Below are 71,270 nucleotides of genomic sequence, written 5' to 3' on the forward strand. Positions count from 1 at the left end.
CAGCACAGGAAGAACCCACCTGTAGCCCTGAGGTTTTCCCAGGACGGCTCCAGGGTAAGGGTCATTGCAGGTGGTTGTGGAGTTGACACCCCTATTGACTCCTTCCCAGCTGATTGTCAGAGCCTTAGAACCAGCACTCCTTGGATTAGCTCTGCAGAGTGTCTTGGTTGAGAGAATAACCTCACCGTACCCACATGACACGTGATTTGGAAAAAGACTAGAGGCCATACTTGATAAATCATGGGGAACAGATGTGTGCCCACCCAACAAATGTGATAAGTGATTGTGCAGCCAGAGCCAGCCTTCCTTCAATCAAGGTTTCCAGGCAGAGCAAATACCCTAGAGATTCTCTGTGATATAGGAAATTTGGATGGAGGGAGCTAGAAGAAATACAGGGATTTTTTTTTTTTAAGACGGAGTCTTACTCTGTTGCCAGGCTGGAGTGCAGTGGTGTGATCTCGGCTCCCTGCAACTTCCACCTCCTGGGTTCAAACAATTCTCCTGCCTCAGCTTCCCGAGTACTGGGAATATAGGTGCACGCCACCACACCCAACTAATTTTTGTACTTTTAGTAGGGATGAGGGTTCACTATGTTGGCCAGGATGGTCTCAATCTCTTGACCTCATGATCCACCCACCTCGGTCTCCCAAAGTGCTGGGATTACAGGCTTGAGCCACCGGGTGCCCGGCTTACAGGGATATTTTTAATCCCATTATGGACTCTGTCTCCAGGAAAGAGGTCTATCCATCCCTGCTCATTGGTGGATGTTAAACCAATATTCCTTTCAACTGCTGCCTGCTAGGGAAAAACTACTCCTCATTATCATCATTATTATTGCTCTCCACTCTATCCCCTCTACCTGGCATGTGCTTGTCAAGTTCTAGTTGTTCAATAAATTTGTTAATAATGCTGACTCTTCAACTTGGCTTTTTCTAGACTCTAATAAGTCTACTCAGCACAGTAGAGTAGTCTACACACCCACTGTACTCGCCACAGTTTCAGTTTACTTCATTGCAGTGTTTTCACAAAACCTTTATTGTATGTGTTTTCTACTGCCGCTATGATGATTTAGCACAAATTCTTAGACTTAAAGCAACACAAGTTTTTGGTTCACAGTTCTATAGCTCAGAAGTCCAACAGGGATCTCCCCAGGCTAAGATCAATGTGTCTGCATGCTGGATTCTTTTCTGGAGGCTCTAGAGAACAATATGTTTTCTTGTTTATTCAGATTGCTGGCAGAATTCAATTTTTGCAATTACAAGACAGAGGTCCCAGTTGCTTACTGATTTACAGCTGAAGGCTGTTCCCATCTCTAGAGGCTGCTGTTTTTTGGCTCACAGCTCCCTTCTTCAGTCTTCAAAGCAGCAATTATGCATTGAGGACTTGTCAATCTTTGAAGTTTTTCTGGTTCTTTTTCCATTGCATCTCTCTGATTCTTCCACCTTCTACTTTTGAGAACTCCTGTGATTCGATTAAGTCCACCCAGATAATTTAGAATAATCACTAAATTTTAAGGTCCATAACCTTAATTCTATAAGGTCCATTTTGCCATGTTATATATCATTGTCATATGTTTCACAGTAAACATCACTAGGTGTGTATGGAGGGATGAGCACTATTGAAGCTACCACTTATTTGGGAAATCATCCCAGGAAACACAAGTGCAGAAATAGTGAATTACAGAAGGGGGAAAGCCAGTTGTGTGAGGAATGGCATAAAGAGTTCATTAATGAGTCACCATATGGACAACTAGGCTTATGCCACCCAGGCACTGTAAGAAACTATATGAAATTGTGGAATATATGTCAGAATCTTCCTAAGGGCTGTGGACCCTTGTACATTTATCAACACCTGCCATCCTCTTTTGCTTAAATTGGTTGAAGGTTGCCTCTGGGAATGTTAGTTCTGCTGTACTTCAAGGTTGGGTTGTGCACCTGCAAAAAAAAAGCAAATATCACTGGTGTTAGAGAAAGTGGACGAGGAAAGACAGAAATAACTGAGGTCAGACATTGTTATCCTTGAAGGAAACTGTGTTCCTCCACTATTGGCAAATTGTAATAGGCCAAGAGAATATGGAATGGGGCATCAACAGCATCTGTTCTAAGGGCTCTGCCTCTGAGAATACAGTGAATGCCTTTCAAGGTCCCTCTGCCCTCCCTGCACCACATTCATTTAGCATTAGTGACCTCTTGTATTCCAATACATGTCCGTATAGCATGGCCCTGCAGCCTCACCACATGGACTGGGTCTGGGATGGACACCTGACCCAGGCTAGGGCAGGGGACCTTCAAGTGACATGTGACTAGCTACACCTGTAGCAGGTGTGCATGGGAGTTGTCAGAAGAACTATTCCACTCACATTATGGTCCAAAAGAGGAGAAGAAGTTGAACTGCGGAAACAGAAGACCAAAGCACATGTGCAGAGAGGAAACTTGAAGATGGAAGGAGTTTGGGCAATTTTCTCATCTTTTTTTCCCTTAGGGTCCCAGTATCATTCTAGTATGTTCTGGGAAATTTGTTGTTTTTGAGACAAGGTAAATGTATTGACTAATATTGTTGAAGTATGGAAAATTAGCAACTTGCACAACCATTGCACTATGCTCATTGATTCTGTGAGTCAGGAATCTGGAATATGAAAGGGACAAAGTAGGAATGGTTTTTCTCTTCACCAAAAAGTCTGGGCCTCCCCTGGAAGGACTCCATAGCTAGAGGTGACTCAAAAAAAAAAGACATGCCCAAATTGCCATCAAAAATTGAAACTCATTTGCAAAGCAAAAAGGGATCAGTGTTCAGTCTGGGTCCTGGTTTTACCAGGGGTACCATATACACCAGATCCACAGAGAATCTTGCTGAAGTGACCCTTCCTCTGTGCTTATCCCTCCCATGACAGGGAATGATTGTGTCCGGCTGTCACTATCTAATGTGGCACACTCCAGTAGTACCTGGTGTATTAGCCTGTTTTCACACTGCTATGAATGACTGCCTGAGACTGAGTAATTTATAAAGGAAAGAGATATAATTGACTCACAGTTCTGCCTGGATGGGGAGGCCTTAGGAAACTTACAATAATGGTGACAGGGTAAGCAAACATGTCCTTCTTCATGTGATGGAAGGGTGAGTGCTGAGCAAAAGAGGGAAAAGCCCCTTATAAAACCATCAGATCTTGTGAGAACTCGCTATCACAAGAAGAGCAAGGAGGTAACCACTGCCAAGATCCCCACCCCACGACACCTCACACTGGTTCCCTCCCATGACATGTGGGCATTATGGGACCTACCATTCAAGATGAGACTTGGGTGGGGATACAGCTGAACCATATCATTCCGCCCCTGGCCCCTCCCAAGTCTCACGTCCTCACATTTCAAAACACAATCATGCCTTTCCAACAGTCCCCCAAAATCTTAATTCCTTCTAGGATTAACCCGAACTCCAAGTCCAAAGTCTCATCTGAGGTAAGGCAAGTCCCTTTCCCTTATGAACCTGAAAAATCAAAAGCAGGTTAGTTACTTCCTAGATAAAATGTGGGCGCAGGCATTGGGTAAATACACCCATTCCAAATGGGAGAAACTGGCCAAAACAAAAGGGCTACAGGCCCCTTATAAGATCAAAATCCAGTAGGACAGTCATTAAACTTTAAATACCCAAAATAATGTATTTTGACTCCATGTCTCATATCCAGGTTACACTGAGGCAAGAGGTAGGCTCCCACGGCCTTGGGCAGCTCCATCCCTGTGGCTTTGCAGGATACAGCCCCCCTACCAGCTGCTTTCACAGGCTGGCATTGAGTGTCTGCTGCTTTTCCAGGTGCAAAGTACAAGCTGTCAGTGGATTACCATTCTGGAATCTGGAGGATGATGGCCCTCTTTTCATAGCTCCACTAGGCAGTGCCCCAGTGGGGCCTCTGTGTGGGGGCTCTAACCCCACATTTCTGTTTCAAACTGCCCTCGCAGAGGTTCTCCATGAGGGCTCTGCCCCTGCAGCAAACTTCTGCCTGGACATCCAGATGTTTCCATACACCCTCTGAAATCTTGGCAGAGGTTCCCAAACGTCAATTCTTGACTTCTGTGCACCTGCAGACCCAACACTATGTGAAAGCCACCAAGGCTTGGGGCTTGTACCCTCAGAAGCAACAGTCTGAGCTATACATTGGCCTCTCTTAGCCATAGCTGGAGCTGAATCAACTGGAACTGAGGGCACCAAATCCCTAGGCTGCACACAGCATTGGGGGACCCTGGCCCCAACCTAGGAAACAATTTTTTTCTCCCAGACCTCTGGATCTGTGATGGAAGGGTCTAGCAGGAAAACCTCTGACAGGCTCTAGGGGCATTTTCCTCATAGCCTTGGTGATTAACATTTGATTCCTTGTTACTTATGCAAATTTCTGCAGCCAGCTTGCCTTTCTCCTCAGAAAATGGATTTTTCTTTTTTATCAAATCATCAGGCTGCAAATTTTTCAAATTTTTATGCTCTGCTTCCTCCACCACTGTGAAGCCATTGCTAGTGTATTACTTGCAAAGTTTTGAATTGAAGTGAAAGGGAATTGTAGGCTTCCAGGCGAAGCGTTTAGACATTTGAGGGGAATATTGACAATATTTGCCACTTAGAAATTTCTTTTACCAGATACCGTAAATCATCACTCTGAAGTTCAAAGTTCCACAGAACTCTAGGGCAGGGACAAATGCCACCAGTCTTTTGTGCATAGCAAGAGTGACCTTTACTCTCCATTTCCCAACAAGTTCCTCATCTCTATCTGAGACTACCTCAGCCTAGACTTCATCGTCCATATCACTATCAGCATTTTGGTTAAAGCCATTCAACAAGTCTCTAGGAATTTCCAAACTTTCTCACATTTTCCTGTCTTCTTCTGAGCCCTCCAAACTGTTCCAACCTCTGCCTGTTACCCGTTTCAAAGTCACTTCCACATTTTCGGGTATCCTTATTTATCAGTTACTAGTGGATTCCCAATCATTAAATCCGTTATACATTTGTATTTTCCCCTCCCACCGCCATGCTTTTTTTTTTTTTTTTTTAGAGAGAGAGATAGGATCTTGCTCTGTCACCCAGGCTAGAGGTCAGTGATGTGTTCATAGCTGAGTGCAGCCTTGATCTCCTGGGCTCAAGTGATCCTCCTGCCTTAGCATCCCATAGTGCTGGGATTGTAGCTGTGAGACACTGGGCCTTGCTTGTCTTTATACACTTCTGTCCTTTCTTTATGGACAACCCTGAGTTCTTCATAGACCTGCCTGAGTAGGTGTTCCTGCCTATGTGGCGTCTGCCTCATCAATCCCTAGGGCCCTCTTCTTGGTCTTTCCCTACTCCTAGGGAGATATTTCTCAGAATTCTTGCTCCACTTGCTCCAGAACTGCTGAAATTCCTTAGGCTTTGGTCCTGGGCTCTCATTTCACACCACATATACTCAGATGGTCCAATCCATTTTCAGAGGTCTATCCCATAAGCAGACCCCCACTGGCACCTGTATTTCTGTCTCCAGCCCCACGCATTCCCTGAACTCAGTGCCCACTAGGCATCTCACAATGTGTGTATCCAAAATAAAATTCCCATCAACTCTGCCTACCCATCATTATCTGAATGAGTGACACCACCTAAGAGTCATTTTAGCCTTCTCTTGTTCTCTCTTAACCCACCACATCCAACTGATAGCCAAGCCCTGCTATTTGTACTTCCTTTCAATAGTCCAGCTTAGTGGTTTGATCACAGACTCTGGAGCGAGACAGCCTGGGCTCAAGGCCCAGCTCAGAAAGAAACTACTCATGTGACCTTGGGGAGTCATTTAACCTCCCTGGACCTCAGCTTTTACATGTATAGAATGTGGGAAATAAGGTACCTCTTAGTGTTGTTTTGAATCTTGTTAATACGTGTAAATCTCTAAGCACAATACCAGCATTGTAGCAGGTTCTATGTAAGTATTTCCTAGTATTAATGTGAGTAATCAATCAAGTCTCCTCTCCTCCATCGCCAAGCTGCCATCATTTCTTGCCTAGAGTGTCACAGTAGCTTCCTTTCTGGTCTCCCTATCTCCTAACGTGTGGCCCACCAGATGAGGATGGGATATATTGTGCAACCCCAGCAGGCATCATCCCATGGAATACAATGTAAAAGGTGCCCCCTACCTCCCATCTTCCCTGGCACCTGCTCCACTGCTATTTTCAGTGTACACATTTTCTCACATCATACTTTTCAGAGATTTTCCCTTTACTTTCAAACTAAAACTCCAACTCACAGCAGGCAACTATTGATGTTGTCTCCAGTGGAGGTGGATTTAGGAGTCATCAACGCAGGGATCAGAATTAAGCCTTTCAGAATGGAAGACAATGAAATTCATTTAGGGTTAATACATGCAGGTGCTGTGCTAACTCTTCCTTAAATAACTTATGGACCAGGTCTCATTTCCACCCTACAGACGAAGAAACAGAAACATTGAGTAATTAGTTAACCAGCTTTGGGTTCCAGGGCTAATGAGTTGTGCATAACAACAGATGAAGATAGAAAAAAAAAAAAGCCTAGAGACGGTAGATAGTAAGCCAGTCTGCCTGGGACATGCTGACAGATATCTAGATGTAGCATAAAGAAAATTGGTGTTCATGGGAGGTCCTAATGTCAGCAAGAGGTGAGATAACCATGAGAAATGGACATTTCTTGATGAGACTAACTCGATAAAGGAGACAAATCTCTGGGCATTTTGCCACACCTACTGCATGCAGGACACTGCACTAGATCTTATAAAATACAAAGAAGATAGAATCAAGTGCCTAGGTCTTGAAGGAGGGCTGAGTGCACTTTTCATTTAGCGTACATTCTTGTGACTTACTTTTTTATCATACACTGTTGTAAGCAAACTGCATGTGTTGTGTCATTCCATGCTCACAGCAACAACTCTTAAAAGTCAAGTACTATTACTGTCATTATTTTACAGGTAGGGAAACTGGGGCACAGAGAAGTTAGGGAACTGACCAAAGGTCACACAGGCCACCTGGCTTCAGAATTAGTGCTCTTATCCACTCTATTATGCAACCTCTCCTCACTAGTTTTGAACTTCAGTGGCTGAGGCCTACTACATGGTAGGTTCTCAATAAAAATTTGTTGAATCACTGAAATATTTCTGCCCCAGTTCACATCCATTTCTTTCCCAAGACTTCTTTCTCAGAGTTCAGTATAAAGGACTGCATGAGAAATGGACCTAGGGCCTCATACTTTGGAAACTACAAAGTTCAACGATACAAAGTATTGGTCCCAGAAACTCCTAATCTGAAGCTTAGCACCTCACCTGCTGTGTCAAAATGACTTGGATCTTCCAGGCAAGGGTGGGGTGATCGTTCTTACTGATATAATTTCAAGCAGTACAGCTTCTGATAGACTGTGAATTTAAAAATGAGCAAATGGGCCGGGCTCAGTGGCTCATGCCTGTAATCCCAGCACTTTGGGAGGCCGAAGCAGGCGGATCACCTGAGGTCAGGAGTTTGAGATCAGCCTGGGCAACACGGTGAAACCCTGTCTCTACTAAAAATACAAAATTAGCCAGGCGTGGTGGCACATGCCTGTAATCCCAGCTACTCAGGAGGCTGAGGCAGGAGAATCACTTGAATCTTCGGAGGCGGAGGATGCAGTGAGCCGAGATCGCACCATTGCACTCCAGCCTGGGCAACAAGAATAAATCTCCGTCTCACCAAAAAAAAAATAAAATAAAATGAAAATGAGCAAATGAACATTTAAATAAATAAGTATGATGGATGAATAGGGAATTAACAGTGGTATGGATTATAATAAAGTAAGAAAGTTTCATAAAATATTAAGTATATCACTATAATCTACATGGTAGGCATATTGGTATTCACCAAAAATTCTTTCACCTTGCTTTATGTTTTAGAAGTGTTATGATAAACTGTTGGTAAGGAAAAGGGGGAGGGAAAAATTGTGGAATTCTGTCGGTAACAGAGACCAGAAATACCATTGGCTTAAACAAAACAAGGGTTTTCTTGTTTTATCTTGATGTTGTTGTTTGTTTTCATGTAAAATGAATTTAGATGGCGGTAGTCCAGGGCTGACCTGGCAGCTCAGAGATGTCATTCATGCCCCAGCCTGCTTCTGACTTCATTCTCTGCTGTCTCTGCATGTGGCTTTCAACCTCAAGGTTGCCTCATGGTTCTAGGAGGGCTGCCGCACCTCTAGTTCAAAAGTCTACATCCAAGGCAAGAGGAAGAAGGAAGTACGGAGAGTGTGCACTCACACTCCCAGCTATCTTGGCCTCCATTCTGAAGGATCTCTGGGAGAAGCACAAGCCCACAACTTTACCTACAAACTATTGATTCCAACTTAGTCCCTTGCTCTCTGGTATCTATGAGATAGCAGAGCCTATTGCAGTACCCAAGAAAATTAGGCTTGATCACCAAGAAGAAAGGGGGACTGCATGATGCAGAAGGGACCAGCCATCTCAACCAGATACTGCACAGTCTAAATTCAAACTGTTACAATATAATCAAATTTCATCAACCCCAGTCACATCTTAATCTTAGGAGTTTTGGTCACTGACTTGCAAATCCAAAAAGTGTGTTTTAAGGTCCTAGGCCACAGGAAGAACCAGTTTGTCCCACAGACCTCTTACAGAGATGGTATTCGCGGTCTATGTAGAGTCCAGCTTCAGATAATATGTACTCCACTGGCAGCACGAGAAATAAATACACAGGAAAATACAATATAGCACAAACCAGGAACTGAGGGCGAATGAAGATGCTCAGAAACACCTGCACTAAAAGTTTCCTGAAAAAGCTAAAAAATGTCAAGCAGCAAGCACTGCCTCTGGAAACCAGAAACATTATATTATTTGATAACAGATCCTAAGTCTGGATGCTGGAAGTGCTTAAAAAATGTGCATTGTGTCTGGCTTTCTTTCCATGTATATACATTTATTTGAAAATCTCCTCCTCCTTCAGGTACCCATATTCATGCAAGCAAATGTTAGCAAACTGCCACAGTAGCATTTTAATTAGTGCACATCTTTCTGTCTTCACCACATTATAATCTTTTCTCATTTTGCTCTGCTGATATTTCTATTCTGATAAAAGACAAGTAAATACGTAGAAATACTTATATACATGGACACGCAAGAATGATTCAAATAGATAAACACAGAAACACAAACACTAAGGGAGGTAGGGCTGGAATTTTTCTGCAACGTGTACAATTCAATGTACTTTCAGTTTTCATTTCAACCCTCCTCAGGGGTTTCTTCCCAGCAACTGATGAGAAACATCACCTCTGAGCCAATCAAAAAGCTCATTCTTCCAAAGAGAGATTGTTATTATTCCTCACAATAGCCAGAGAGCCTCTGCTTTCTTTTTCCTTTCTTCGGAATGAGAGACTCAACCATAATAGAAAGAATAGAGAACTATTAACCACCTTTCTTCAGTGGGCTGTGATTTTCAGAGGGGAATACTAAGAAGTAAGTGGGGAATGTTGATTAGAGCCTGGGCTACAATGCCTGGGAGGACAGGAGCTGAATCGCTGAGAGTGGTGAGTGGGCATGTAGGGAGTGTGCTTGCCCAGGGAAAGGGGTGCAGTGCCTCTGTGTGTGTGTGTGTGTGTGCATGTGTGCGCATGGGCACCCACACACACATGTGGGCACATGGGGAAGAGGCAAGTAGTGCAAAGAATAAAGACCTGCAGATGTTGAGATTTGGTGGAAGGAAAGGGAGACAACATAAATGAAGAAATATTCCAACTGCATGTTCTTAAGAACTTATTGTAGTCAGAAAAGGGCAAAGAAGTCTCTAAAATCTGTTTTGACCAACACAAGCCATCTATTCTAAGCGATTCTAGAAACAGATGTGCCTTATAGATTCATATGTAAATTTGTTCATTACAGAAATACTTGTAATATAGAAAAATCTGAACCAGCATACACATACAACAGGCAGGGGGTAAACAAACAGTGCATGGTTCTATCATAAAAGATATTTCCATGCAGCTTTTAGGAATCATGTTTTTAATGAAGGGCAATTATTTCTCATTTTAACAGCATTAGATCCATACATTAAACCTTGTTTTGTATGTTTTAGGTACAGTATCTGTTTTTCCTTCCATTAATCATTTCCTCATAACCCAATATATGTGTTTCAATGGACACAATCTATTTCATTGTGTGAATATATAATTATTTTGTGATACTTTACTAATTTTGGCTATTTCAATTATCTACATTTGGCTACTGTATAGATTTTATTATATTTAACAGCCTCAGACATAAATTTTTGTCTTAATTTCTGACTTTTTTTTTTTCTTCAACAATAATTCCTGTAAGTGGAACTTTTGAGTAAAGCATACAACTTCTTTTTTTTTTAATAGCATTTCCTTGGTAGAGTATGTAACTTTTTAAAGATGCTTGCTGTATATACGACCAAAATGCTTCGAGAAATATTTATATTTCTACTACCAAAGTATATGATTACTACTACAGAGTTTTAATTTTATTGATTGACTAATTTGTAGAAATGGGTGTCTCATCATGTTGCCCAGGCTGGTTTAAACCCCTGGGCTCAAGGAATCCTCCCACCTTGACCATCCAAATTGCTAAGATTACAGGCATGAGCCACTAAACTTTTATTCCTTTATGCTTTTCTTCATTTGCAATATTGACTATAATCAGGAAGAAAAATATAAACATCCTTTAAAAAGAATGAAAACATATGTCTCACTCTAAGCAGAGCAGAGAAATTGTTAACTTTGAAACCAATGATAATAAAAATGATACCCCTTCTATAGCAACATAAACAGCAGTTTTGAGGAACAGAAGATGTGAAATGCAATATTATTTTGGGTCGGTGCAAGATCCAGGCGAGGGTGGAGGATGGCCGGCTGCACAGACCTCTGTTCTGGTGCTTCCTCTTCATCCCTCCCCACCTCCCTCTTCAGACCTTGTTCTCAGAGGCCATTCCCAGACTCAGGTAGCGAGACAGCAGTGGGTGTTGTGGCTGCAGGCCTCATGCTCCTTTGCTTTGGAAGAAACTGTTGAGGAGTTAGTATTTACTGAGCAGCTTATATGTTCCAGTCAGTATTATCACTCATAATAATTACTGTTAAGTAATACATGAAAAATTTTAAATTTAAAGCATTTCAATATTTTAGAAGTAAAGGGAGCAAAAGCCCAAAGTGTTCTTTTGCTCACTTAACCTCTGATCTTCAGTTTAGCATGCATCTTTTTAGACTTTTTCAGGCGTTTACATCTATAAATATGCAGAAATATATAGCTTTGTTTTTGTTTTTCAATTGAATCATTAGTATAGTTCTGCAACGTGCTTTTTGACCGCTTAGTGTATCACCATTATCTACATTCATGACAATAAATCAACTCTTTTTACCTGCTGCATTGAATTCCCTCTGAGGGATGAGCCGTCGTTCCTCTAAGCAGTCTCCTGTTGGGTGGTCGGTTCAGTTGGTAACCACTTTTATACTTTAAAAATAGTGCTGCAGTGTCATTCTCACAGAGGCTTATCTCTGCACTCATGCAAGTACTTTCCTAGACTAGACATCAGAAAGTGGAATTGCTGGACCCAATTGTGCACATTCTAAATTTCACACTTCATGATATTGTATGAATCAATAAAGTTCCAATGGTTTTGTCCCATGAACAAGATCACACAGCTTAGAATCTTAGAGTCTTTACCTATTGCTTACCTTCTTTATGTCCTTAACACTAATATAGTAGGCCTCACCCATTGTGGGTGCTCAGTAAATATTTGTTGAATGACTTTATGAAGGGAAGAAAGAAAAGATGGGTAAGGCCTGGTCTTATTCAAAGCTCTCCTAATCAAAATCTTTGTGATTAAACGTGGTGGGTTCAGCCCCTGACTGACTTCAGAGCCTCTGCCAGGCAGTCTGCCTGGATCCCACCAGGAGCCACCAGGCCATAAGTTGACCGTGGTAATGGCCAAGAGTTTGACACTTGAGGAGTCCACAGTGTTGGACACCCACAGAGCTGAACGAGGGTGGAACCAGGGAATCCAGTGAAGAGGGTCCTTCATGAATCAGAGGGGGATGATGGAAGCTTGGACCTGGCAAGGGAAGTGTGGGGAAGTGATAGGATTCTGAATATTTTAATATTTGAATGCAGTAGAGTCAGAGATTTCCTGATCAGATAACAGATATTATTTTTACAGATGGTTTTCCATACTGGAACTCAAAGGTAAAGACACTCAAGGACAGACATTTTTGGCAGAGGTAAGATCTTCTTTGGTCACCATACTTGAGTTAGCCCGGGGAAGTGGACATTTCCATGCAGAATCCTAAAGCTTCTTCCAGGACATAGTGTCTGTCCCACACCTTCTGGTGTCTCTTGATATGCAGCATAGATGAAAATGGCAAGTTCCCTGGCCTTCCTTCTGCTCAACTTTCATGTCTCCCTCTTCTTGGTCCAGCTGCTCACTCCTTGCTCAGGTAGGGAATGATTCCACGATTCCACACTTATGTTTCTGAAGCAGACAATTATCTCAATTACCTAATTAAGCAGACAATTACCTAAATGCCCTCTTAGAAGCTTTAACTCATTCCCATACCTGGAAGTCCATCCCAACCCGAAGGATCACCTGTCACAAAGAGACAAATGGTCCTTCTGTTAGGATTGTGTTCCCCTCTAGGATCTCTGTATCTCACCTTCCCTGTCTGAGAAGCACCCTTCCTCTCGTGACCCCAACTCCAAAACCCTCTGATGGAGATTCCCCCTTGTGCTGACAGCTCAGTTTTCTGTGCTTGGACCCTCTGGGCCCATCCTGGCCATGGTGGGTGAAGACGCTGATCTGCCCTGTCACCTGTTCCCGACCATGAGTGCAGAGACCATGGAGCTGAGGTGGGTGAGTTCCAGCCTAAGGCAGGTAGTGAACGTGTATGCAGATGGAAAGGAAGTGGAAGACAGGCAGAGTGCACCGTATCGAGGGAGAACTTCGATTCTGCGGGATGGCATCACTGCAGGGAAGGCTGCTCTCCGAATACACAACGTCACAGCCTCTGACAGTGGAAAGTACTTGTGTTATTTCCAAGATGGTGACTTCTATGAAAAAGCCCTGGTGGAGCTGAAGGTTGCAGGTGAGCCTCCATGTTTTGTTCTGAGAACATTTCTCTGTAGGATCTTGAGCAGATGCAGAGTCCCTCTTCCAAAAGCACTGCAGACACTCGTGGCTGCTCACTAGCAATTGCCTACACTGCCTTCCAACTTAGCTTCTCTGCAACCCTTAAGAAAGACACATTCTTTCTTTAGAAAGAATTCCTGCTGTACCCTACATGCTGAAGTAAACAACTCCCTCCTGCTGACAACCAGAGATATAAGGGAAATGAAGGACGACGTATAGGAAACATTAGAAATCATCAGTTGAGTGACTGGTACACAGTCATTTTGGTTTAGTTGTGTAACAGACGGCTTCTGTTGTGTCTCCAAGTGCACATTACCATGGGGCTTGGGAGGTGGAATAGTGACTGTATCTGCTGCCAGTGTTTTCCAATCAGTGACTCCCAGAAACATTTTTGTAGTATAATGAGACATGTTTCTTACTTGTTGCTTTGAGGAAGAACACACATCATGGGGAGCTGTGGCAGCGTCTCAGTAAGAAGGTTTTAGAGCAGACTTATTATACAATTTGGGCTTGTGTTAGGGGATTTGGGGGAGGGTTTATAGACTTAGCTCTCTGCTCTGGATGAGATACTGTCAGGAAGGTGTGGGGAGATGAATTCTGAGAGTGGGAGCCTTAATCAAGCTTATCTAGGAGGAAGGAGACTAAAGCTGTAAATGATGAAGAGGCAGCAATTCCTCATTGCTGATGGGGGATGTCTGGTTATTGTTGTGGTTTGTACAATGTTCATGTTTTTCTCTGCACTCACAGAGGATTGGGGTGGCCTTGTATTTCCCATGATCTGTCACAGTGATAAAGTACTATTTTTTGTGTTCTGTGAAATTACTCATGTTCAACAGGAGGATACCAAGACCTGGTGTCAGGTTCCAGACGCCAAGGAGAGCTTTTTTCTTTCTCAGTACAATCCCTTGCCTCATGGCTTCTGGTTGGGTTTGGTTTAAGGGGAGCTATAGCAGACAATGGTAGGAAGAAGAGAAAAGGGAGAGGTCTGGGTGCTTATTCCGTGGCTTCCTTCCTGCAAGATACCCTCAGACTGGCTGCATTGCCTTGCTGAAGGTCACAAGTCAACTCAAGAAAGTCCTCAATGCATCAATCTTCTCTTTTATGTCTCCGGAACAGATCCCTCTCCCCCTCCCTCTGGTAATTGGGGTGGATGGGAATAGCCCCACATTACTGACCCTGGGATATTGCACTAGCCCATTTAGTTTTTTTTTTCATCATGACCACACTTGTGTAAATAGCTCCTGAATGAAATCTTCCTTGGATTATCAAATGTGAGTCTGCCATTGATTCCCATTGAGACCCTCCCTGATACAGGAGCTCTCAAGAATGTAGGCCAATTTATCCTTCTACAGCATTGGGTTCTGATCTTCACGTTGAAGTGAAGGGTTATGAGGATGGAGGGATCCATCTGGAGTGCAGGTCCACTGGCTGGTACCCCCAACCCCAAATAAAGTGGAGTGACGCCAAGGGAGAGAACATCCCGGCTGTGGAAGCACCTGTGATTGCAGATGGAGTGGGCCTGTATGCAGTAGCAGCATCTGTGATCATGAGAGGCAGCTCTGGTGGGAGTGTATCCTGCATCATCAGAAATTCCCTCCTTGGCCTGGAAAAGACAGCCAGCATTTCCATTGCAGGTCAGTACCTGCTTGGCCTCAGCTTTACTGAGCCAAGCTGTGGCAGGTAATGAAGGGGGATGTGTGAGTCTCTACTATGTGAGTCTCTGCGGTCAACCTGGGTCTCTGCACCGCATGTAAGGCTCAAAGCAGGGACCTGCAGGCTACTCGCTGCTTTAGGGGAGCTTCCCCACGCCACAAAGCTGTTCATGCCACAAACATTTACTGATCACTTCCTGTCTGACAGAAACAGAAGGTGTGACAGGCAGTGGGAATTGGGGAAAAACGTTAAGAGAAGCTCCTTATGTAAAGTCAAATGACAAAATGGGAAAACATATATAAATTTACAAACTCATAGAGAAAGACCTAATCTTTGTGAAACAGAAGATTTTGAAAACTGAGTAAAAAATTTTAACAAAGGTCATGAATTGTTAATTCACAGGAAAGGAAATAACCCACAAAAGGGTGCTCATTCTCACTCATTAGGGAAACATATCTGAAATCATTTTTCACTTATGATATTGGCAAAAATCAAAACCCCACTGCCTTGCTTGATAACACATGGCTATGGCAGGAGTGCAGGAAGGCAGTGACTCTCAGTCATTTGCTCGTGTCACTTGTATTTTTGGTGTGCATTAGCACAAGCTCTATTGGGGGATCTATCCAAACTACATATTTATTGATCTAAAATTCCAGTTCTGGGATATGCTTGCATTTGTATGAGATGATCCATGTAAAAGGTTTCTGGGGTTTTTCTTGTTTGTTTGTTTTTGAGAGGGAGTCTCACTCTGTTGCCCAGGCTGGAGTGCAATGGCGCAATCTCAGCTCACTGCAACCTCCTCCTCCTGGGTTCGAGAGATCCTCCTGTCTCAGCCTCCCCAGTAGCTGGGATTACAAGCATGCACCACCGCACCTGGATAATTTTTATATTTTTACTAGAGATGTGGTTTCACCATGTTGGCCAGGCTGGTTTCAAACTCCAGACCCCAATTGATCCACCTGTCTTAGCCTCCCAAGGTGCTGGGATTACAAGTGTGAGTCACCAGACCAGCCTATAAAAAGTTTCTTATAGCATTGATTATGATTGTATAAGGTTAGAAGCTATGCAGATGCTCACTGATGGTGAACTTCCATACAAGGGAATACTGCCCAACTGTGAAAGAAAAAAGCGATAATTCTCTCTGTACTAATATGGAAAGATCTCCAAGACACACTTTACACAGAAGAGTGAGATGCAGAGTGATGTGTATAGAATGTTATTTTTAGTTTAAACAAGAGGAAAATTAGGAACATATTTTAATTTACTTTTTTTAGTTCTTGATTGTGTTATTTAACTTACATTTTTAAAATGTAACAAGCAATTTTGTAATACTCACTGTACATCAAGTACTTTATTTACTTATTTAGGATCAGAATCTCACTCTGCCACCCAGGCTGGAATGCTGTGGCACAATCTTGGCTCACTGCAAGCCCCACTTCCCAGGTTGAAGCAATTCTACAGCCTCAGCCTCCCAAGTAGTTGAGATTACAGGGACATGCCACTACGCCCAGCTAATTTTTGTAATTTTAGTAAACATGGGTTTTCACCATGTTGGCCAAGCTGGTCTCGAACTCCTGACCTCAAGTGATCTGCCTGCCTCGGCCTCACAAAGTGCTGGGATTACAGGCGTGAGCCACTGCACTCAGCCCATTAGGCCCTTTTTAAGTATTAATTTAATTCTTCTAACCTCAGGAGACAGGCATTATCATTACCCTCATTTTATAGATTAGGCCACTACAAACAGAGAGGTTATGTAAGTAGTCCAACATAGCACTGCTCGTCACACGGGGGAGCCAGCATTGAAACCCATGCCCTCTGACTCCACACTTTATGTCCCTAAGCATCATATTAAGTGGACTAAGGAAAAGTTAATAGATGGAGGGAGGGAGTACTAGGTAGATTGGAGAGTTGCATGACTTTATGTACATGAGGTTTTTGAACCATGTAAATGTGTTACTGGTTGAAAAAATATTTAGAAAAAAATGAGTATGACTCTGATCAAGTTAATTTCCATACGAGAGGCAGACCTCTCAAGATAGTAATAGTAGTAGCTTATAGTGAGGGTTTACCAAAGTCTTCTCTACAGTCCTCTGAGGCTTTAGGGAGAGAACGCTTATTTAACCTCATGAGATAGATTCCATGCTCCCAACCTGGGCTGAGCAGCTAAAGCTTGGGGTGCTGAGGCTGGGGAGGCTGAGTGCACTAGCTCCCATGACCCACAGCTCTCCCCCTCACAGACCCCTTCTTCAGGAGCGCCCAGCCCTGGATCGCGGCCCTGGCAGGGACCCTGCCTATCTCATTGCTGCTTCTCGCCGGAGCCAGTTACTTCTTGTGGAGACAACAGAAGGAAAAAATTGCTCTGTCCAGGGAGACAGAAAGAGAGCGAGAGATGAAAGAAATGGGATATGCTGCAACAGAGCAGGAAATAAGCCTAAGAGGTATCCAATGCGAGCAGAGAATCTAAGCCCCTGGCTTGCCTGCCCCAGCCTGAAGATCTCACCCCCATTCCCACCCTGACGCTGCATCAAGTTTAAGGTTTATTTTCCTGAAACCCCCCTTACCCATAACTGTTCTTTTTTTTCTTCTTTTTTTGCTTATTTTCCAGAGAAGCTCCAGGAGGAACTCAGTAAGTTCCCATTCCCCAGGAGACCCAGGAATGTCTTCGTATCCCCACTTTGAGTGCCTTGATAACCCTTCCCTATTCATTCCATTGCAGAGTGGAGAAAAATCCAGTACATGGCTCGTGAGTGACTCTGACATTTTCTCTGAATTTGAATCTATGACTCTCTTCTGCTTGGAAATTTTCCAACCCATAAATCTTTGCCTGGGGTTGAAAAATGGTCCTAGATCCCTTTACTCAGGAAAAGAAAGCAAGTTTGGCTCTTTGGAGAAACCCCCCAGAAGGAGTCTCTCTCTTCTTTCTCTCTCTCTAAGAAAAGAAAAAGACGTCTTCAATCTCTTTGTACTAGGGGCCACAGACCTTTATGCCCTAAAAAGCACTGAGGAATATCCAGGGGTACACTTCAAAAGGAAGAGAGAAGGGTGAGGTGCATTTTCTATGGCAGGAAACTTACTTGTTGTTTTCCATAATCTAGAGGATGTTGAAAGGAAAACAAGAATGGAAGATTTAAGAGATAAGAAAATCAGAAAAGAGAGAGGGAGACAAGTGGGTCTAATAAAGAGAAGTAGCTACAGTGGCTCAGTTGATATAGATTGATCATAATTGCTTTCAAAAACTAGTCCCTGAAATTGCTCATTAAATTTCCCAACTTCTTTTTAGAGCAAGGCAGGAAATGATACAGATTGAGAAGGGTGGATCTTGTACTCCTGGACATACACATATAGACATGGTGACACCTATGCCCAGATACAGGAGTATAGACAGATTCAAAATAGATTAGCTGGACTCCACTGGGAAGGAACTCACAGTGACTGCCCTGCCACTAGCATTCAACCAATGTTCCGAGACTTGATATTAAGAAGATGAGGTGAAGAGAGAATTGAGCCTGCAGAGTGAGACCATAGGGAAGAGTGGAATGGTCAAAAATGGATGCGAGAGGAAGGGCAAGGGACCAACAGAGCAAAGGCAGTATTCAGGTGACATCTCTACCTTTCTTTCATTGTAGGCGGAGAGAAGTCTTTGGCCTATCATGGTGAGTGAGCCTGATGCTCTCTGGGTTTGCTGGGTCATGGACCATGAATATTTCAACTTTTTCTCTGCTGTGACCCATTAACGTTCTCAGTTGGATTAATCAGATCTAACCCATAGACTCAATTTTGTGTGGTAGGGGGTTGACTTCTGCTTTTCTGGAGCCTCTGAGAGACTCCTGACCCTGCACATGCCCAGGCAAAGCACAACCATGCAGCCTGCACCCCCCATGACACAGGGAGCCGAGCCTGACATTGTTTAGAAGGTGCCACCTCTGATCTATCAGAGCTGTAGAGGAGGGAAGCTGAACCCTGGAAGAGACTCTGAAGAAAAGGAGAGAAAACGTGTAGTGAAAGGAGAATGAAGTGGAGAAAAGAACAAAAATACTGATCTTTTTCTTATCTGTGTCTCCTTCCTTTCAGAATGGAAAATGGCCCTCTTCAAGCCTGGTGAGTAAATCGTGTATGTTCCCTGGATCAACAACCTGAGGGACTATATTCCTTTTTCCTCCTCCAACTCTTGTGATTTGAGGAAGAAAAGTTCCCTTGACTAAGAAAGTTTGGGGTAGACAACATTAAATCCCAATCTGAAAAGTGGGCCCATCTCCAAGACCCTTCCCGCTGAGAGCCCAGGGAACCAGGGAGAATTGCTCTCTTGGGCGTCCTCAGACCTTCCTGGGAAGGAAGACACATAAAGGGTGGAGCTGAGGGGAAGGAGACACGCACTGAATGATACTGCAGGGAGAGTGAGGATGCAAATGCCAAGGAGAGGAGGTGATGCCTGCCCAAAGAACTTTGCACTTCCCAGGCTTCTCATGCCACCTACTGCCTGTGTCACCTCAAATGATTTAATGCTTCCGAGCTTTCGCCTCCACATTTTTAAATGAAAATTGCAATCTGTGTTTTGTGGGGTTGAGGTGAAGACTGAAGGAATAATAAATATCCACTGGTCAAAAACCTAGTAAGAAAGAGATGACAAGTTCAAACTGGTTGGTTGAAAAAAGGTTTGCGGAAAGGAGGGTTAAGGGTAAGCAACAAGGAAAAGTGCAGTGCCCCCATGGTTCCCAATTCCCAACAGCGGGGAGCTGTCTTCACTCCTAGCCTGGGAGGGCTAGGAAGGGGAGGCATTTACTGGAACCCAGAGAAAGGTAGCTCAAAGAGAGGGCTCCCTGAGAAGAGTCGTCAGGCCTTGTTAGAGCAGCACCAGCTGCTGCTGGCAGGGAGGAAGCAGGAGAATAAACGGTGTGTCTCTCCTTTCTTTCTCCTTCCAATCTTCTATCAGGGCCTCTAATTGGCCAAACCCAACAGCAAACCAGAGGACAAGGGAGCCCAGTGGCACTATCCTTAGAGTACAGATTCCTGGGACCCAGAAGAGGGTGGAAAAAGCTGAGGCTGGAGAGTGAATCTGGGGCCCCTCATAGAGCCCAGCACAGAGACGGCCTTGCAGCTATTAGAACATCAGGAGCTTCCTTCATGGCCTGCTGTGGGCTGAGTAAATAACATGATTCTCCTATACTACGCTAGAGATTCATATTTTTATCCCCATTTTTCAGGTGACAAAATGCTTCAAATGAGGCTCCACCTTGTTAAATAAATTGGATGTATGGGAAAAATAGACTGCAGAAAAGGGGAGCTCATTTAGTTCATGAGTGATCGAGTGAAGATTGAAAATTAACCTCTGATTATAAGGCATTAGGGGGCAGAGTCAATGTGGGGAGGGAAACAAGAAAAATGTAGCAAGAGGATCCTTATTGCTTCCTGACACAGCATCAGGGTATTGGGTTAGGCAGATACTGACCTTACTTTCATTTCCCCTCTGGACACAAGACCCCTTGAGCTTTCTCCCATGATATTGATCAGAGAGTCATATTCAGAGCAGGCTAGGGACACCAGGTTCTGGAAGGACCTCCTCAGCATGGTCCAGGCCTTGCATGCTGAGGCTCTGAAATCCAGGAAAAATGGCTGACCCCATGGACACCTTCTCAAACTCTCTGCAGCGGATGTGATTCTGGATCCAGACACGGCAAACGCCATCCTCCTTGTTTCTGAGGACCAGAGGAGTGTGCAGCGTGCTGAAGAGCCGCGGGATCTACCAGACAACCCTGAGAGATTTGAATGGCGTTACTGTGTCCTTGGCTGTGAAAACTTCACATCAGGGAGACATTACTGGGAGGTGGAAGTGGGGGACAGAAAAGAGTGGCATATTGGGGTATGTAGTAAGAACGTGGAGAGGAAAAAAGGTTGGGTCAAAATGACACCAGAGAATGGATACTGGACTATGGGCCTGACTGATGGGAATAAGTATCGGGCTCTCACTGAGCCCAGAACCAACCTGAAACTTCCTGAGCCCCCTAGGAAAGTGGGGATCTTCCTGGACTATGAGACTGGAGAGGTCTCGTTCTACAATGCCACGGATGGATCTCATATCTACACCTTTCCACACACCTCTTTCTCTGAGCCTCTATATCCTGTTTTCAGAATTTTGACCTTGGAGCCCACTGCCCTGACCATTTGCCCAATACCAAAAGTAGAGAGTTCCCCCAATCCCGACCTAGTGCCTGATCATTCCCTGGAGACACCAGTGACCCCGGGCTTAGCTAATGAAAGTGGGGAGCCTCAGGCTGAAGTAACATCTCTGCTTCTCCCTGCCCACCCTGGAGCTGAGGGTCTCCCCTTCTGCAACAACCAATCAGAACCATAAGCTACAGGCACACACTGAAGCACTTTACTGATATTCATTCCGTTATTCCATATGACAGTTGTTTTGAGTTTGGTACCACCTATTGTCCCCTTATACAGATAAGGAAACTGGGGTGCAGAAAGGTGAATTAACTTTACAAAGTAGACATGACTAGTGAACAACAGAGCTGGGATCTAAACAGCAATAACTAACATTAACAGAGAATTTAAAATGTTCTGAGTGCTGTGTTATAAGCTTTGGTGGATGTCACTCCTTTAATCCTCACAACACCCTATTGGGTAGTCATATTTTGCAAGTATGGAAGCTGAGGCAGGGCAACATGAAGTAACTTACATAACTCATACAGTAATTTGTGCAGTTGGGAGATGTTCAGCCTTAGTCCCTGGCTAATTGCCTGTTCTTTTCCAGCCTGATTTTTTCCCACAGGAAGAGCCCACATGTAGCCTTGAGGTTTCCTTCCCAGGACAGCTCCAGGGTAGAGATCACTGTAAGTGCTTGTGGAGTTCACATCCCTATTGACTCTTTCCCAACTGATTATCAGAGCCTTAGACCCAGCACTCCTTGGATTAGCTCTGCAGAGCGTCTTGGTTGAGAGAATAACCTCATAGTACCGACATGACATGTGACTTGGAGAGAGACTAGAGGCCACACTTGATGAATCATGGGGAAGAGATGTGTTCCCACCCAACAAATGTGATAAGTGATCGTGCAGCCAGAGCCAGCCTTCCTACAATCAAGGTTTCCAGGCAGAGCAAATACCCTAAAGATTCTCTGTGATGTAGGTAATTTGGATGAAGGAAGCTAAAAGAATTACAGGGAGGTTTTTAATCCCGCTATGGACTCAGTCTCCTGGAAATAGGTCTGTCCACCCCTGTTCATTGGTGGATGTTAAACCCATATTCCTTTCAACTGCTGCCTGCTAGGGAAAACTGCTCCTCATTATTATCTCTATTATTACTCACCACTGTATCCCCTCTACTGGGCAAGTGGTTGTCAAGTTCTAGTTGTTCAATAAATGTGTTAATAATGCTTACTCTTCAACTTGGCTTTTTCTAGACTGTGGTGTCTACTCAGCACAGTAGAGTCGTCTGCACACCCACTGTACTCACCACAGTCTCAGTTTACCTCACTGTAGCATTTTCAGAAAACCCTTATTGGATGCATTTTCTATTGCTGCTATCTGAATTACCAGAAATTTATAGACTTTTTTGTTTGTTTGTTTGTTTTTTGAGACTGGATTGTGCCACTGTACTCCCAGGCTGCAGTACAGTAGCACGATCTCAGCTCACTGCAACCTCCATCTCCCAGGTTCAAGCGATTCTCCTCCCTCAGCCTCCCGAGTAGCTGGGACTACAGATGTGTGCCACCAGCCTGGCTAATTTTTTGTGTTTTCAGTACAGACAAGGTTTCACCATGTTGTCCAGGATGGTCTCGATCTACTGACCTCATGATCCACCCAACTCGGCCTCCCAAAGTGCTGGGATTACAGGTATGAGCCACCGCCTGGCCTCAGAAATTCATGAACTTAAAGCAATACAAATTTATTATCTCACTGTTCTGTAGGTGAGAAGTCCCACAGGGATCTCACCAGGCTAGAATCAAGGTGTCCGCAGGCTAGATTCCTTTCTGGAGTCTCTAAGGAAGAATCTGTTTCCTTGCTTATTCAGACTATTGGCAGAATCAGTTCCTTTCATTTACAGGACTGAGGTCTCAGTTGTTTCCTGGTTTTTAGCTAAGGGCTGTACCCACTTCTAGAGGCTGCCACACTCTGGCTCCTAGCTCCCTTCCTGTGTCTTCAAAGCAGCAACAGTGAGTTGAGGCTCATCTCCTAGGTCTTTTTCTCCATTGTATCTCTCTGATTCTTTTACCTTCTCCTTTTTTTCCTTCTTTTCTTTTTTTTTTTCTTCTTTGCCAAGGACTCGCTCTGTCACCCAGGCTGAAGTGCAGTGGCGTGATCTCAGCTCACCACATACTTTGTTCCCTGGGCTCAAGCAATCCACCCATCTTAGCTTCCCAAGCAGCTGGGAGCACAGACCCACATCACCATGCCTGGGTATTTTCTTGTAGAGACAGGGTCTCGCCATGTTGCCCAGTCTGGTCTCAAACTCCTGAGCTCAAGCAATCTGCCCACCTTGGTCTCCCAAAATGCTAGGATTATAGGCATGAGCCACCACACTCAGTCTGCCTTTTACTTTTAACGACTCCTATGATTAAACTGAGATCACCCAGACATTTTAGAATATTCTCTCTATTTTAAGGTCCATAACCTTAATTCTGTGTAAAATTCATTTTACCGTGTTATACATTCTTTTCATAACTTTCATAGTGGATATAGCTCAGAGTGGGTGCGGGGAGCACTATTCAGCTCACCACACTGATTTGGGAAGTGATCCCAGGAAACACAAGTGCAGAAACAAATTGAGAAATGAAAAAAAGCCAATTACATGAGAAATGGGATAAAGCGTTCACTCATGAGTCAGTTACCATGTGGATAACTTGGCTGAATCCCTTTTAGGACTCTCTTAAGAAACCATATGAGATGTGTGATATAGCTCAGAATCTTCCTAAGGACTACAGGGCCTGGGACTTTATCTCCACTTCCCATCCTCCTCTGCTTGAATTGGTTGAAGGTTGGCCTGGGAGTGTTAATTCTAATGCACTTTAAGATTGGGCTATGTAACTGCAGAAAAGCAACTATCACGGGTGTGATAAAGCTCACAGGCAAAGGAGAAGGGAGATACTCACTGGAGGTGGAAAGGTTGTCATCTTTGCAGAAAACTGTGCCTCAGCTATTGGCAAACTGTGATAGGCCAAGAGAATATGGGATGGGGCATCAACAGGGTCTGTTATAAGGGCTCTGCCTCTGAGAATATAGTGAATGCCTTTCAAGGTCTCTCTGCCCTCCCTGTACCACATTTAGCATTAGTGACCTCTTGTCTTCCAATACATGCCCATATCACATGGCCCTGCAGCCTCACCACATGGACTGGGTCTGGGATGGACACCTGACCCAGGCTAGGCCAGAGGACCAAGTGACATGTGGCCAGTTACTCCTGTAGCAGATGTGCATGGGAGCTGTGGGAAGAAATGTTCCATTCATGGTGTGGACTAAACAATGGTGGATTGCAGAGAGAACACCAAAGCCTATGAGCAGAGAGAAGGCTACAAGATGGAAAGAGTTTAGGCAAATTTCTCACGTTTGGTTCTTTTAGAAGCCCAGTATCATTTCTTCTCTTCGAAAAAATGTGTTCTTTTGAGGCAAGGTAAATGTACTCATTAATATTGCTTGTAGTCCTAATATTCAGAAGCTTACGCAACTATTATAATATGTTCAGTGATTCTGTGAGTCAGGAATCTAGAATTACGGGGCAGAGTAGGAATGGATTTTCTGTGTGCCAAGATGTCTAGGCCTCCCCGGGAGTACTCCATAGCTGGAGATGACACAGCTATATTACCTTTAAAGACTGTAGTTTATTGCAAAGCAAAAGGAAATCAGTGCTCGCCCTGTATCCTGGTTCTTCTAGGGTTGGCAGGTCCATAAAGAACCTTGCTAAAGTGACCCTTCCTGTCTCTATCCCTCCCACTACAGAGCATGGTTGGGTTAGTTTGTTACTACCTAACCGGGCACACCCCAGTAGAGCCTGATTTCTTTCTAAGCTACCCCATCGTCAACTGATCCTCTTCCTTCTCAGAACACACATGTTTCCCTCTAGCTCAGATCAACTTTGGCAGAGGCTGAGGCCTGGCTTAGCTGGATGCTTCTGGCAAAAGGGCTACTTCAAAGACCTGGGCCTTATTTCTTCAGGTAAAAAAATATAAAGTCAGATCTCATCCTGGCTGGCCATGCTGTTAGACCCTTGCATCCTTCTCTTCTGCCTCTTCTCAACAGCTGCCCAGTCCTGTTTGGAATTCATATACATACAGTTCTAATACTGATGTATTTACCCTCATGAGCGACTCAACCCAGAATCTTATTTGAATTATAATCCAGAAACATCAGGTGATGTGTGAAACTACTACTGTATGAGAAAGAGACAGTTTAAGGGTCAGTCCAATGGAAAAAACAGTTCTCAGAGCTTTCTTTAGCTTATTATCATCAAAGAGCTTTCTCTGCAGAAGGAACCCACTGGTTCCTCCTTCCCAGTCCTAGAAATCCTGACCTAGAGTGGCTTAATCCTGCTAGCATCTCTCTCTCGCACTCTGGTGCCAAATGACTCCAGGAACTGGGCCATGACGTGGTGGGAATGACCTTACCCTGAGCATGTCACTCATGCATTGCACAACAGCTGACAGCAGAGCTTAGAGCTTAGAGCCGGGCCCTGTAAGGTGAGAGGAATCACATCCTGCAGAAGTCTGTCCTGAGAAGCAGGTACTCCTGTCACAGCAAAGACACAGTGGATACCTGAGTAACAATAATACAAGACAGGACATGGGAACAGCAAAAGATTTGGGTGTCACAAGAGGCTGAGAACACTTCAGGCAGGAACATTCAGAGTTCTTTTTGGAGAAGGTAGGCACAAAGGCTGGGCAGGATTTCATGGAGCAGAGATGGAGCAAACAATTCAAGTGAAAGGCATGGCATGGAAAGGGAGTGCTGGCCACAGGGAGTGCAACTTTGTGATGCAAGGCCACTGTGGAGCCATTGCTAGCATATTAACTGCAAAGTTTTGAATTGAATCAGAAGGGAATTGGAGGCCTCCAGACTAAGCATTTAGACACTTGAGGGGAATATTGGTAACTGGGCCTCGGGAAGATTATTCTGGAAGATATCTTTACAATTACAAGATTGGAGCCTTTGGGAGAAGGATGATGTTTACGGGAGGATGGTATGTGTGCTGGTGTGTGTGCTTGTGTGTGGCTCTTGGACCCAACCTGACCAGCTACTATCTAGAAGGTGACGGACAACTAGAAAGTTTTGCTTATTTCCATCTTCTGCCACCACCAGAATGCCACCTCTCTGAGGGAAAGGGTTTTTGATCCTCACTCAGGATTCTCAGCACCTCTTATCCAATAGCTTTGGAATGAATGACAAGGCCTTCATAACAGCCACTGCAACTGCTGTCTCCTTTCCTTTGCTACTCCTCCCACTCCAGCCATGCCTGCTTCCCGGAAGCCCTCCTGTGCTACAGGCCCAATCTCCAAAGCCAGCAAGTTGAACAAGAGTCCTCTGGCTTTGGAAAGAGGGCGGCTTATGTTTTGCTCCTGATGTGTCCTCCCGAGCAAAATTGCCCTCTACATAGAGAGGCCTCTCCTTGTGGACACCAGCAAAGCCACCGACCTCGGTGACAAACTGCAGGGAATCTAGAGAGAGAGAGAGAGAGAGGGAGAGAGAGAGAGAGAGAGAGAGAGAGAGTTGCTTTCGAACAAAGAAAAAGGAAATAAAAATACCCGATAATCTCAAAATGTTATTTGCTGCTTGAAATTTGTGATTCGGTGTATTCTACCTAGTAACTGCTGAGAAATAAGGTTCGACACCATTGGCTGGTTCACTCACACCCGGCCAATCCTGGACTCTAAAATACTTAGGGAACTCGTGACTGTGGAAGCCCAGGGGACCAGATCCCGGTTCCTGCAACTCCAGACATGGCGACCTAGGAGAAAGGAAAGAACAATTTTTTCTCCTCTTTTGGGAAGGTTTGTGTCTAGTAGTGCCTGTGCCCTTGGGCGGCTTGGAGAGAAGAGGGACGACTGGAGAATCGTCGAGAACCAGCGGAGAAAAGAAAACGCAACGTTAATTCTAGAAGGTAGGAAACGGATGGGAGGCGCTGCAGCTCCGGGGTGGGCACAGTAAGTGGGGGAAGCGGGATCTACTGTGGACACGAGATGGGGTCCTGGGACAGAGAAGGCCCACCGGTGGGGAGGCGCGGCCTCGCCTGGCTTTGCCTCAGGCTGCCCGGCGTGGGTCACGGGGAGGAGGAAGTGAAGGGAGGAGGAAGTGAAGGGAGGAGGAAGTGAAGGGAGGAGGGTGTGATAGAATCCAGCGACAACTGAAGAAACTGCATTCTGGCCAGAAAAGTGAGCTGAGGAGGGCGGGAAAAAGTCCCCCTTGATCTTTGCATTGATGGCTTACTTCATGGAATGTTTAAGGAATCCCTCTCTCAGGAGATACCTGAGCCTTCGGATGCAGGGGACTCCCTGAAGTTGGGGCACTGATGAGACCTACTTGAGTGACAGGAGAGGTTGGGCCCGACCAGCACTGAGGTGCCAAGACTCCTAGGCTGATTCTCCTCTGTAACCCTAGGCCTCCTGTCCCTTCCTGCTCTGGGTGCTCATGGAACCAGCTGCTGCTCTGCACTTCTCCCGGCCAGCCTCCCTCCTCCTCCTCCTCCTCAGCCTGTGTGCACTGGTCTCAGGTAGGGATGTGTGCCACTTGCTGCTGTCACCCATCAGAAAGGAACATCAACCCTGTAGTCTGCAAAGGGAAAGAAAGAAGGACTGTGGAGTTGTTGACTTATCCTTTCATTCTGAACATGTTCACTGAATTTATACCAGCACTGTCCAAAAGAAACACAGTGAGGCACAAAGGTCAAGAACATGTACAACTGCAAATTTTCAAAAAAAATTAAATTTTACTTTTTATTTCAAAAAGTAAAAAGAAACATGAAATAAATGTGTGTACTATATTTTCACTCCAAATAATCAAATATGAATATTTAAATACTTAGTTAATATACCATATTACCAATGAGATAGTCAACATTTTGAAATTTTAAATCTTCATAATCCTGTGTGTATTTTACACTTACAGCTCATTTCAGTTGGAACTAGCTAGTGGATATGTGCCCTATTGCACAGCTCAAGTCTACAGTACACTCAGGCACAGCACTAGATTGGGAAATCGAGGAAAAACCCCTCAAGGGCACAGGGTGGACAGAGGGTGCTCAGGGCGGGTTCCCCAGGGTTTCCTTCATGAAGCAGAAGCACATTTTATAGTTACTGCTCCCAGGGGTGCTGTCGACTAGCCACAGCTATTGGTCCCCAGATTTCTCAGCCCAAAGAGACCCTATGGCCATGGAAAAAATATGTTTCTCCCTAGAATATCTGCTTCCTTTCTTGCCTTAGAGATGTGAAGGCTGGTGTCTTTGTCTGACTCTACCCCTTTGTTGAACAGCCCAGTTTATTGTCGTGGGGCCCACTGATCCCATCCTGGCCACAGTTGGAGAAAACACTACGTTACGCTGCCATCTGTCACCCGAGAAAAATGCTGAGGACATGGAGGTGCGGTGGTTCCGGTCTCAGTTCTCCCCCGCAGTGTTTGTGTATAAAGGTGGGAGACAGAGAACAGAGGAGCAGATGGAGGAGTACCGAGGAAGAACCACCTTTGTGAGCAAAGACATCAGCAGGGGCAGTGTGGCCCTGGTCATACACAACATCACAGCCCAGGAGAACGGCACCTACCGCTGTTACTTCCAAGAAGGCAGGTCCTCCGATGAGGCCATCCTGCACCTTGTAGTGGCAGGTGTGTCACTTCATTTTGCTTTGTTACTTTGGCACAGTGTGACTTTGGGGAAAGTTTCTCTCCTAACCTCAGGCCCATTGCAGACCAGCACATTTTTGTCTGGACTCCCCTTTCCACAGGGAGATTCCACAGGGACACTCTCCCTGTGGAAATGGAATTCCAGGGAAAAATCCTTCCTCCTGCACAAGGGCCACATGAGTGGGTTTGCCCTGCTAAGCCAAGGGCTTCACTTCTTGAGAAGCACATGCAGAATTCAGCTGAGGCCGTGAGCAGGGGAAAATGGTCAGTCTCGGAAAAGAAGTCTTATACCTGCCTTAGCATTGAACTGTGCACTTCTTTTGGGTTTTTTTTATTTTTTGAGATAGAGTCTTGCTCTGTTGTACCCTCGCTGGCACGATCTTGTCTCACTGCAACCTCTGCCTCCCAGGTTGCACTTCTGAGAGTGAGAGGAGACACTGTCAATAATTGTTCCAAGATAACTGGAATAAACAATGATTACCCAGAGAACTACAACATATCAAATCTTATTTCTTGATAAATATTAATCTTTACTTCTTCTTTCCAAAAATGCTGATTGCAGAGAGAGTGACTTATTGTAAATAGATGGTTTTATTAAACCAAGACGAAATACAGAAGCAAAATTATATATAGTTCCTGCTAACTCCATAGAGAAAGACTACGAACTTCGCTGGGAGGTAATAGGGAAGCCTTCCACGTAAAAATGCATTTAAACTGGGATTTCTAGGAGTTTGTTAAAATGACATTAAGTGATTACTTCAGTTTTGGGGTTAGTGTATTATGCTTTAAAAGATATATTTGGGCTGGGCGCGGTGGCTCATACCTGTAATACGAGCACTTTGGGAGGCAGAGGCAGGTGGATTACTTGAGGCCAGGAGTTCGAGACCAGCCTGGCCAACATGGTGCAACCCCATCTCTACTAAAAATACAAAAACATTGGCCAGGCTTTGTGGAGTGTGCCTGTAATCTGAGCTTCTTGGGAGCCTGAGGCACGAGAATTGCTTGAACCCAGGAGGCAGAGGTTGCAGGGAGCCGAGATCTTACCACATCACTCCAGCCTGGGCAACAGAGCAAGACTGTATCAAAAATTAAACAACAACAAAAAAGATATATTTGAGGACTGAAAAAGCCTTTAAGGTACAGGATAATCTGTGGTGGCATTTCACTCCATCAGACCAGAGGAGGTGAGGACTAGGGAATTGGGTCGTTCCCTGGGGGCCTCAAATCATAACAGGTAGGAGACCCCATCTTTGCTACACACAAAGGCACCCTTGAATCTGATTAAAGCAGAATATCATGGAAGGAGGGTTTCTTGACCCTGCATCATGACTGTGTTCGTAGCAGCACTCCAGGGCTGACCAGTTATGGTTTCTGTGAGGCAGGAATCTGCCATTCTTTGCCTATAAAACTGACACTGGCCTGGCCTTTCCCACTCTGAATTGGATTGCTTAGGACTTTTTGTTTGTTTGTTTATTGTATTCTCTTTGTTAGGTTGGTTGGTGGCTGATTTTGCCCTTCAATCTATTTTGTCATGCTTGCCTGTATTGAACCTCATGGAATGTTTTGAAGAACTTCGTTTTCCAATTTGCTGAGTTATTTTAATTCTTATTCCACTGAGCCTTTAAATGTACAAGTAGTTTTTTCTCTTGATAAAAATTAAAGTGACCCTGGGCCGAGTGCAGTGATTCATGCCTGTAATCCTAGCATTTTGGGAGGCCAAGGCGGGTGGGTCACCTGAGGTTAGGAGATGGAGAACAGCCTAGCCAACATGGTGAAACCCGTCTCTACTAAAACTACAAAAAGTATCCAGGCATGGTGGCACATGCTACTTGGGAGGCTAAGGCCAGAGAATCACTTGAACTCAGGTGGCCTAGGTTGCAATGAGCTGAAATCTTACCATTTTACTCTAGCCTGGGCTACAGAGCAAGACTCTGTCTAAAAAAATAAATAAATAAATAAATAAATAAATAAAACTAAGCCTGGGCAACATGGCAAAATCCAGTCTCTACAAAAAGATACAAAAAAAAAAATAGCTGGGCATGGTGGCACATGCCTGTAGTCTCAGCTACTTGGGAGACTGAGGTGGGAGGATCACCTGAGCCTCAGAAGTCGAGGATGCAGTGAGCCATGATCATGCCTCTGCACTCCAACCCAGGCAATAGAGTGAGACTGTGTCAAAAAAAAAAAAAAAAAAATTTTTTTTTTTTAATTAAATTGCGCCAAAGCACCAGACTTAAGTTATTGGTTTAATTTCCTGTCTTTGGTAAAATTCTTTGGGAGACTTTACAAAGGAATTACTCAGAAGAAGTTTAGATGGTCACACATGGCTGAAAGGTCTCCCAGGACCACACTTTTGCAGCTCTTCCATACCTGGTGTTCACTCTTATGGAAGATTCATTTAAAGATGGATTGTAGTTAGGGTGAGTCTAGTTTCTTAGGATTTTTGGTGATGATCTCTGATATTGAAAAAGTGGTATGGTTATCTTAGTCCCTGGATGATCCAGATCTTTCTAATAAGTTGATGTTCTCAAAGTACTATAAGAAAATCACCCAGCCTGGGCAACGTGTTAGCCAAGAATGGTGGAACATGCCTGTAATCCTAGCTAGTTGGGAGACTGAAGCAGGAGGATCTCTTGAGCCCAGGAGTACAAGGCACAGTGAGCTATGATTTTGCCACTGCACTCCAACCTGGACAACAGAGCTAAAACCCTGTCCCTAAAACAACAAAAGCAATACTGCCTAATGGATGGAGCCTCTGGGAGGTAAACAGTGTGAATTAGGATTACAGTTGGCTTTGCGGGCTAGATCTGTCAAGTCTCCTAAAAACTATCACCTCCTATGGGCGATAGAAAGCGGTGGTTATGTGAAGTTCTGAACTAGACAGAAGGGTCAATGTCTTTGGATCAAAAGGTTTCTTAGGATTCTGCCCACCTGGCAGACTTTTGTCCTTCTCGTTATTATTCTAGAGCTTCTGGAAGCTGAGGTCTACTGAGAAGTTGTCCCAGAAGCGGAAAGTGAAATCCAAAACTTGCCTGTTTGAAGTTGGAGTCGACACATCCACCTCAAAGTGAGAAAATTAGTCTGGCAGGATAAATTGAACAAGCATTTATGGCAGACAGATAGATGCTTGGTGCTGTGATGGGGCCTGTAGGTGGACCACAAAGAAAAGGGTGCAATGGGATCCTTTCCTCTTAGAGAGCTCACAGTTTATGTGGCCCATTGGTCTCCTGGTGTTCTCCAACATCAATGTTCTTTCCTCCTTATCCTCATCCTTTTTTTCTTCCTTCCTGTTTCTTGCTTCCCATCTCCCTCTTTTTTACCTTTACTTTCTAGCTTCACAGAAGAGATGCAATAGGCACAGAAGAGATGCAAAAGGCACTGACTTTTGCCTGAACCCTGGTATCTCTCCACAGGACTGGGCTCTAAGCCCCACGTTGAAATGAGGGGCCACGAGGACGGGGGCATCCGGCTGGAGTGCACATCTAGAGGGTGGTACCCAAAGCCCCTCACAGTGTGGAGGGACCCCTATGGTGGTGGGGTTGTGCCTGTCCTGAAGGAGGTCTCCATGCCTGATACAGACGGCCTCTTCATGGTCACCACAGCTGTGATCATCAGAGACAAGTCTGTGAGGAACATGTCCTGCTCTATCAACAACACCCTGCTCGGCCAGAAGAAAGAAAGTGTCATTTTTATTCCAGGTTAGTTCTCTGCCCTCTGAGACTCGTCAAGTGCATGGGGGATCCTCAGCACACAGATGGAGCCCAGAGTGGGGATGGGGCCAGCAGTGTGGGTGGAATGGTCCTGGGCCCTAAGGACCTGGAGGCTGCAGCTGAGCTGAGGCCTTTCCGCTTCTCACAAAAGGAGAATCAAAGTGTCCCAAAACTAAGGAGTAGGAGCCTCTTCTCTGAGGGTAAACTTGTTTTTTTTGTTGTTGTTGTTGTTGTTTTCCCCCCGATAAGGTCCTCACGCTGCTGCAATTTTTTTTTTAAGACAAGTTCTTGCTCTGTCACACAGGCTAGCGTGCAGTGGCACAATCTTGGCTCACTGCAACCTCCTCCTCCCGGGTTCAAGCAGTTCTCATACCTCAGCCTCCCGAAGGCTAGGACTACAGGCACATGCCACCACACCCGGCTAATTTTTGTATTTTTAGTAGAGATGGGGATTTCACCTTGTTGACCAGGCTGGTCTCGAACTCCTGACCTCAAGTGATCCACCTGCCTCAGCCTTCCAAAGTGCTGGGATTACAGGCATGAGCCACCATACCCGGCCAGCAATTTTTAGACATTGAAAACAACCATAACACATGGAGGGTGGTGTGGATAAGTGACTCTCTACACTTGGTGTTCCTATATGCTGTAGCCATCCCTTCCTGCACAGGGGATTTTCCACAGGACAAAGCTGTGGAAATTCCTTATAGACACACACTCATAATTCATTCAACAAATGGTCAAGAAGCATATCGTATGTTCAAGACACTGTTCTACCAAGGGTAAATCATTGAACAAATTATATTAAGAACTCTTCCCTCAAAAAGTGATTAAATAATTAGTTAACCATATATTCTATCAGATGGTGATGAACATCTATAGGAAACATTAAGCAAGGAAGGAATAAAGAGGCAATGTGAGACATTGCAATTCTCAACAGAATGGTCAGGGAAGACTTCACTGTAAAGATGGGAATTGAGCCATCCCGTCTGATGGCAAGGAATCATCAGATGCTTAAGGACTGAGCAACCCAGCTACAGGAAGAGCATATGCAAAGGACCTGGGGAAGGAACATCTCTGGCAGTTTCCAGGACCCCCAGAAGGCGATGCTGGTGTGGCTGAAATGGAGTGAGTGCAGGAAGTGAAAGGAAATGAATTCACAGAGGCAATGAAAACACGTTATACATGGTATCGTAAGCCACAAACAGTCTTTGCTTTTTAGGGCGAGTGACGGGGAAAGCATTGGAAGGTTTTGAGTTAAGAATTATGATCACACTAGGGCTGGTCTGTTGAGAATAGACTACAGAAGGTAAGGGCAGAATAAGAAGGAGGGCACTGCAGTATTCCAGGCGTGAGTGATGGTAGCTTGAGGCAGGGTGGTGGCTATGCTGACTCAGCATGACGGGTTAGCTTTATTCATCCTGGTCGTTCCCATGGTGACTGGTTTGCTACCTCTGGGCCTTGGCCCTGGAAGCCACTGAGGTGTCAGCCAGGTGTGAGCCAGCATCACTTTCTCCATCTGAGTTTTCTGAGGGAGAAAGCAACAGAGCAGGTGGCTGAGGAGCTCTTTAGGTGTGCTCCTAGGGGCACTCTTACCCCAGATGTTCTGTTTCAAACTAAGTGGACGTTTCTGGCTGCCTTTTCAGAATCCTTTATGCCCAGTGTGTCTCCCTGGGCAGTGGCCCTGTCTATCATTGTGGTTATTCTGATGATACTCATTGCCGTATGCATCTATTGGATCAACAAACTCCAAAAGGAAAAAAAGATTCTGTCAGGGGAAAAGGAGTTTGAACGGGAAACAAGAGAAATTGCTGTAAAGGAACTGGAGAAAGAACGTGTGCAAAAAGAGGAAGAACTTCAAGTAAAAGGTAAAAGAGGCTGAGTGTGGTGGCTCATGGCTTGAATCCCAGCACTGTGGGAGGCTGAGGCAGGCAGATCACTTGAGCCCTGGAGTTGGAGACCAGCCTGGGCAATAAAGTGAGACCCTGTTTAATTAAAAAAAAAAAAAAAAAAGAAAGAAAAGAAAAGAAAAAGAGTAGGAGGACAGTTCACCACCATAGAAAGGACACAACTCTCTCAGGTACCAGCATACAGAAGAGAGAGGAAATGCACAGCAGCAGCAGCAAGGACTTGGAACTCTCATGTCCTTGGAATGAATCTCTCAGAGCTTTCATTCTTACACTCTGCCCACCTTGCATTCATTCATCTGGCTACATAAAGTACTAAATGGTTGAGCAAAAGCAAGTGTAACAATGTACTGGTACTACCCAGCCACCTGATCATACATCAGTTCTGGTTTCTGACAGTGCCCTAGGCATGAGGGAAAGGAGATGTTGCTGTTCATAGAAAGGATGGTTCCTGCATTGTTTACTATAAACCCAACTTCTTTTAGTTCTTCTGTCAAAGATATGATTTTCTTTCTGTTTGTTTTTCAGAGAAACTTCAAGAAGAATTGCGTAAGTTTAGCCTTTCCTGAACTACTCCATGTACAATTTGAGTTCTGCTCAATTAGCAACATCTCATGACATTCGTCTCTGTCTGTCCCTTGCAGGATGGAGAAGAACATTCTTACATGCTGGTGAGTGCCTCTGATGTTCCCTCAGATCTCAGCTTTCTCCCACTAGCCAGCTAACAGGACTTCTTAGAGGAAATGAGCAAGGGGCCCAGGGGAAGGTGGGGACAGGAGGGAACGGGGGTCAGTTCATCAACAGTGTCCCAGCAATTATGCATCATGGCTCTTCTGTCAGGGAATCCCGGCAGCTCTCAGTCAACCCTATGGTTTACATCCCAGGATCCTCTATCTTTTGGAGTAATTTAATGCATGATCACCAGAGGTGTCCCATATATAGTAGCCTTCCTAAGAGTTACATTTCAGTAGTTGTTGTTCTTTGATCCTGGATAAATTTGAAAAAAGACAATGCTATCTTAGCAGCTTATATCCTGGGGATGGTGTAGACTGTGCCAAGTTGAAGACCCATGTGGGGAAGAGGCCAGGAGGGTCCCTAGTAAGCCTGACATAAGGGTGTACCAGTAGGTGGCCAGAAATGCCTTTCTGCTCCTAAGAGAACACTGATACTTTGTGTATAGCCTGCCAGGGGAGGGGGTTCGGGTGGGTGGGAGAGCACAGAACCCAACTGCCCACTCCCAGTGAGCACTTTTCATCTTATGATTCAGCCCCTCTGCCCGTAAGCACCACAGAATCCAAGCTTTACCAGATACCATGGCACATGGAGCTTTCCTCTTTAGGTGAATTTCAAAATTGCCACTGTCAACTTGGGACAAAACAGCAAATTGTCACAGCCAGACATATTAACTTGGGGAATGGAGGAAATAATTTTAACACAATAGAAAGGTAGACTGAATAAGTAAGAATAAATGCAGATGGGAGAGGTCTGCAGAATGCCCGGAGTCTGGAGCATTTCTTATACCTACAGAAGTGATACGTGAAGACATCAGACCCATGTTGTTGAAGCAAAACTTGATGGGAATAGTTCCTCCCTACATTACCCCTCAGGCAACAGGTTTTCTTTTGGGGACATTATTCTCCTTCTTTATTTTTTGAAGGGTGCCCTTGTCAGTCATTTAAGTCAGTTGTGATCTGGTAAAAGGAACACATAGGACCAATGAAGAGACCCTTTACCCTCCAGGATAGTGTGAAGGGAAAGACTCACCTTAGTTGATCCACTGGGGAGAGGAGGAGCAGGACATAAAGCCTCTGTGCTGGTTTGAGCCAAGTTGGAAAGTTTCTAAGTAAAGAAAATCCCAGAGATCATAGGTCTTCATTTGGGGTTTTGTTTTGTTTTGCTTTGAGATGATGTCTCGCTCTGTCACCCAGGCTGGAGTGCCATGGCACAATCTGGGCTCACTGCAACCTCTGCCTCCCGGGTTCAAGCAATTCTTGTGCCTCAGCCTCCTGAGTAGCTGGGATTACAGGTGTGCACCACCATGCCCAGCTAATTTTTGTATTTTTAGTAGAGATGGGGTTGCACCATGTTGTCCAGGCTGGTCTCGAACTCCTGATCTCAGGTGGTCCACCCGCCTCGGCCTCCCAAAGTCCTGGGATTACAGGCATGAGTCACCGGGCCTGGCCAGAGATCATATGTCTTGAATAGAAAGGGGAAAACATCTTAGAATGCTGAGAGAAAGTAAGAATGATTGATTTTACTTCATTTGCTAAACTTTCCGGATTTCTTAGAGCTCCAATTCTTCTCAAACTGAGAGAACTGCTTCTGTCACTGGAAAGACAGACATGCAGCTTCAGTAATTCTCAGTGTGTGAGCTGCCTAGGATCAGAGAGCCTTCATGGAAGTGGCCACTACATGGGGATCCTTCAAACATATCTGAGACCTCTCTGGGGATCAGGAACCACACAATCCCCAGGGTTCCTGAGACCCCAGGCCTAAACCTGAGACTTCCTCTGCAGTCGATGTGGTCCTGGATCCAGACACCGCTCATCCCGATCTCTTCCTGTCGGAGGACCGGAGAAGTGTGAGAAGGTGCCCCTTCAGGCACCTAGGGGAGAGCGTGCCTGACAACCCAGAGAGATTCGACAGTCAGCCTTGTGTCCTAGGCCGGGAGAGCTTCGCTTCAGGGAAACATTACTGGGAGGTGGAGGTGGAAAACGTGATTGAGTGGACTGTGGGGGTCTGTAGAGACAGTGTTGAGAGGAAAGGGGAGGTCCTGCTGATTCCTCAGAATGGCTTCTGGACCTTGGAGAGGCATAAAGGGCAATACCGGGCCATGTCCTCCCCTGATAGGATCCTCCCTTTGAAGGAGTCCCTTTGCCGGGTGGGCGTCTTCCTGGACTATGAAGCTGGAGATGTCTCCTTCTACGACATGAGGGACAGATCGCACATCTACACATGTCCCCGTTCAGCCTTTTCCATGCCTGTGAGGCCCTTCTTCAGGTTGGGGTGTGAGGACAACCCCATCTTCATCTGCCCTGCACTCGCAGGAGCCAATGGGGTCACGGTGCCTGAAGAGGGCCTGACACTTCACAGAGTGGGGACCCACCAGAGCCTGTAGAATCAATTCCTTGGTCTCACAGCCATGTAGACAAGCCCTGGTCATCTCAGCAGCCACCGCACAACGCCCCTGGTGGAAGACACGCCCTCCTCCCCTCTGGTCACACAAGAGAACGTCTTCCAGCTGCCTCTTTCACACCCACTCCAGACCTCAGCCCGTTTTCTCCTCCTCACTAAGCTGTGTTTTTAGTAGTTCCTTTGCTTGTAACTATGCGATGGGATCCAGGCATAGGGAACTAGTTATTACACAGCTCCCAGCCAAGAAGAAAGTGTGAGAAGTTGATGGGCAGCGAACCTGCTATTTAACATCAGGTTGACCACATTGAGCCCAGTATTCCAGTTGGCACCAGATGATATGGACTTGGAATGAGGCCAACAGGGTTCACCAGGGTGTAAGAGGAGAGAGGAATCCACAGGACCACCGGAGAGGAGAGGGAACAAGATATGCAGGTCAGAGATAGAGGAAGTGGAACTAGAGAGCTGGGAGAGACCAAGGTTGTAAGGGTGGCTAAGTCCCACCATAACAGCTAAGGGGACCTGGGAGATGATGGCTCATTTCCACCCAACCCCAGGATTTCCAGAGCGCACATCCACAGGCCTGGACCTGGGATGAAGATGAATGAAGAACATGGATGCACGTGGATGTGGTTTGGCTCAGGTGTCCCTGCAGTTGGCAAGGAGTCAGTACTCAGTCCCTGAGTGTGGTTGAAGTTTGAGGTCCTGGCTGAGCCAAGGAGTAATGGACCAGATCTACCTCAGTATTCAGGTTCAGTGGGGACACTAGTGGCTTCAAACTTCCTGGTCTCATGGTATCTTGAGACATCTTACAAATGATGGAGGATTCCAAAGAGTTTTTGTTTATTTGGGTTAACATTTGTTGGTATTTATGGCATTTGAGATTGAAACTAAGAAATGTTTTAATTTATTACCTTTACAACATTTATTTACATTACATACATACATTTACAACATTTATTAATTTATGTTAAAATAGCATGAATAAGCCAATTACAGGTTAATATAAGTAGAATGTTTGTGAAAAAATCATGGTATCCAAAGCAAAATAAATTTTATTGAGAAGTGTGGCATTGATTAACTTTTTCCAAATCTAATGTGTGGCTTGAAAGAATATGACTAGATTCTCATATCTGCCTTTATACTCACTCTGTTGAGATATCGTAGACTATATAGGCTCAGGAAAACTTTATTCTAGTGACAGAATGAGATTAAAAACAACAAACTGTGTTTTATTATTAATATGAAAATAAGATTATTAACCTTGCAGGCCCCTTAAAACAGTTCTGGTCAACTAAGTGAGACCTTGTCTCTACCAAAAACAAACAAAAAAAATTAGGTGTGGTAGCGCACGCCTGTAGTCCCTGCTTCAGGAGACTAAAAAGACTAACTCCAACTCCTGGCTTGAGCCAGGAGTTGGAGTTTGCAGTGAGCTGTGATCCTGCCATTGCACTCCAGCCTAGGCAACAGAGTGAGACTCTGTCTCCAAAAACCAAAACACAGGTCAGGCACGGTGGCTCACGCCTGTAATCCCAGCACTTTAGGAAGACGAGGTGGGTGGATCACCTGAGGTCAGGAGTTCAAGACCAGCCTGGTCAACATGGCAAAACCCCATCTCACTAAAAATACAAAAATTAGCCAGGCATGGTGGTGGGCATCTATAATCCCAGCTACTCAGGAGGCTGAGACAGGGAATCCTTGAACCCCAGTGGGGCAGAGGTTGCAGTGAGCCGAGATCGTGCTGCTTCACTCCAGCCTGGTTGAAAGAGTGAAACTCCCATCTCAAACAAAGGGGGGAAAAAAAAAACTTATGTCAGAAACCCCCCCCACCCTACCCCAGGAATCCTTAAACCATATTTAAGAGTTGGGATAGAGGATTCGGGAAGTTAATCAATGTGATGATTAATTTTAGGTTCAACTTGATTGGGTTAAGGAATACCTAGACAACTGATGGAGCATTATTTCTGGATGTGTCTCTGAGGGTGTTTCCAGGGGAGACTGGTATGTGAGTCAGTGGACTGAGTGGAAGAGATCTGCCATCAATATCTTTGGGCACCTTCCAATCAGCTGTGGGCCCAACAGAGCAAAAGGCAGAGGAAAGGTGAATTCTCTCTCTCTCTGTCTCTGTCTCTCTCTCTCTCTGTCTCTCTCTCTGTGTCTGGAACACTATTCTCTTGCTCTTCAATATCACAACTCCAGGCTCTCCGGCCTTTGGTCTTTGGGACTTACACCAGTGGCCCTGAGGTTGTCAGGCCTTGGGTCTTTGGACTGAGTTACGCCATCAACTTGGTTCTGAGGCTGTCACACTTTGACCGAGCCATGCTGCCAGAATCTCCAGCTTGCAGATGGCCCGTCGTGGGATTTCTCAGACTACATAATTGCATGAGCCAATTCCCTTAATAAATGCCCTCTCATGTCTGTATCCCCTATTGGTTCTGTCTCTCTGGAGAACCCTGACTGCAGCAATCAGGCATCTAAAATGCTGGCTTAAATGACAGTGTTTTGGATTTTAGACAACTCAGTAATCCAGTTGTAAAACTGGGTTGAACAAAAAGCTTTTTAAACAGTCTGAAATTATATTACTGAAATTACAAATGACACACTATGGGAAGAATCAGGAACATATATTAAAATACCTGATTTGTTAAGGCCAAAAACAGGGTTGTTTATGTGCATGTTTTAGTCTGTCCAGACAGCTATGACAAATATACCAAGACTGAGTTGTTTATAAACAACCAAAATTTTTTTCTTGCACTCTGGGAAATGTAAGATCAAGGCACCAGCAGTTTGGTAACTGGTAAGAGCCTGCATCCTTGTTCACAGCCTTTTAAATGTGTCCTCATATGGCAAAGGAGAAAAGTAGATGTCTGGTTTTAGTCCCAAGAAACTGGAAAGATGGGCCGGGCGCGGTGGCTCACGCCTGTCATCCCAGCACTTTGGGAGGCCAAGGCAGGTGGATCACTTAAGGTCAGGAGTTCGAGACCAGCTTGGCCAACATGGTAAAACCCTGTCTCAACTAAAACCCAGGAGGTGGAGGTTGCAGTGCACCACTGCGCTCTAGCCTGAGTGGCAGAGTGAGACTGTCAAAAAAGAAAAGAGAGGGAAGGAAGGGAGGAAGGGAAGAAGGAAGGAAGGAAGAAAGGAAGGAAGGAAGGAAGGAAAAGTAACTGGAAAGATGAAGTTTTAATTTCTGAGATGGGGAAATGGAGAGACGAGGAGCAAGATGGGGGTGATGCAGAACCAAAGGTTCAGTTGTGGATACATTAAGGTTGAGGAGCCTATTAGAGATGCACATGGAGATGCAGAGTAGTCCATTGAATAACCAAGAGTCCAGGTGAGACCTCAAGGCTGGAGATAGAAATTCCATACTCAACTTTCCCATATGTTTGAAGAGTTTCATGATACACTGTAGTGGGTAGAGGGAAGAATTGCATTTTGTTATTAATAACAGTCCTGAATATCATTGGCTTTGACAAAATGAGGACTTCTTTTCATGTCAGTAAATATGGATGGTGGCCATCCAGGGCTGATCTGAGAGCTTGAAATGTCATACATGCCCCAGCTTAGTTCTGTCTTTATTTTCTTCTGTCTTAGCATGTGGCTTGCATCTTCATTGTTGCCTCATGGTCACAAAAGGGCTGCCCAGCTCCAAAGTCCATATTCTAGATAAGAGGAAGTAGAAAGTAAGGGGAGTGTAAGGGTCTACCAGCTGTTTAGCCTCCCCTTAAATAATCTCTCTGATAAACTTCCACCCTGAAGCAATTGGCTCAAATTTAGTCTGTTGGCTTCCCCTATCTACAAATGAGATGGACACCTTGCAATAAGAAAATGGGATTTTATTACTGAGAAAAGTGGATCTGGTATTGAACAAGCAACCAGCCAACTCTACCACAGAGCCTAAATTCAAACTGTTGTAGTATCATTTTCTATCAGCCAAGGTTTCAGCTAAGTCCTAGGAGTTTTAATTACTTTAAGGGTCTGTTTTATGACATAAACAAATGATAGGCCTTTATATTTTATTTGTGACCCAACTAAAGTTGCAAGTGCTAGTGATATAGGATTTTTATCTGTCACTTTGCAAGCAGGGGACCTCTGGCCAGCAACACCCCACCCAAGCCTCGCTTGGCTACACTGGCATGCCCCAGCTCACCTGTGTTATAGCTTGTACCCACGTTCGGCAGTTCCTGAGCTTTTGTACCGTGCCCAAGAAGAATGAGGATACACTAAACATTGAAGGGTGAGGAGGGCTGAGAAGAATTTTATCAAGTGACTGAACAGCTCTCAGTGGAGAGGGGATGCTGGCACCCCTACCTGAAGGCAGGAAAGCTCCCCCTGTGTGGCTGGGTCCAGGCCTGTTTTATGGACTCAGAATGGGAAGTGTGTGCTGAATGGTTTGTGAGTATGCAAAAAAGGTTAAAGTGAAGACATCACCCAAAGGTGGCCACAATGGTGTAAAAAAAAATTAGGAAAGGGTGGGTATATTGAAAGTAGTTGAAGGGTGGGGACCAATCAGAGGAAAGTGCACCAAACAGGAAGACAAGTTCTCAACAAGTTCTCAATCTGGGCTGAGGATTTACCTTGTAGTTTGGCTTTCAGGCTTTAAATTGTCTTCAGCTTGGAGGTGGGGTTTCACCGGGGACCCATTGCTACCTGCCTAGGCATCTGACTGCCTCCTGTCTGCTATCACTAGGTCCCAAGGTTTGTAGCAAGGACCCCTTACAAAGCCATCCCCCACAGTCTACCCGAAGGTTAACCTTAGAACATATTTCATTGTCAGAGTGAGAAACAAATACACGTGAAAATACAGTATGGCACAAAAAAGGAGCAAGAGGTGAAGAAAGCCTCAGTCACACCCAAAATAATTTTGTGAAAAATAATTATGCAGTTACAGACAGCACTAACTCTGGATACCAGAAAATTCTATAATTCGGTAATGGATCTGAGACCTGAATTTTGGAGGTACTAAAATAGATGCAATAGATCTAGTTTTCATTCTGTTCATATTTTCATTTGGCTCTGTGGTAAAAGATGATAATATCAAAAAAAAAAGATGATAATATCCTCCATGTAACAATTACATGCAAGGGGATGTCTGCAAACTGCCACAGTATCATTTTAATTAATTCCTATCTTCTCTTCTTAAAATCTTTTCATTTTTCCACTCAGTTCTCCTGATATTTCTGCTATGATATAAAAGACAGCTGAATGTGAAGAAACACTGATTATACACATAACACACACATTAATGATTCAAATATGTAAACACAGAGAGCTGCAAACACTTTGAGAGGTAGGGCTGAAACTTTTCGTCAATGTGTACAATTCAATATCGTTTCAGTTTTCATTCTAACCGTCCCCAGTGGCTTCTGCCCAGCAACTGATGAGAAATGGTACCTCTGAGCCAATCAAAACACAAATTCCTACAAAGAGGATTCTCTTAGTGTTTCTCAGACCAAGTGTACAGCACATCCTTTCTTTTCCTTTTTTCTGGATCAGAGAATCTTAACTAAAGCAGAAATAATTGTGTTAAACTAAATTTGGTATGAGATATGTATACATTTAGCCTGAGGGATGGCTCCTTACTTGAGCCCTTAAATAATGAACTGCAACCTAACTTAGTATGTAAACTAACTGAAAGCTTAAGGCATGGGAGTATACTTTTGTAACAAATAGCTGAGTCTCAGCCAATCCCAGTAGCGGAACTTCAGTCGGCTGCAGTCAACCCTGCAGCCAAGTGATCAGACTATGTTCAAATAAGGCCAACTCTGAGCTGTAACCAATTAAGCTGTTTCTGTATGTCACTTCCCTTGTGGAATGGAGCTCACTGAACCTCTCTGATGGCTGCCTGATCATTCTGATGGTTTGCAAATTGTTCTTTGTTCAAATTAAACCCTGCTAAATTTAATTTGTCTGAAGTTTTTATTAACAACAGAAAACTATTGATTACCTTTTTTTGTGGGCTATGATTTTCAGATAGGAATATTAAGGAGTAAGTGGGGAAAATTGCTTAGAGCCAGGGCTACAAGGCCTGGAAGAAGAGGGACTGAAAAGCTGAGAGGGGAACTGGCATAGAGAAAGGGGTGAGGCTAGAGAGGGTAGAATGCAAAGGGTAAGGACCTGAAGAGGCTGAGATTTGGCTGAAGAGGGACAAGCTGAATGGAGAAACCTTCCAACTGCATGTTCTTAGGAACTAACTACAGTCAGAAAGGAGCAAAGACATTTTTTTTTTTTTTTTTGTCAGACAGAGTCTCGCTGTTGCCCAGGCTGTAGTGCAGTGGCACAATCTCGGCTCACTGCAACGTCCGCCTTCCCAGCCAAGCAATTCTCTGGCCTCAGCCTCCGGAGTAGCTGGGAATACAGGCATACACCACCACACCTGGCGAATTTTTTGTATTTTTAATAGAGATGGGGTTTCACCATGTTGGCCAGTGTGGTCAGCCTGGCTGGTCCTGAACTCCTGACCTCAAGTGATCCACCCACCTTGGCCTCCCAAAGTGTTGTGATTACAGGCATGAGCCACTGCCCCCAGCCAGGAGAGGAAAAGACTCCTAAAATATCTCCTGGTTATGTTTAGGAATGTATTCCAAAAGGTTCTAAAAAGAGATGTGCCTTAAAGATTCATATGTATATTGTAAATTTTCAACTCCATATTTTCTAGATTTTCAACTCCATATTTTCTAGATTTTCAACTCCATATTTTCCATATTTTCAACTCCATATTTTCAACATCCCCACAACAGCCTGTCAACACCCTGCCCAGGTGACCAAGTACACCAGTGCAACAGGGCTGGTTCCTGCCTGCTTGCCCTTGCTTAACTGTGACCTAGTGACCTCCCATCTTTTGATCTTTATTCCTCTAGTTCACTTCCTTTGTCACTATCTCTGCAACCCACACCCACTTGCCTTAATCACCTTAACAGCAAATGCTGAATTATTGTAAACAAAAGGAGTCTGTCTTTTTAGTGCATGGGTCCCCAGGTATGTATATATGAATATGCAATGAACCTCAGGATACTAAGCTTCACTTAAGGATTTTTCCTACAAGGACACAGCTGTCACATTTGGGGTCATTTCGTTTTGTTTTGTGACTGTTTAACCAAGCTAATGGAGGAACTATTGGTACAATGAACTCAAAAAATGTACAGGATCAGCAGGGCGTAGTGGCTCACGCCTGTAATTTCAGCACTTTGAGAGGCTGAGATGGGAGGATCACTTGAGCCCAAAAGTTCAAGATCAGCCTGGGAAGTATAGTGAGACTTCATCTCTAAAAAATTAAAATAAAATAAAATAAATACGAGAAAAAAAGAAAAATGTACTGGATTGAGGGGAAAAATTTATAATGCAAACAGAAGAGCATTTATGATTGAAGTGAGAGAAGGATAATGGGGGAGGATGGTGAAAGAACATCAATATAAATTTATATTTAAATTTACATAAATCCAGTGCAGGCAGCGTTTCAGGGGAGGGAAGAGTCTATTTTTCTGTTGATTTCCTGGGCTAAATTCCTGACTGACTCATTGCTGAAAGTAAATAACATATTATTATAGTTGAAAGATTTTTTTTTAGTGTAGTGATTTCAAGCTTTGCTCATTTATATGCAACCCATGAACGCCTCCCTTCTCCTATGTCTCTTTTTGAGTTGTAGGGCCAGTTTGAAGTTTTATATATCATTTACCAAACTTAGGGTGGTGAGTGGGTGCTGATGGCAGCCTGCTTTGAAAATCTCCACTGGAGAGAAGACACAGCAGGATTCAGATGCAAATGACCAGAGCACTCCAAGTTGCAAAGAACTGCTGAGCGGGTCTATAGAGCCCATAGCTCTCTCCTGTCCATTCATCAGCTAGGCTGAAGCTCCTGACAGACTCACACCAGTATCTTGCTGCTCCAGAAAGGTCGAAGATGGCAGTTTTCCCAGACTCTGGCTTGCCTAGATGTCTGCTCACCCTCATTCTCCTCCAGCTGCCCAAGCTGGTTTCAGGTAGGTCTCTCTCTCTCTCTGGCCTGCAGAGTTAAAACATCTCAATAAAAATAAAGTATAAAAAGAAGCTAGAGCCCAACCACTTGGGCACATGTACACAGGATCTCCTGGGGCTGTGTCACAAGCCACTGGGCATTCATATCTGGCTCAGAATAAATCTCTTGCAATATTTTACAGAGTTTGACCCTTTTAGTTTGACAAAATAAATTCAACTCATAACTCCTGAGTTTGGGCTCTGGGCTGTGGAGTTGTCTGGAAATGGGTGCTGGGCTCCCACTGCTGCCTTTCACTCAAGGCCCCCAGATATAGCAACCATCTCTTAGTATGTAAAGATCTGATCTCAAATCATCAGGAGCTTCCAAGTTATTTCATTTTTATTTTTTTCTCTTCTTTTCACCGATGTTCGACGTCCAGGTTATTTCTAAGGTAACAGAAAGAAGCAGAACACATTTCTTGTGCCTGACTGATCAGTTGATGTTTTGTAGGCGATAGGATTCAGATAGTAACAGTCCTCCAGTGCGTCCTTCCCACTCTTGTTTTCTTCCTCCTCCTCCTCACATCTCAGCCCCAGAGGCCTATTGAAGAATTTCTGTTCATTTTACAAAGAAGCTCCTGAAATTTTTATGTGAGTTTTGTCTATTTTCCTCCTTCTTCTTCCTCTTCTTCTTCCTCTTCTTCTTCTTCACACCACTATACAAACGAGGAAGTTTAGTTTTGTCTTTTACTTTAAATTACACAAGATTTTTTTTCTCTCTCTCTCTCTCTCTGTCTCTTTATTATTTTAAATTGTTTGTAGAGATGGAGACTCGCTATGTTCCCTAAGTCTGGTCTTGAACTCCTGGGCTCAAGTGATCTTCCTGCATTGGCCTCCCAAAGTGCTGGGATTACAGGCATGAGCCACCATACCCAGCTGATTTTCTCTTTAACCTGGCAATGATTCTTGTTTCTGTTTTATTATAGAATGGAAACTGGCTCAATCTTGTGCAGGTCAGTGGCTGGGCACTCCTCTGGGTGCTGAGATTTAACCTCTGAGGTATCCAAAGACCTAAAATAAGTGGAAATGAAAAATGCCGATACCCTTTTAGTGATGAACACAGAGATTTTAAGTTGTGGGAAAAAAAAAAAAAAAGAAAAAAGCCTAATACTTCGTTGAAACACAGAGAGGGGCTTTGGAAGATGGCCAAGAGTCCAGCTTCCTGTGAGATTATCTCACAAGGCATTACAAGCCCTGGGCACAGTCAACTCTAACATCACCCTCTGGCTGCTGGTGACAGAGGGAGCCTGGGGGAATGGAGACCCCTGAGCAGGCCAAACAGACCTCCCCCTGAGGAGACCTGTCAACTCCTACAGCAATGCTCTGTTTCTTACAAGCAAAAATAGTCCTGTAACCATAACACTCACCAATGGTCAGACTTTTTGTTTCTGTCTTTCTCTCCAGTTGAAGTGACTCTGGACCCAAACACAGCCCTCCCTCACCTCTTTCTTTATTAGGATTCAAATCTGTTTGACTGGAAGATTCATGTCAGAAAGTGCCTGAAAAACCAGAGAGATGTGACTCCTGGCCCTGTGTGCTAGGCCTGGAAGCCTTCACCTCGGAGAGACATTACCAGGAAGTGGAGGTGGGAGATGGGAAATAATGGTTGGTTGGAGTCTGTAGGAAGAATGTGATGAAGAAAATTCTCCTTGCTCCTAAGAATGGGATCTGGGCTGTGGAGTCATCTGTAAATGGGTACTGGGCCCTCTCTCAGAAGACAAGGGTCTGAGAATTTGCAGAATTAAGGTGTTTGTTGCTTTTTTCTTTCCAGGAAAATAATATGTTGGGTTATTGCAGAAACACATACTTTATTTTCTCTAAAATCCCATAAATGCTTGGTTCCAGAATTTCAAGCATCTTTTTTTGTTTTTGTTTTTGTTTTTGTTTTTTTTTAGAGATGAGGAAGTTGAGGCCAAGAAAAGTGAAAGTATTTAGTTAAAAACACATAGTAAGTGACTGAGCTGCAAGTAAACCAGTCCCCCAGCTATTCATGCAGTAAAATGACTGAACTACAAATGGGAATGAGAACAGATTAAACTAATCTGGAGCCAGAGTTGTTAGAAAGTTCTCTAGGGAAATCCATGAGCATGTCCCCATTGGTTCAAGGATTTCTTATGCAGAGAGAGAGAAATAATGTGATATCTCTCACATGAACTCAGGGGCCAACTTTGGATAGAACTGAAAGCTGTACCTGAGAAACAAAGAGAAATATTCCTTCCTCCTTCATTTTATACTATTTCCAGCACCAAAACCTTTTCTTCTCTCTGCCTGCGCTCTTCCGCACAAACCATCCAACTCCATTCTCACTTCCCCACTGAGGCGGATGCTGTGGTGCCCTGCCCTGATCACTCCGTGTTGGACTGAGACACACAATCAACCAGCTGCAGAGAGTGTTGGTGCCTCAGGGCCCTCAGCTGACTCCATACCATGGAATTGTTAAAGACCAAAGAGAGCCCTGTTGCCCAAGGTTATTCCACCTCTCAGTGAGTGGACCACATCCAATGACTGGACAACATAGGTGTAAAGGTCCTGGACCCCTTGCACAAGGTGCACAACTCTGAAGGGTCACCCCAGTTCCAGAGTTCATTGTGAGACTGCATTATATTTCAACTTCTCCTTCTGTCTATCCTCTTTCCTTAATTTCCCCAAGGTATTGATGCTGAGGGGCTCCCCAATGGATGTCCTATAGTCTATTTCTCTGGAACCACCAAAGACAGGGATTCTCAAAAGTGTGGTCTGACTCTAAGATCCTTTCAGGGGATCCATGAGGTGAAGACTTTTTTTTTTTTTTTTTTTTTTTGAGACGGAGTCTCACTCTGTCACCCAGGCTGGAGTGCAGTGGTGCGATCTCAGCTCACTGCAACCTCTGCCTCTTGGGTTCAAGCTATTCTCCTGTCTCAGCTTCCCGAGTAGCTGGGACTACAGGTGTACGCCACCACTCCTGGCTAATTTTTATGTTTTTAGTAGAGATGGAGTTTCACCATATTGGTCAAACTGGTCTCAAACTCCTGACCTCAGGTGATCCACCCATCTCTGCCTGCCAAAGTGCTGATATTACAGGTTGTGAGCCACCGCACCTGGCCAAGACAATTTTTACAATGATACTAAAATGTTATTTGTGGCTGGGCATAGTGGCTCATGCCTGTAATCCCAAAGCTTTGGGAGACCAAGGCGGGCAGATCACTTGATGCCAGAAGTTCAAGACCAGCCTGGGCAACATGGTGAAACCCCGATCTCTACAAAAAATACATAAAATTAGCTGGGCATGGTGGTGAGTTCCTGTAGTCCCAGCTACTCAGGAGGCTGATGTGGGAGGATCACCCGAGCCTCGGAAGTCGAGGATGCAGTGAGCCATAATCACGCCTCTACACTCCAGCTTGGGTGACAGAGTGAGAACTCTGTTTAAAAAAAAAAAAAGAAGCGAGAGGATCACTTGAACCCAGGAATTCAAGACCAGCCTGGACAACATAGTGAGACCCCTATCTCTATTTTTAAAAATAAATAAATTAATTTTTTTTTTTAGTTATTTGCCTCTTTTACTCACACACTCTCACATGTGTGCATTGGAATTTTCCAGATGTTGAAGACATGATGACATCATCCCTCTGACACCTATTGGAATGTATGTCACAATGTGTATTATTGTGTTTAAAGTGCTGTGTTTTAAGGGCTGGGCATGGTGGCTCACACCTGTAATCCCAACACTTAGGGAGGCCGAGGCAAGCCGATCACTTGAGCCCAGGAGTCAGACCTGGCCAACATGGTGAAAACTTGTCACTATGAAAAATAAAAAAACTAGCCAGACATGGTGGTGCGTACCTGTAATCCCAGCTACTAGGAAACTGAGGCAGGAGAATCATTTGAATTTGGGAGGCGGAGGTTGCAGTGAGCCGAGATTGTACCACTACACTCCAGCCAGAGCAACAGAGCGAGACTCTGTCTCATTAAAAAAAAAAAAAAAAAATCTGTTTTATTTATTTATTTGAGAAAGGGTCTCAATCATTCTTCGCCCAGGCTGGAGAGTAGTGGTGCCATCTAGGCTCACTGCAACCTTCACCTCCCAGGCTCAAGCGATGTTCCTGCCTCAGCCTCCCACATAGCCGAAATTACAGGTGCATGCCACCGCACATAGCTAATTTTTGTATTTTTTTGTAGAGACAAGGTCTCACTATGTTGCCCAGGCTTGTCTCGAACTCCTGAGCTCAAGCAATCCACCCACCTTGGCCTCCCAAAGTGCTGGAATTACAGATGTGTACCACCACACCCAGCCCAGTTTTAATTTTTAAATGCCAAGTGTTGATAGATATAACTCACATAAATAAAAACTCTCTGGGTTTCTCAATTATTTTCAAGAGTATAAGAAGGTCATGAGACCAAAACATCTGAGAATTGCTGCTCTAAGATAACCAAATCTACCCTGGGAGGAAAAGGCTAAGGTTTTAAAGCACAAGTTATTTTCAAATTATACTTTTAGACATTAAACACACAGGTGTGCATGCACACGCACACACACACACGTAGAGAAGTCGGTGAGAATGGTAGACTGAGGACTTCTGAAAATCCCTCCCTCCATAAAAGCAATAAACATTGGCAAAGATTGGCAGAAAAGGCCAGGTGCAGTGGCTCACGCCTGTAATCCCCACACTCTGGGAGGCCAAGGCGGGCAAATCACCTGAGGTTGGGAGTTCGAGACCAGCCTGACCAACATGGAGAAACCCCATCTCTACTAAAAATACAAAATTAGCCAGGCATGGTGGTGCACACCTGTAATCCCAGCCACTCATGAGGCTGAGGCAGGAGAATCTCTTGAACCCAGGAGGCAGAGGTTGCGGTGAGCCAACAGATCGTGCCATTACACTCTAGCCTGGGCAACAAAAGTGAAACTCCATCTTGAGAAAAAAAAAAAATTGCCAGAATCAACTTTCTCAGAACTCTGTAAATTAACCTAGGGCTTGCAGCAATCAGAGTGAATTTTATTCAAGAAAAATGACTGAACCTCAGTAAGAACAGTAAGTTTTATAGGCATTTTAACATGTCCTATTACACCACCACCACTCCACCACAGCTCTGTAGTAGCCTAGAAACCACCCCACAATCACAGTGAAAAACAGCACCTGACAGTCACTGGAGGGAATAGAAAGGGGTTGGGGCTCCTTCAAAACCCCATTCCTAGAGAATTGTCATTACTAGACCTGCCTGGTGGTTCCTTGTGTAGGGGAGGGAAAATCTGCTTCTCTCTACCCTTGTAGGTTATTTGGCTAGGCTATGAATTAAATTGATCTAAAACAGATTAACAGGAGAAAAACCATTTTAATTACACGTGTATGTACAGGAGTCCCTCAAACCTCAAAATATGAAACTCAAAGAAGGGCCGGATGATTGAAGCTAATATAGCATCCTGAGCTACAGAAAGGAGGGGGTCAGGGCTTCTGGGAAATGATGGAGACAAATTATGGGATGGTGAGAGAAGAAAATGTATGGTGAATAAAGGTTACCTTGTTACAGATAAAAGTTCCTCAAGTGATAAAATTTGTCTCAGAGCAGTTCTCTTCCTGGTATAAATACCTCTACTAGTAAAAATTTCTTTTATAGATGTAAATTTTTCTTTACAAAAGGGGTGTTTTATACTTCATTTTAGACAGTTGAGGGGAGGCAAGGAGATTTTTTTATGTTGGCTGGTCTTTAATTTCTTTTAGCTCAAAAAGATCAATATGCCAGGGTGGCATATTTTGAGATGGCATATTCTGGTCTCCTGCACTCATATTTTTGGATGGTGTGTCCTGAAACAGCACCCAGAAGACGTCACTTGCAAGCTTTGTCCTTATTTGCTGTGACTCAAAGCTCACCAAGTGTGAACAGGGTTTTCTCTGGGAGCATTTGTTGACAATAACCAGTGACAATTGTTTAACATCACAGCTGTCTGAGATGGTGGATAATCACTGGAGCAAACAATAACTAAAAAGCTTAATAGGAAAGGCTGAGGAGTGAAATATATACAGAGGGCTTTGAAAATCTCGATGTATTTCTTGGATTCTAGAAGTCCACACATATACATAGGGCTGTGCACGTACCCAAGGCTGTGTGTGTGCTCTGGAAAGACCTGAGAAGGCCCTAAGTTCTCACTCTAGCTGATCTTGAGGCTCTGTGTGGCCTCATCCTTCACAGGATGGGGACCCACTGCCACCACCACCAAATTCCTGGTCTCAGAGTCGTGTAGAGAGGGCCTGGCCATCTTGACTACCACAGCACAGCACACTCTACCCCATGCCTGGTGGTAAATGAGCTCTTCCCTCTGGTCACATAAAAGGACCTCTTCCAGTTGCTCCCATTGACACCCATTTTAGGCCCCAAACCCACTTCTCTTCCCGATTAAACTGTTGCCTTAGTAGCTCATTAGCTTATAACCATAGGGCGAAGTCCTGTCTCAGGGAAACTATTGCTGCCACAGGGTTGTCAACCAAGGAGAAAAGTGTGAGAAAATGACATGTTGTAAACCACTTGCTTTAACATCAGGGTGGCACATTCAACCTAATGCTTGATTGACAGTGTACGCTTGGACTTACAGTCATATATATATATATATATATATAGAGAGAGAGAGAGAGAGACAGAGAGAGAGAGAGAGAGAGAGGTGGGTGGGGGGAGAGAGAGAGAGAGAGAGAACGATGGGGCCTCCTAAGGAGAAGAGGAAACCACAAATGAAGGTCAGAGACAGAAGTGGACAGAGAGCTGGCAGAGGGAAACAGCTGTGAGCCTGATTAGAGGCCCAGGAGCTGACAGCCCATTTCCACCCAACCTCAAAGATTTCCAGTCCACACTGGAAATCTCCAGGCCTAGAACTGGGATGAAGAAATATTATACTCTAAGTTTCCAAGAGAACAAACTCATGATAAGCTGACTTGGTTCAGGTGATCCCAGAATAACTAAGGCTGTAGGCATGGTTACCCATGACCTGAGTTTGAGCTTACTGGCAAGCAAGTAAGCAGTGAACCCGGGCTATCATTAGGTTCATCCTCAGTAGCCGGGGAGGACTGAAAGTGAGCCAGGCATCTAAAATGATGGCTTCAAGGGTAGTGTTTTGGATTCAAACCAATTCAATAATCCATTTTTGTAATAATGACCTGGAAAAAAATGTTTTAAAAAAGTAAATTTATCAATGTTGGTCAAAATCATCATTAATGCAGTAGTCAGATCTGGAAATACTTAATAGGAAAGTATAAAAATAGATCTTTTATGGCTGCAGCTCTAGAGGAGTTGTATGCTTTTTACATTTATTTCTGGTATTGCTCATACTCTTTAAACAGTTTTGTTTAAAGAAAAGGTACAACACTAAGTTTCAGGAAGAGAGAAATTCAGCCCTGGTCTCGCTGGTTGTATTTTTAAAAAGTCATTTTATTAGACCATTTTCACATTGCTATAAAGAGCTATTTGAGACTGGGTAATTTATAAATAAAAGAGATTTAATTGACTCACAGTTCTGCATGGCTGTGAGGCCTTGGGAAACTTACACTTGTGGCAAAAGGTGAAGGAAAAGCAAGCACCTTCTTCACAAGGCAGCAGGAGAGAGAGAGGGAGGGGTGAGAGGGAAAGTGTCACACTTTTAAACCATCAGATCTCATAAGAACTCATTCACTATCACAAGAACAGCATGGTGGAAACTGTCCCCATGATCCAGTCACCTCCCATCAGGTCCCTTCTTGAACACATGGGGATTAAAATTAAAGATGAGATTTGGGTGGGGACACAGATCCAAACCTATCAGTCATATCTTTATGGTGTCTCTGTTTCTTCATCTGTACAAAGAGTGAGTTAAACCTGAGGACTTTTTAAAATGAATTTGTGTGTGCATGTGTGTTTAAGTTATAGAATGTTTCAATTCACTCTTTTAGAGTTCTCATGACAACCCTGTGAGACAGTTTATTTTATTTTATTTTATTTTATTTTTTTCTTTGAGACAGAGTCTCAGTCTTGCCCAGGCTTAAGTGCCGTGGTACAATCATGGTTCATTGCAGCCTCAACTTCCTGGGCTCAAGCAATCCTCCCACCTCAGCCTCCTGAGTAGTTGGGACTGGAAGCGCATGCCACCACACCTAGCTAATTTTTTATTTTTTTGTGGAAACAGGGTCTCACTATGTTGCCCAGGCTGAGATAGAGATTATTAAGTCCATATTGTGGTTGATAAAACTGAGGTCTGGAAAAATTAAGTCTTTTCCTTTCTGAATATTTCCAGATAAAATAAAAAAGAAACTGTTTTGTTTTTTCTTTTCTAAATCCTACTCATCTATATCAATTAGCTATTGTTGCTTAGTAAACCATTCAAAAACTCAGTGGCTTTAAAAAGCAAGCATATCTATTGCTTACATTTCTACAAGATGACTTGGGTTTGGCTAATCTAAGTTAAGTTCAGATAGGGTGCTCTACTTCTCACCTGCCAGTTTATGTGTCAACTGGAATGCCTCTGCTCTATGAATCTACCAACCTCCTGGGACCAGTAAGCAAGCCAAGGTATCTACTTCTCATGCTGCTGGCAGAGACAGAAGAGGATGAGAAGTGACAGTCATGAGGCTTTTAAGTCCTATGATTAGAACTGGCACACTATCATTCTCACCCACATGCTACTGGCCAAAAAAGTCATATGGGAAAGCCTAGAGTCAAGAGGTAGGACATATATTTCACCCATGAAGAAGCATTGCAAAGGTTTCAGGGATGGCCAATAAGTCCTTCAACCACAACGTATCTCTAGGCCATAATTATTCATGTCTCTCACACATAAAAAAATATCAATACATTCAATCCCAATCACAGGACCTTCAAAAGTCTTACCCACCCTGTCATCATTCTTAAAGTCCAGCACCTCATGTTCTACCTGAGGCTTGATCCAGCTCCTCTTGATCTGGAGACCAATGAACCAAAAAAAGGTAAGTCCATCCACCATCAGCATGGATCCCTGCATTACACACACACCCCCAATGTACAATGGTGGAATAGAAGCAGAATTACCACATTAACTTCTGTTTGAGAGAGAATTATTGGAGACCCATAGCTGTCACAGTTCCACAGCAATTATGAAATGAAATCCCACTGGGCAAATGTTGCCATTCTTCCTTACTTTGTGATAGAGCCTGTTCCTTGATTAGGCTGTGGTTCTGTTCACTGGGAGTGGCTCTGGTGTCCTTGTCCTCCACAGCTCTTGGTTCCACCCTTTGAGAGAGTCTTCATTTTCCATCCTCCTCAGCCCCTTCTGAAGAGAACTTTAGAGAATAAACCATTTTGGGCTGCTGAGTAACTTTCTCAGCCAGCTTCATGGCATTCAAAATTGGGAGTCCAAACAATCTCAGTCTCTTCTAATGTAGGCTGACTTTGTCAATACAGTTTTCTCAAAGCTTTGTGAGTTTTCTTTGTATTTGATTTGAGTTCACTCGCATGTCAAAAGCAACACCCAAATTATTTTAGAGAAATACCTCTTTCTCTAAATCTTATTTGGGGTACAGCAAGCTGTTATGGGTCCACACCCTTTAAGCTACCCAGAAACCCTCTTGTGCATTACCTTACTCCTTTCAAGGGATTTGAAAAGTACTTTGGTCTACACTGGGCTGTAATAATAACAATAATAATAATAATAAAGAAGTATGTTACAGCCACAGCCATCATTTGATCTTAAGCCAGAAGCCATGTCTTACATGGCAGTCCCTGGATTTCATCTTTGCTCCCAGAGTATGTCAACTGCTGGCTGGAGATCTACTGCCTCATCTACACTCATAGATGAAAAACAGTTTTATTTTTCAATCCAGAAGCTCAAAGTTCTTTATCTTCTAAATTCTACTTAAAAGCTTGCCTGGGCCATGCCCGGTGGCTCACACCTATAATCCTAGTACCTTGGGAGGCCGAGGAAGGTGGATTGCTTGAGGCCAAGAGTTCAAGACCAGCCTGGGCAACATGGCAAAACTCTGTCTCTACTAAAAATACAAAAATTAGCTGGGCATGGTGTTGCATCCCTGTAGTCCCGGCTACTTGGGAGCCTGAGGCACAAGAATCACTTGAGCCTGGGAGGCAGAGGTTGCAGTGAGCAAGATCGATATTGCACCAGTGCGCTCCAGCCTGGGTGAGAGGGCAAGACCCTGTCTCAAAAAAAACAAAACAAAGAAAACTTGCCCATTCTTTCCTGAGCCCATCTCTTTCCTGCAGTATCTCATATGCAACTAAAAGCAATTAACTCACATGTCCAACATTTTGCCTGGAAATTTCTTTGCCTAAATCCAAAAGTTCGTTAGATAACATTTTATATCTCTCAAGTTCTACAGGCAACAGTTTGGATAATATTTGGTAAATACATAACACAGGTTGCCATTTCTTCTAGCCTTCTCTGAGGGAAAAAAGCAGTTTTTCTCTCCCTCTACTCACACACTCAAACACAGAACACTTTTGTGATCAGACATATGGGGTTGGCCTCTGCTAACCACAAGGCAATTATCCAGTGGACACCAATTGGGTATCTTATAATTCAATTCTGACACCATCTACCTGGAGATAGTGTCAGATCTCACAAGTTGGGGGCTGGGTCCAATAAGACTGCCCCCACTTCAGATACCATTCTAAAATCTGGGCCACCCATACTTCTGACCCAACAGCCACAAACCAGGGTTTCCACAACTTCTTTTTTGGGGGGAGATTCATTAATTTGCTAGGATGACTCAAAACTCAGAGAAATGCTTAATTACATTTACTTGTTTATTCACTTAATTTTTTTTATTTTTTATTTTTTGCTAAACATCTCCTTGCAGACATTTATTGGGTTATTATAAAGAATATTACAAAAGATAAGCTCCACAGCCAGATGAAGAGATGGACAGGACAAGGTATGTGTGTGGATGGGAGGGCGACATGGAGTGTCCATGCCCTTTCTGGGCATACCACTCTCTAAGCACCTCCATGTGCTAAACAATCTGGAAGCTCACAGAGAGCTGTAGTTGTATAGTTATTGTCAGGCCTCGGAGCCCAAGCTAAGCCATCATATCCCCTGTGATCTGCACGTATACATCCAGATGACCTGAAGCAACTGAAGATCCACAAAAGAAGTGAAACTAGCTTTAACTGATGACATTCCACCATTGTGATTTGTTGCTGCCCCACCCTAACTGATACAATATAGTCTCCCCGGCCCTTAAGAAGGTACTTTGTAATATTGTACCCCACCCTTAAGAATGTACTTTGTACGCCTATCCCAAACCTATAAGAGCTAATGATAATCCCACCACCCTTTGCTGACTCCTTTTTCAGACTCAGCCCGCCTGCACCCAGGTGAAATAAACAGCCTTGTTGCTCACACAAAGCCTGTTTGGTGGTCTCTTCACACTGACAGGCGTGACAGTTATATAGTTGTATAGTTTGTGTAGAGCTTTGTCTGCAAACCCCATACCATTTCCTGGAGGTTGGCCAGTGGGGCTAAAAGTTCTAACCCTCTAATCCTCTGATCACTTAGTCTTTCTGGTGATTGGCCCTGTCCTGAGGCTATCTAGGGGCCCTATCCTAACTTATTGAATTTAATAGCTCAGGTGTTATCTAATTGGCTCTCCTAAGAATTTTCACTCAGGACATTTCAAGGGTGTTTTTCTCAGTACAAAGACCAAATATATTTCATACTATACCACACCTTCCATAACAGTTTCCAGCCATTTTCAGCTTCCTATTAAGATATTTTTAGCTCCCGCCTATCCAAAATCAATGCCACATATTTTTGGTTTTCAATATTGTAACACCTCACTTTCAAGTATCAATTTCTGTATTGCATTGCTATCGCTGAGTAAAAAATCACCCCAAACTCACTGACTTACAACAACTCATTATTGTTCATCTTCTGGGTCTCAGCTGAGTACGACTGATCTAGTCTGATGACGCGTTCTCATGCCTTCAGGGTCCCCCTTCCAACACCTGCCTAAATTAAAAAAAACAAAACAAAACCAACACCTTCATAGCAGTGACCACATGGACAGAGTTAGCCACTTATTCCAGAGTTTTTAGAGATACGAAACTTGCTCCAAAAATCTCCACTTAAAGAAACTGAAGATTAAGAAACAAAACAAAACAAAACAAAAACAAAAAACACAGATTGGGTGCAGTTGCTCAGGCCTGTAATCACAGCACTTTAGGAGGCCAAGGCGGGAGGATTACTTGAACTCAGGAGTTCAAGACCAGCCTGGGCAACAGAGCGAGACCTTGTCTCTACTAAAAATTAAAAAAGAAAAACAGCCTGGCTAACATGGTGAAACCCTGTCTCTACAAAAATACAAGTATCAGCTGGGATTGGTGGCACGTGCCTATAGTCCCAGCTACTCCTGCGGCTGAGGCAGAAGAATTGCTTGAACCCAGGAGGCAGAGGTTGCAGTAAGCTGAGGTAGCACTGAGAGGTGACAGTGTGCTGGCAGTCCTCACAGCCCTCGCTTGCTCTCTGCGCCTCCTCTGCCTGGGCTCCCACTTTGACGACACTTGAGGAGCCCTTCAGCCCACCGCTGCACTGCACCCCTTTCCGGGCTGGCCAAGGCGGGAGCCGGCTCCCTCAGCTTGCAGGGAGGTGTGGAGGGAGAGGGGCGAGCGGGAACCGGGGCTGCGCGCCGCGCTTGCGGGCTAGCTGGAGTTCCGGGTGGGCGTGGGCTTGGCGGGCCCCCCACTTAGAGCAGCCGGCCGGCCCTGACGGCCCTGGGCAAGAGGGGCTTAGCACCCAGGCCAGCGGCTGCAGAGGGTGTACTAGGTCCCCCAGCAGTGCCCACCCACCGGCACTGCGCTCAATTTCTCACCGGACTTTAGCTGCCTTCCCGCGGGGCAGGGCTGGGGACCTGCAGCCCGCCATGCCTGAGCCTCCCACCCCCTCCACCGGCTCCTGTGCCGCCCGAGCCTCCCAGACGAGGGCCACCCCCTGCTCCACAGCACCCAGTCCCATCCACCACCCAAGGGCTGAGGAGTGTGAGTGCACGGCACGGGACTGGCAGGCAGCTCCACCTGCAGCCCCGGTGCGGGATCCACTGGATGAGGCCAGCTGGGCTCCTGAGTCTGGTGGAGATGTGGACAACCTTTGTGTCTAGCTCAGGGATTGTGAGTGCACCAATCAGCACTCTGTATCTAGCTCAAGGTTTGTGAACACACCAATCAGCACCCTGTGCCTAGCTCGAGGTTCATGAATGCACCAGTCGACATTCTGTGTCTGGCTGCTGTGGTGGGGCCTTGGAGAGCCTTTGTGTCGATACTCTGTTTTTAACTGATCTGATCGGGATGTGGAGAACTTTTATGTCTAGCTCAGGGATGGTAAATGCACCAATCAGCGCCCTGTGGGAACAGACCACTCGGCTCTACCAATCAGCAGGACGTGGGTGGGGCCAGATAAGAGAATAAAAGCAGGCTGCCCGAGCCAGTAGTGGCCACCGCTTGGGTCACCTTCCACACTGTGGAAGCTTTGTTCCTTCGCTCTTTGCAGTAAATCTTGTTGCTGCTCACTCTGGGTCCACACTGCTTCCATGAGCTGTAACACTCACTGCGAAAGTCTGCAGTTTTACTCCTGAAACCAACGAGACCACAAGCCCATCGGGAGGAAGGAACAACTCCAGACGTGCCGCCTTAAGAGCTGTAACACTCACTGCAAAGGTCTGCAGCTTCGCTCCTGAGCCATCAAGACCACGAACCCACCAGAAGAAAAAACTCCGAACACATCTGAACATCAGAAGGAACAAACTCTGGACACACCGCCTTTAGAACTGTAACTCACTGCGAGGGTCTGTGGCTTCATTCTTGAAGTCAGTGAAACCAAGAACCCACCAATTCTGCACACAGCACCACTGTTGTAACCAAGCGAGTCATAGAGAAATGCCCCACTTTGAAACTAATTCAGCAGTCCTTTATTGCCGGTGATAGAGATGGCTAGCGCTCAAAATTCTCTTGGCTCCTGAGAAGTCTCGATTTTCTTTTGCACTTTGATTTTGAAAGGGGAGGGGGAGCCTAGCTGAAGCAATCTTACAGGAGTAAAACGAAGTTAAAAGACAAACGGTTATGGGAAAAGGAACAGTTCTAGGTGCAGGGACTTTAAATCTATCATAAGGTGATAGATGCAGGGGTTTTGGATACCATCAACTGGACACAAATAGTGGGGGCTTAGGGTACTATCAACCAGGAAAATACCTGGGAACTGTGGATATAGTTTGCCACAGTACCTTATCAGTTAATTGCATTCTTTGGTGTGCTGGGAGTTAGCTTGCACAAGTTAAGTCCTTGAGGAAGCGGGGTGGGTAAGGGGCTGTAAGAGAAGGAGCTAAAATGGAGTTTGTCTGGCTCTCAGCTAAGGGAGAGTCAGTTCAGGTTAGAACAAGGTAGGGTATCACAACTGTACTCCAGTCTGGGTGACAGAGTGAGACTACAGCTCAAAAAAAAAAAAAAAAAAAAATAGCTGAATGTGGTGGCACACACCTGTAGTCCCAGCTACTCGGGAGGCTGAGGTGGGAGGATCATTTAAGCCCAGAGGATGAAGCTGCAGTAACCAAGCCTGGACAACAAAGCAGGATGCTGTCTCAATAAATAAATAACCAATACCTGAAGGAAAGTAATATCTCAATAGCGCCTGTTTAAAAAGCAGAGAGGGGCTCCTCAGGAAGCTGACTTATTCCTGTTTCTATGTGACTCCTGAGAAGGTAGAGAAAGGGAAGACAGAAGAATCTCCAAAGACGAGACCCCTTGCCACTTCATGTCACATTTTCCCCATTCCTACTCACCTCCCCTTATTCTCACTTTCCTGATTCTCCTCATTTCCCATACTGTATTTATTAGTTTGGAGGGATTTAAACATCAACTCCAGAGGCCGGGCGCGGTGGCTCAAGCCTGTAATCCCAGCACTTTGGGAGGCCGAGGCAGGCGGATCACGAGGTCAGGAGATCGAGACCATCCTGGCTAACACGGTGAAACCCCGTCTCTACTAAAAATACAAAAAATTAGCCGGGTGTGTTGGCGGGCGCCTGTAGTCCCAGCTACTCGGGAGGCTGAGGCAGGAGAATGGCGTGAACCCGGGAGGCGGAGCTTGCAGTGAGCCGAGATCGCGCCTGCACTCCAGCCTGGGGCACAGAGCAAGACTCCGTCTCAAAAAAAAAAAAAAAAAAAAAAAAATCAACTCCAATGGTTTAATTTTTTTGTTTTTTTCACAAGCCCTTTCTCATAATATCTCTTGCTTATCTCCCTCCTTCTCTCTCTCAGAAAGATTCAAAACTTTTTTGAGATGATCAGGTTGGACTTGGAGCCACTGCTTCTTGCAGTAGGAGGGAAGAATGGATTGGAGCACAGCTGCAGCAGGCACAGAAAGCCCTGAGTCGCCCCCGACCCCCATGCCACCATACAATTAGGGGGAAAATACTTCCGCAGAGTTTCTCATCAACTCTTCTGGGGTATTGTGTTTTAGCTCCCTTACTCTAAGAGTGATTCTCTGCTCAGTGACTATAACGTGCCTCAGACTTCCCATTTAGACAATAATTTTTCTTTCAGAAATGAATTGGGAAAACAGAGAAACGATGAATTTACTTCCTGGTCCATTTCACCATACCAGGCTGTTTGTCAGGAATGTTCCATCCTGGTGGAGATTTAAACCTTAAACATGTGCTTGGATTCATACACTTTATGATGATTTCCAATCAAAAGTCATCTAAATGTATACATCTAGAATCTAGAAAATGATTCTAGGTTTTTCAAAATGGAAGGGACAATAAAAGTTATAAAAGCCAAATATGGCTAGGTGCAATGGCTCATGCCTGTGATCCCAACAATTTGGGAGGCCAATGTGGGCAGATCACCTGAGATCAGGAATTTGAGACCAGCCTTGCCAACATGGTGAAACCCCATCTCTACTAAAAATACAAAAATTAGCCAGGCATGGTGGCGGGCCCCTGTAATCCCACCTACTCAGGAGGCTGAGGCAGGAGAATCGCTTGAGCCCAGGAGGCAGAGGTTGCAGTGAGCAGAGATCGAGCCACTGCACTCCAGCCTGCAGGACAGAGTGAGACTCTGTCTCAAAAAAAAAAAGCCAAATATCTTAGACCTGAAAGAGAACGAGGGCTCTGACTGAGAAAGAAAAAAAGCAGGCCTGACAGCTATCAGCTGAGAACAGATCAGGCACTCCCAGCTAGGCCATGTGTTTCCTACTGAAAATAAGAAACTTCACAGAGCACTAAATATCAAACAAGGCTATTCTGTGACTGTGACTGAGTGAGATAAAAACAAGACCACTTCATAATCATGCCAGAGCACAGACAAAATGACCATACGTACCCTTCTCCTGGCTAGCCAGTGTAACTGCTGCTTCTTTACCAACTACAACTTGAGCCTTCTCTGTTCCCCTACCTCCTAATAAAAAGCACTGGAATAGGGCCAGGCACGGTGGCTCACTCCCGTGATCCCAGCACTTTGGGAGGCAGAGGCAGGAGGATCCCTTGAGCCCAGGAGTTTGAGACCAGCATAGTGAAACCCTATCTCTACCAAAAATACAAAAATTAGCTGGCTTTGATGGTACACGCCTGTAATCCCAGTTACTGAGGAGGTTGAGGAGGGAGGATCGCTTGAGCCCGGGAGGTGGAGGTTGCAGTGACCTGAGATGGTGCCACTGCACTCCACCCTGGGTGACAAAATGACACCTTGTCTCAAAAACAAAAACACACAAAAAATTGTCTAATGCTTCCTGACATTCATCCAGATCAATCCATTGCTTTCTTGAACATCTCCCAAATCACCTACAACAAATTCCTCCCATATTTTCTCGTGGGTGATGTGCTGCATCTTCCAATTCCCCATGGTGTGTGGAATCTGCCCACAGTGTGTGTGGAATCCAGGCTGCTGTAACAAGTATCCATAAACCCACTTGGTTGGGCTCCAGGGGGCTCCAGCTGATGAGGTTCAGCATGGCCACAGGTCAGAGCCCACTATAATCCTCCCAGTGCCACTCTACCCACTCCAAACTTGGCCCTAAGACTTTTCCTTCCCAGGTACAGCAAAAATTTCCTAGCAACTAAAGCCAAAAGGAACTTCCCACAAATTTCTAAGAACAAAAACTGAAACAAAAAGCAAGTTCCTGATTTACTGATAATGTTTCAGTGATCAGGTATTCACAGAAGGGAACAGTTGTTTCATTGTGTGTTTCATGCACACATTCCATCTTCCTTCCCACATCTTTAACTCAAATGATAATTGGTTTTTTTTTTTTTCATTTTCTAAATACACTCATCAAAGGGCTTGAAAAATTCTGAGTTTTTCCCCCTATCGTTCCACAAATAACAAACCTTTTATAAACCCCTCCGTTACTGCAAAATGGAAAAGAGGACAGTTGTGTCCAGGTCAGAGGCTCTTCACTTCTCCAGGATTCTGAGCTCCTTCTTCCCAAGGGCTCAAGGCCTCAGGATATATGAAAGTGAAGAATATTTGAGACCCTGTCTCTACCAAAAAAAGGAAAGTAGGGTGAAGTCAGGACAACAATGAATTCATAGGCTGCTCCTAAGATGTCTAAGTCTTGCATTTTCACATTTATCATAGCCTGTCCTCCCACGGGAGAATGTACACCTGTTTTGGAAGGATCTACCCCACCAGGTAACAGGAAGAAAGACTAAGATGAACAGATATGGAAGATAGCTCAGAGGCTGCAATGGGATAAATTCTGGGCAGAGAACTCAAACAGTGGTCCACACAACCTTGATCCCTTCCCTGAACTCTTTCTCTCTTACTCAATCCAACCTCAATTTATTGGCTCCTGTAATTTCCCTGTCTACCCCTCTTGTTCTAGGAACTCTCCATTTCAAAAGTACTTCCAAGAATATAATTCAGGGATGTCCACACTCCACCAGATCTCAGCCTTTTGCTTCCCCAGGGCAAACCCCTGCTAACCCCTCTTCCACACAGAAGTCCACCATCTTCATCTCCACACCATCTTCGCTTCACTTCCCCTCTGCCTTCACATATGCAAGCTGTTGTGCATAAATTACACAAATTATAATTATAACATTATACAAACTCTGTATGTATAATTTTAACACGGGCTTGATAAATAATGAATTATGTCACTATAATAATGTTGAAGCACCATTAGGTCATATCTGATTATTACTACCATATCAATAGTGTGTGCCCCCAAGAAAGAGCAGCTGACCACAAAGCTCACTAGCAAGCCACAGAAGAATACAGTATTGTACATGATGCCCATTCACCCCAGTCCTTTGTCTTGGCTCAGTATGGCCACATGTAAAACAAGCCCAAGACCTTGAGCCAGAACCATCCCTCAGAGGCATCTCCATAATTCATGCAAAGCTGGTAGCTACCTCTTCACAGAAAGCTTCTGAATAAGGAGCAAGATAAAGAGCTATAGCTGGGTGGGTGCAGTGGCATGTGCCTGTATTCCCAGCTACTGGAGAGGCTGAAATGGGAAGTCCCTTGGGCCCAGGAGTTTGAGTCCAGCCTGGGCAACATAGCAGGACCATCCCCCAAACCTGCACCCTACACCCAACACCCCCTCCACTGACTCAAGAAAGAGAAAAAAACAAAACAGAGCTGTAGGCTGTAGATCTTGCCCTATAGACCTGTGGACCAGAGCAACTAGCAGTGAGAATCCTGGTCCTATTCCAGACCTACTAAATCAGAATCTCTTTTTAAGTAAGACCCAAGTGCTGCTCTGGGAAGAATGAAGAGAGGGGATTGATAAATTACCTGATATGCTTGACTATGGAAACTGTGCTTAGAGTCAATTAGAGGAGTGGGAAAAACCTGTGAGGGGAATAAAGAAAACTAAACAAAGGAACAAAAATGAATCATTTCACCCCCTCCCTACTCCTAAAAAAACAAGAGGTTGTACATGAAAATAAATGTAATCATATATGATACTTGGTCCTGTAAAACTATAGTTACATAGCCACAGTATTAGAAATATGGAACAGAAGTTGTGGTGTATTACTACTGGTGGTATAAGAGAGCTAAATCATAATTGATCATAATACAGTATAGAAAAGTAATATCTAGAAATGGATATATAGAGAAATAGCAGCATAAATATGGTATTGTCTCTAGAAATATGCAGATAAGTACCAGATAAAACAACTGAGCACTTAAAGAAGCTGTTTCTGGGGATTCAGGAGTAACAGGTTGGAAGTGGGAAGTGGGACTGACGTTTCTTAAAAGCTCTTTGTCCTATTTGGTTTTTTTTTTAAATACATGTAATACATATAAAGAGTTTTTTTTAAAACTTTGACAGAATATGATATTGTCTTGAGAAATATGTAGATAAGTACCACATAAAACAACTGAACCACACTTGAAAAGACGTTGACTGGGCTTGGTGGCTCAAACCTGTATTCTCAGCACTTTGGGAGGTCAAGGCGGGCAGACCACTTGAGGTCAGGAATTCAAAGACCAGCCTGGGCAACACGGTGAAACCCCATCTCTACTAAAAGTACAAAAATTAGCCAGGCATGGTGGCGCATGTCTATAATCCCAGCTACTTGGGAGGCTGAGGCACGAGAATCACTTTAACCCAGGAGGTTGCAGTAAGCCGAGATTGTGCCACTGCACTCCAGCCTGGGTGACAGAGTAAGACTCTGTCTCAAAATAAATAAATAAATAAATAGACTCAAATGGTTGCCTCAGTGATGAAAGTCAAGTAAGATGAGAATGAGAGTAACCATTGAATTTGACAAGAGGATAACACTGCGAAATTTGAACAGGTTATAGTGAAAAGCAGGGAGCGGAAACAAATGCTGACATTTTATCATTAGGTTCCATATGAAGCATATTATATTCCTCAGCCCAAATGATTTCATGTCTAAGAAGAAGAAGTTTTTGTTTCTGTCTCCCAGTGGGCCTGGGAAGAGCAGGAACTTCCTAAGAGCAGCACCACCTCACAAGGCCTCTCCCAATCAGGAACCATGACAGGCAGGGGCATCCTAGAGGTTCTGTTCTCTAAACCTTGGGAAATTCAGAGATTCTGTCTTTCATTGTGTAAGACTGATGACTTGGTTTCTGTCAAAATGACCCAGATGTTATCCAATCAAAATAGTGTCTGTTATGCAATAGCTTGAGCTCTAAGTACTTTCTTCTTCTTTCCCCCAGACCCTTTCTTTTCAGTATGGCTCCCTTAGTTGCAAGTAAAAGCTCTTTTTTCCCCCTGAAAACAATGTCTTATGAGAATATGAAGCATGAGACAAAAGTCTCATTGAAAGGGGCCCATAAGAGAAGTGAGATGAGGAAGGGGAAATAGATTATAGGTGATACGATCAGAAAGTTAAGCATGAAGAGGAAAATGGGACAGGAGCCTTTCAAACTAGGAAGGCTAAGGAACGATGGGTTTGAATGAAGCCACAAATTCTATTTCAGTCTATATGCTGATGAGAAGACAGGGAGTAAGAACTAGGAAAGCTCAGTTTAAGAGAGGAAGATAATCTTGGAAACAAAAGATGACAATAAACACATCTGCTTCTGAAACTAGGGCTCAAATCAGGTGTCTGCCATGAGAAAGGGACCAAGTGTCACAGGATACACCTGGCCCATCTTCCAGGAAAGCCTACTTCTCTTGGAGGGGACAAAGGCTAATCAGGAGAAGCCCTAGAAGTGAGGTTGCATCTGTTTGATGCAATGTCTGAAAGACATTGCAGAAGGTACAGCCCTTACATGAGCTTTTGAGGGAAGAATAGGAGTTCATCATAAAGATGAGAGGGAACAGGCCAGTCACGGTGGCTCACACCTGTAATCCTAGCACTTTGGGAGACCGAGGCAGGTGTATCACTTGAGGTCAGGAGTTCAAAACCAGCTTGGCCAACATTGGGAAACCCTGCCTCTACCAAAAATACAAACAAAGCCAGGCGTGGTGGGGCACGCCTATAGTCCCAGCTACTTGGGAGGCTAAGGTAGGAGAAATGCTTGAACCTGGGAGTCAGAGGTTGCAGTGAGCCGAAATTGTGCCACTGCCCTCCAGCCTGGGTGACAAAGTGAGACTCCATCTCAAAAAAAAAAAAAATGCTAAGAGGGGGCAGAATATTCTGGAAGAGGGAAGGCAATCACTGCTATCTGGAGGCCTGAGAGGCATTGTGGGTTGAGGTAACCACACCCACTCCAAATTCAGCCTGTGGGTGGATAAGCAGGGAACGAGAAGGGGAATGGAGAAAAGGCCCTGAGGAAAGAAGCAAGGAGACTGCCAGAGTATTTTCTTGACCAGATCAAACTAGACCTACAGCATTTTCCTAACCAGATTAAGGTGCATAAACTTGATGCTGAAGTCACTAGGGAGACGCGGAAGGATTTTTAAGCAAAAAGTGATATGATCAGATTTGCATTTGGGAAAGATCATTCTCCTGGCAGTCTGGTGGGTGAAATGGAGCAACTGTCTTTTGTCTTAATCACAATTCCAACTCAAAGATAAATAACAAAACTGGGAAGAATGTTTGTTACAAACATAATACAGGATTGATATTTTTAAGTTATTTAAAGTTCACACAGATTGCTAAGAACTAGCACCAGGACCAGTCTTGAAAACAATGGGCAACTGGCCTGAAAATCTCATTTCTAGAATGTATTAAATGTCTAATTAACACATTAAAAACTCCAGCCTCGCTGTCATATAAAGGCACAATAAATAATAATTTAATTAACTTGACCCATCCCAATAGTAAGGATGTGAAATAATAACTTCTCAGTGCTACCAGGGATTAGGTGAGGGCACTTCCATTGAGGGTGTGATGGGTTTAACATTTCAGGAAGGGACTGTAGAAATATGCTGATACCAGGTCGGACATGGTGGCTCATGCCTGTAATTCCAGCCCTTTGGGAGACCAAGGCAAGCAGATCACTGGAGGTCAGGAGTTCGAGACCAGCCTGGCCAACATGGTGAGACCCTGTCTCCACTAAAATACAAAAATTAGCTGGGCATGGTGGTACGTGCCTGTAAATCTCAGCTACTCAGGAGGCTGAGGCAAGAGGAGAATCCCTTGAACACTGGAGGCAGAGGTTGCAGTGAGCCCAGATTATGCCACTGCACTCCAGCCTAGGCGACAGAGTGAGATTCTGTCTCAAAAAAAAAAAAAAAAAAAGAAAAGAAATATGCTTATACCATTTGATCTGATGACTCTATTTCTGGAAATTTATCAAACAGCTTATCAGGACATTATCCAATTTGTAAATAAAGACATATATAAAGTGTATTATTTACAATAGGAAAAAAATCCCAAATGTCCCACAACCATGGCAATTATACAACTATTAACAATATTTTGAGTTACACAAAAAGTCTAATTGATTGCTTTTATGATATACATAAGCATAAAATAAATCTTGGAAGGAAATATGCCAAAATGTGAATTAAGGCTATCATTAGTAGATTTGTGTGACCTCCATTTTATAAAAATATTTTTCTGTATTTTTAAATTTTTTCATAACAATGAGAGGTAGGTTTAGTATAAATTAAGGAATTGTAGGCCTCATGATGAGTTGCTTCAAGAGAAATAATTGTCAGGGAGGCAACTTTGGGGCCCTGTAAACAGAATTACACTTTATGAGCTGGCGCATTCACAGCCTACCGTTAAGACTGGCCTTTAATGGAGTTGTGCCAACAGACACAGCACCTAAGGTGGACGGACGCTCCAATAACGAAGACAGCTATAGCCAGAGGCTACTGCTACCTTGGCCTCTGGGCTTTCATTTTTCAACCCACAGAAATAATAATAGAATAACAATTTATCCTCCGCTGAGTTCCTACTATGTGCTAAGCACTTTACCTGCTTAATCTCATTTAATCCTCCCAGCACCTCTTCAAGAAAGGTATGATCAATATTATTACCATTTTAGAGATCAGAGAACTGAGGCTTGGAAAGAGGAAATAACTGGCTGATGCCATCACATCTCATTTGTGTGTTTCCTTGCCTCTCTTCCTTGTTTCTCTTTTCTGCCTTTCATTTGGTCCAGCTCATCAATGCATATCTTGATTTCTGAGCTGAAGACCACAAATTCAGTTTTCCATCTCTCTGAGAAACTTTTCATCTCCCTTTTTTTTTTCTCAAAGTGAATATACCAGGCCACCTGGAGGCAGGCTTTCCTGAGAGCACCTCCTCCTTCCTTTTCCTGCTGGCTTTTAACTTTTGCCCCGGGGGCCACAGCCAGCTTTCTCACTTGGTAGCAGTGGCCTCTTGTGCCTTTTTCTCCAAGATCACCCAGGTCAGTATGTGTGGTTACTCTCAGCTCCCTGAGGGAGTGAGCAGCCAGGAGGGCACAGCATACTTCTCTCCCTCCAGCTCCTTTCTCCTTGGTCCTAGGCCCTCTACTCTTCAAGCCCTTTTGTTGGCTTCAACTCCGGCTTCTTGCTCCATCTCTTCCCATCTTTTCTCTCTTCTCCTCCAATTCATTTCCTTGGACTCCATTTCTGCCTTTATATCCTTATCTTTATTATCATTGCCAAAAGCAAATACCAAATTCTTGTATTTGAAAAAAGGCTTTGGCTGGGCACGGTGGCTTACGCCTGTAATCCCAGCACTTTAGGAGGCCAAGGGGGTGGATCACGAGGCCAGGAATTCGAGGCCAGCCTGGCCAACGTGGTGAAATTCCGTCTCTACTAAAAATACAAAAAATAGCCGGGTATGGTGGTGCGCGCCTGTAGTCCCAGCTACTCCGGAGGCTGAGGCAGAAGAATCGCTTAAACCCAGGAGGCTGAGGTTGCAATCAGCCGAGATCATGCCACTGCACTCCAAGCTGGTCAACAGAGCAAGACTCCGTCTCAAAAATAAATAAATAAATAAATAAATAAATAAATAAATAAATAAATAAATAAGAGACCTTTTTTTTTAGTGCAGTGATTCCAAGATTTGTTCATCGATATGCAACCAACTAATGGGTGTTATATCTCACAGTTCCCTTCTCCTAAGTTTTAGAGTTAGAGTAGTGGGTGGGAAGGTGATAACCACAGTGTAAACTAAAAATCCATACTGGGGATAGAGGCTGAGAGGAGGTTTCAGGGGCAAATGACCAGAACACTTGCTGCTGGAAAGAACTGTGGAGAGGACTTTGGAAAGCGGAGGGTTGACAGAGCCAGTAGTTGTCTCCTGTCCATTCGTCTACTAGGCTGAAGCTCCTGAGGGACTCACATCAGTTATCTTGCTGCTCCAGAAGGGTGGGAGATGGCAGTTTTCGCAAGCTCCGGTCTCCCCAGATGTCTGCTCACCCTCATTCTCCTCCAGCTGCCTAAACTGGATTCAGGTAGGTCTCTCTCTCTCTCTGGCCTGCATAGTTGAAATATCTCAATAAATGTAAAATAAACAATCCCACTTGGCTCTCCCTGGAGACCTCCACTGGATCCAGACAAACAGCTGTCAAAGGAGTAAGAGAGCGCGGGGCACTGCGCTTTGGCGAGAATCTGGTCGGTGTCTGTCCGCAGTTCCCATCTCCACATCCCGTCTGATCCCGCTCGTTTTTCGGCAGCTCCCTTTGACGTGATTGGACCCCCGGAGCCCATCCTGGCCGTTGTGGGTGAGGACGCCGAGCTGCCCTGTCGCCTGTCCCCGAACGCGAGCGCCGAGCACCTGGAGCTGCGCTGGTTCCGAAAGAAGGTTTCGCCGGCCGTGCTGGTGCACAGGGACGGGCGCGAGCAGGAAGCCGAGCAGATGCCCGAGTACCGCGGGCGGGCGACGCTGGTCCAGGACGGCATCGCCAAGGGGCGCGTGGCCTTGAGGATCCGTGGCGTCAGAATCTCTGACGACGGGGAGTACACGTGCTTTATCAGGGAGGATGGAAGCTACGAAGAAGCCCTGGTGCATCTGAAGGTGGCTGGTGAGTAGACGGGTTTTGACTTTCTCCGACGACTCCCTTGCTGTATACACTTTCGTATGGATCAGTTATTTTGGAAACCATCAGATTCATTCTCAAAATCTCTTTTAGGTTGATGTCGCCGGGGAGGGACGACTATCTGGGCGGGAGGTGAGGGGGCTAAAAGAATTTACCAAGACAGTTGTAAAGAAAGGCAGATTTACTTTTAAAAGTATGAAAATACTTTGCGAGGAGGCAAAAGGCAAGATCAGCAAAAGAGAAGCTGACTGCCAGGAAACAAAGGCTTGCTGGAGAATTTCTAAAATAGTTTTTATGCTGTCTGTTGAAGAGGGCTTTGTGCAGTATCTATAAGGCAAAGGTTGCAGTGAGCTAACTTGCAGGTGTTTGGTGATAGTTGGACACAGGAAGGACGACTGTAAGTTATTTGCACAAGAGGGCTGTGTACTGGACCATGAAGAAAGGCAGACTTGTAGCTTATCTGCCTTATCTCTTTGCTTTCCCCTGATTAGGACTCCACAGCTAGAAGGTACTGAAGGTCCTACAGTAGGAAATCAGTGAGAAAGGATTTTGAGTTAAACATGGAGAGAACAGTGCAATGTCTTTATTGTAGAACTTTATTTCAATTATCTCCAGCCCTTTTTCAATAATAGGGTAAGAATTTCTTCATGAAATAATTAAATACATGTAAGAGTTATATAACATTCTTTTATACAAGTACACCATAATTTACTTCATCAAGTCCCTGAATTGTACATTTAAATTTTATTTCTCACCATTACACATCTTATGGCTGTGGTGAGCATACCACACACTTTAAGGCTGGCTTATGGATTAGTCTCTAAAGACTGACATCCTAAGATTAGAGAGCATGGCCGTTTGTCACATTCCTGATTCATATAGAAAAGATTCTGTTCTTGTTCCCTTTTTTGCTTCAAGCCAGAATTCAAAGGGAAACAATAAAGAAAATAATAAGCTTTGAGGAGGAAAGTACGCATTGAGGTCTGACTTTCTCAATTCCTAGTGAATGACATCAAGCAAATCTCTTTCTGATTTTTACTGTAAAACTGAGGATGTTTTTATCTAAGATTATTTTTCAAGA

At 44.5% G+C, this 71,270-nt stretch overlaps 3 protein-coding genes across 10 annotated transcripts in view; all 3 read left to right on the plus strand.

Annotated features, from left to right (window-relative positions):
- Positions 1-12,195: 12,195 nt before the first annotated feature.
- Positions 12,196-22,116, plus strand: LOC116459849 (butyrophilin subfamily 3 member A3). The gene is given in 11 exon segments (XM_058432322.1): positions 12,196-12,231; positions 12,429-12,447; positions 12,745-13,092; positions 14,489-14,770; positions 17,027-17,227; positions 17,395-17,415; positions 17,506-17,532; positions 18,416-18,442; positions 18,861-18,887; positions 20,435-21,102; positions 21,104-22,116. Coding segments are annotated over 9 exon segments (1,626 nt in total). The 5' UTR covers positions 12,196-12,231; positions 12,429-12,447; positions 12,745-12,785; the 3' UTR covers positions 21,170-22,116.
- Positions 22,117-26,683: 4,567 nt separating this feature from the next.
- LOC116459850 (butyrophilin subfamily 2 member A1) lies at positions 26,684-48,095 on the plus strand. 8 transcript variants are annotated; one of them, XM_032140597.2, is made up of 9 exons: positions 26,684-26,882; positions 27,380-27,491; positions 28,250-28,597; positions 32,029-32,313; positions 33,969-34,190; positions 34,758-34,778; positions 34,874-34,900; positions 46,300-46,326; positions 46,778-48,095. In XM_032140597.2, the coding sequence occupies exons 2-9, from the start codon at positions 27,410-27,412 to the stop codon at positions 46,828-46,830; spliced, it is 1,065 nt and encodes a 354-aa protein (XP_031996488.1). In that variant the 5' UTR covers positions 26,684-26,882; positions 27,380-27,409; the 3' UTR covers positions 46,831-48,095. The 8 variants fall into 8 exon arrangements, with proteins under 8 accessions (XP_031996488.1, XP_031996489.1, XP_031996491.1 ...); XM_032140598.2 differs by having other exon boundaries at positions 46,831-48,095; XM_032140600.2 differs by lacking the exons at positions 46,300-46,326; positions 46,778-48,095 and adding an exon at positions 36,518-43,266.
- A 20,418-nt stretch (positions 48,096-68,513) lies between these two features.
- BTN1A1 (butyrophilin subfamily 1 member A1) overlaps positions 68,514-71,270 on the plus strand; it is a 10,158-nt gene continuing 7,401 nt past the window's right edge. Inside the window, exons 1-3 of the mRNA XM_032140609.1 lie at positions 68,514-68,569; positions 69,470-69,604; positions 69,827-70,174. Of these exons, the coding sequence (XP_031996500.1) occupies positions 69,526-69,604; positions 69,827-70,174 (427 nt within the window). The 5' untranslated portion in view covers positions 68,514-68,569; positions 69,470-69,525. The remainder of the gene's footprint in view (positions 68,570-69,469; positions 69,605-69,826; positions 70,175-71,270) is intronic.

The sequence above is a fragment of the Hylobates moloch genome, unplaced genomic scaffold (assembly GCF_009828535.3).
Source record: "Hylobates moloch isolate HMO894 unplaced genomic scaffold, HMol_V3 SCAFFOLD_20, whole genome shotgun sequence".
Classification (NCBI taxonomy): domain Eukaryota; kingdom Metazoa; phylum Chordata; class Mammalia; order Primates; family Hylobatidae; genus Hylobates; species Hylobates moloch.

Coding starts and splice junctions, on each gene's coding strand:
- LOC116459850 (XM_032140593.2), top strand. CDS start 27,410: ATGGAACCAGCTGCTGCTCTGCACTTCTCCCGGCCAGCCTCCCTCCTC. Junction 27,492..28,249: donor CCTGTGTGCACTGGTCTCAG/GTAGGGATGTGT, acceptor TTTGTTGAACAG/CCCAGTTTATTGTCGTGGGG. Junction 28,598..32,028: donor CCTGCACCTTGTAGTGGCAG/GTGTGTCACTTC, acceptor ATCTCTCCACAG/GACTGGGCTCTAAGCCCCAC.